Source organism: Rhea pennata, unplaced genomic scaffold (assembly GCF_028389875.1).
Source record: "Rhea pennata isolate bPtePen1 unplaced genomic scaffold, bPtePen1.pri scaffold_32, whole genome shotgun sequence".
Classification (NCBI taxonomy): domain Eukaryota; kingdom Metazoa; phylum Chordata; class Aves; order Rheiformes; family Rheidae; genus Rhea; species Rhea pennata.
This window is the reverse complement of record NW_026907679.1, coordinates 1180324-1249844: the sequence shown is the minus strand read 5'-3', so window position 1 is coordinate 1249844 and position 69521 is coordinate 1180324. Positions and strand designations below refer to the sequence as shown.

The window sequence follows — 69521 nt, the reverse complement described above, 5'->3', positions numbered from 1 at the left end:
TCCTGCTCAGGTAGCGAGCCGTTGCAGGATAATTAAGGGCATGTGGAGAACCCAAAGGAGTGGGAAGCTGACGACGAGCTCTGCGTGTCATGGACCTGCAACCTCAGTGTCATCATGAATGTGAGGAGCACCTCCCCTGCTGGGACTCTTGGCCATGGGGTCATCAGGGGACTTGGATGAGCAGAGGGCTGCCTAATGAGCAGGGCTGAGGGGGTATCGCGGTTCATGCAGAGTGGGCAGGGCGCGTGGTGGAGAGAGAAGCAGCTCTCAGTGGCACCTTGTGTAAGGCTGCACTCTGGTGGCAGCCCAGCTCTCCCCCAGTGCCGCTTCCACTGTGCTGGTGTGGGGAGTGGGCAGGGGCTTCACTCCAAGAGTCCCAGCAGCAGCTGCAGCCTTGAGGGCCACCGTCAAGCTGTGCTTGCCTGCAGAGCCAGTGCGCTGTGACCCTGACCGCGACCATCCTCCCTTGCCCTGATGGCCCTGTGGCCACGTGCCCCACGGTGCCGCTGCACAACCCAACAGCCGCCCCTGGCTCTGCTGGGACCACAGTGCCAGCATTGCCCCGCCCACCTCTCCCGAGCCATGTCCACTGCTCAGCTAAGCACCATTAATGTGGCACAGAGCGTGACATTTCTTCCCTCACCTCCTTTCTCCCATAAGCTGTTTGTGAAAAACCTTCAGCCCTCCGAGGGCATAGACGTCATTGTCACAGCCATCGAGGGCATGAGGAACTGCAGCAACTATAGCACCGTGGTGGCTGCCCACATGCTGAACATGTTTGTGGTGGGCGCTGTCTCTTTCACTGGAAGATGTAAGCAGGCTGCAGGTGGCGTGCGTGGGGCAGGAGCCCTCTGGGACATGGTCTTACCTCACCAGAGCCATGGGTCTGGGACACCCAAGAGCCTTGGAAGGCAGCAAGGAGCACTGGGAGCCATGGAGAAGGAAGGGGATGTCAGTGGGAAGTGGGGTAATGGCTGCTCTCTGGTAGGAGCCCCACTCTCACCCATGGGTCTTCCAGGTGCCACGGATCATGAGGTGCCTCTACAGGAACCTGAGTTACGTCAGGGAGTTGTCGGCCCGGGTCACCCTGAACAACATCCTTTGCCAGCTGTGCTGCTCGAACCCTGACGAGGTGACCGTGAGCCTGCTCTACTGCTCCCCGCTCTGCAACAGGTATGGGGCCCGTCAGGCTCGAGGGCTCATCGCAGATGGGGAGAAGGGCGCAAAGGGGGCCAGACCCAAGGAGACTCCCAGGACACGCCTGCGGGGCAGCGTCCTCTGTCTGTCCCACCACTGCCCAGTCCCCATGCATCAAGTATCTCTGCAGAAGGCAGAGCTGAGCAAGGGAGCCTGCTTTCAGCAGGCAGCGGCCATGCTCCCTGCCTTCCCCACAAGGCACTACAGCCTGGTCCTGTCCAACCTCCATGGGCAGGCCCCCTTTAGGGCTCCCAGTGAGGAGGGGGTGGGCAGGGTCAGGGCTGCTGGACGTCCAGGGAGCTCCAGGACATGCCCAGGCTCTGGCGCTGTGGCCGAGGAAGTGCCACTGACAGAGCGCTCTGGGCCTGCAGCATCGCCACAACCATGTGGAAGGTGCTGCTGGATAAGCCCGCAGTTGCAAAAGACATGCTGCAGGAGCTGCTGAGCTTGCTGGAGCAATGGCCACTGCGCAAGCAGCCCACCTCCGAGAGGGACAACAGCTGCATCCTTCCCCTGGCTGTGAGTTACGGGACGAGGCCTCGTTGGTCCCCTGGCTGTCGCCTGGCTCTGTGGGCCCCCTCTGCCCTGCCTGTGTGCCCCCAGGCAGGCACCTCCCCTGCGTGGGAATACAACATGCCCAACACCAGGCCTCCCGTTGCCAGTGCACAGGGCTGCCGAGCGCTGCTCTGCACACAAACACTCAGGCTGGCCATGGCCTGGAAATCTCCATCTCCCCCTGTCCCTGCATCCCCTAGTGTCCCTCACGCAGGAAGGCTCCTTGTGTACAGACAGGAGTTGAGGCCAAAGAGCCTGCAGGCATTGGCCTTGGTCAGGCAGCAAGTCTGAGCCCTCCATCTGCATTGTCCATGGCACGAGGCTGTGCGTGAGGGTCCCAGCTCGAGGGTTCAGGGAGAATGGCAGGGAGCGCTCAGGAGTGAGAGGTGTCCCTGGGTGTTTTCCACAGGCAACAAGAGCACTGCACATGATCATCCAGGAGCCCGACGACCCACAGGTGTTGAAGGCCTTCTTCCCCCAGCTCTTCCTGGCGCTGCTCTTTCAGATTGTCTTCACAGCAGGGTTCACCTGCCAGGAAGCAAATGTCTTCCTGAGGGAATGCCTGTGGGATGGGTCCCATGCCCCCAGCCACGTCAGGTGCTTGATCCCACTCCTCCTGTCTCGGCCTTGGAGTTGGAGGCAGGGCCAGGCTGCCAGTGTGACCTGGGCTTTGCTCTGCATGCAGGTGTGCCATGGAGGCCATGAAGGGTCTCTTCCACTGTGCAGGCTATCGGCACGTAGCCCTGGCTGTGGAGAGGAATGGTGGCTGGGAGCTGTTTCTGCGTGCAGAGACATCTCAGAAGGGAGTGTCCATGCTGGCCAGGTAGAGCCCTTTACGCCCTGCTCTCCCGCAGCACCTCTTCCGTGGATTTGGGGTGCCCCACACAATGTCCTTCCTTGCGGACGGGGGGTGGGGGCGAGCTCTCCAAGAAAGGGGCTGCAGCCTGCCCACTTGTGGCAAGGGCTCACACAGCAAAATGTCCATGGGAGCTCCCTGACCAACTACTGCCCAGCTTTGAGAGCTGTTGGGGGAGTAGCTGGTGTTAGGAGTAGTGAGAGAAGGTCCCTCGCAGGAGTGGTGCCCTCCCAAAGCTCCGGAGTGCCCTCCGGTGGGACCTGGGCTCCCATCACAGAGTGGATTGGGGAGGGTCTGGCTGCAGTGGCAGCCAAAGCAGAGCCCCAGGAAAGGTGCAAGCTGAGCAGAAGGACCTGGGAAGGCCCCTGGGGCAGAGGAATGCCAAGGGGTGAGGACACGGCATGTGTGGGAAGGCTGTGACTTGCAGGTAGGAAGGATGTTTCTCCAGTCTCCCACCCAGAGGAACATAATGGTGACGGAGCCTGGCTTTCTGATGGCAAGGTGTGGTGGGGAAAGAGCAGCCCTGCAGGAGCACATGCTGCTGCCGTGGCTGCGTGCCAAGCACTGCCTTGAGCTGCCTTCAGTGTGCTGGGGGGAAGTGGCTGAAGGGGCCAAGCAGGCCCAGAGCAGGTTTGCCTGCTCAGCTGAGGACCAACAGTGCCTTCTTCCTTCTGCCAGAGCCATGAGGAGAGCTCCGAGACACCTGTGTCACTGGATCTTCCACCAGCTGGCAAGGCTGCTGAGCAGGGAGGACCAGTTTCGCCAGAGGCCCGCCATGGCTTTCTTTGTGGAGGTGAGCCTCATGGCAAGCGGTGCCTCTCTGGAGGTGCCGCTGAATGCTCTCTGCTTGCATTGTGCGCGTGCCTGGTCGGTGACGTTGGTGAATGGAGCTGGGGCAATGCACGCGCTCTTGTTAGCAGCCCTGGCCTTGGCTCGTTTCTGCTGGGCGACCACTCGCAAGCACTTGCCTTTTGGGCCTCCTTTGCGGCAGCTCTCTGGGTTCAAGTGCTCCTCCAAGGGCTGAGGACAAGAGGCTGCAGAGGGCTCCGAGGCCGTGGGGCAGAGGCGAGCATTGCGTGCAGTGTGCTGTGAGGCCCAGGGCTGGGAGCAGGGCCTGCGGGTGTCTCCATAGTGGCCCCTGCCCATGGCGTGAGCCGTGTCAGGGGCTGGTGCCCTTGGCCTGAATGGTGGGTGGGACGCAGGGCTGCACGCTGCAGGCAGTGCTGGTGGCTCTGCCAGTCCGTCAGTGCTGTGTGCATTTCAGCTGCTGGACGGCCTTGACCTTGCCGAGATGGACGATGCCGCGCTGCCGCTGCTCTGGCGCTACATGCAGGCTGAGGGCCTGGAGCTGCGCAGACTGGAATTCAGAGGCCTCCTGAGCCTGCTGAAGAGGCCCGAGATGGTGAGCAGGGGGGCAGCTGGGTGAAGGCATGGTGGCAGGCTGGGGCTTGGCAGGTGGTGCTGGGTCACAGAGTGGACTGGCCTTTGCTGGCCCTCAGGAGGTGTGCTAGCTGCTCCCACGTCCCCGCTGCCCTCTTGATGTGCCCCAAGTCTTTCATGGCAGCCCCTGGGCTGTGCTGCACAGGCAGAAAGGCACCAATGGCCCTTGGGAAGAGCTCCGCTGTGCCAGGCGGAGATCCTGGCCCAGCAGCAACAAGCCACTTCCAAACGGCCTCCATTGTGTGAATGCTGTGGCCAGAGCCCTGCTGGGAGAGGGATGATGAGGCAGATGACAGGGTTGGGCTAATGCAGTCAGCTGCTGCTGGTGCTGGAGGCAGAAGCCTTGCTCCCTAGAGAAGCCCTAGTGTGCTCGGAGCCCCCTTGGAGATCTCTGCCCTGCACTTCAGCCTCTGTGCCCAAGCCGTGGCTGTGTGCAGAGCCCTGGCCCTGGCCCCTGAGCCCTGATGGGAAATCAGCCCCCAGAGCACTTGTGGCCAGGGGGCTCTGGCCTTGCTTCACAGAAGGAAGTTGTGTCTTTGCCACAGGCAAGGAAAATGCAGAGCCTGCTCCCAGACATGGTGGAGTGGCTGCAGGATGCCCGCAGGGACGTGCGTGCAGGAAGCTTGCTGTTGCTGAGAAACATCCTCATCTACCTGGACCAGAAGGGCTCCAACCACATCGCTCTGCAGCTGGCGGAGAGGTTTCTGCCACGCTTTGATGACGTAAGGCTGGTGGGAGAGCCAGGGGCTCAATGGCGTGTGGGTGGGTCTGTAGATGTGGCTCTGGATGCTGTGTGTCCTTCTGCACGTGTGCCCACTGGGCAGTGTATTGGCACCTCCTGCCACAGTTGTGCTGCCTCTGCAGAGGCTTGTCCCCAGCTCCGAGCCCTGGCCAGGGAGGGGGACAGTTGTGCCTGCAGAAGACGAGGCCTCGCAAAGAAAAAAACCTTCTTCTCATGCCTGGCTCCTGCAGTCATTCCTGAGGCCCCTGCTGCTCTCCTTCCTTCCTCACAGAGCTGCAGCACAGTACGAGAGCTCTCCATGCTGCTCTTCAAGGACCTGATGGAGATTGTGGTGGGGAAGAACAAGCAGAGGATGAAGCAGCCCATGCAGAGGAGCCTGGTGCCACTCTTCCTGCACATGAGCGAGCAGAACCAGAGAGCGGCCCAGGTATGGAGCAGTGCTTTGGGGAAGGGATGCTGACATGACCTGGGGGAGGCCTGAGCACCATGGCAGGGGCTGCTGACAAGTGTGCCTTTGAGTGCATGTGAGCGGGAGGTCCAATTTGCTGAGTGGCCAAGGACAAGGTAGAGGTGCCACTGCCTTCAGCAGGGAGAGGCAGCCCTGGTCCTAAGCCCCACTGTGGGCTGGGGCATGCTCCAAGGCTGGCCAAGATTGGGGAGTACCTGGTAAGGACAAGGCCAAAGTCCCGGGGCCCTGACCGGACGAAGCCTGCCCTGCTGCCCAGTGTGCAGGGCACACAGCTGTGCCCCTCACCCACTGCTGCAGCCCAGAGCCCCTGCCGCCTCGGGCTCTGCTCCAGGCCCCTCTGCCCTTGCTGTCCCCCCCAGGATGCTGAAGGAGCCCCTGGCTTGGCTGTCCTTGTCAGAAGGCTTGGGGGGGATCTCAGCATCCCTAGGCCACCAGGGGTCATGAGGAGGAAGGAAGAGGAGGGCGGTCGTGGGAGGAGGGTCAAGCCTGACTCCCCAGGGAGTCTCAGTGCCAACCCCCGGCCTTGCGGTGTCTCCAGGTGCTGAGGGACAGGAGCAGAGCGGAGCAATACCTGCACCAGAGCCTGCCATACTTGGAGAAGCCTGAGGCATCCTTGCGGGAGGCAGCCGTGAGGTTCCTTGGTGAGCCACTACCCCAGTCGCATCCCTGACCGTGCAGGTGGGCTGAGAGGAGGTTCTGCAGTGCCTCACAGCATGCCTGCATCGTGCACCCCGGGGACCACGCTAAGGCCAGCCTTGCACAAGGGGAAGAGGATGAGTGGGCAGGCTGGCAAGGCCAGATGGGAGCTGTGCTGCTGGGGTCTTGGTGGGGAGTATGAGGGCTGACAGGAGGTGTTTGCCTAGGGCTCATGGGGCAGCAAATGAAGCAGAGGAAGGAGAAGGTGGAGCAGATCTGCAATGGTGAGTGTGATCAGCTGTGGCAGGAGGCCCTGGCAGGGAGGAGGAGGGAGCCCAGGAAGGGAGCTCCAGTTGCTGGCCCTGCCGTAAGCCAGGCAGGTGTGGTCTGCCCCTTTGAGGGAGAGGAGGTGACTTTTTGTGGGTCACCTGGGGTATTGCTGAGCAGCAACTTGCAGCTGATCCTTTTGTCCCACGTGCTGCCTCCCCGGCCTGGGAAGGGCTGGGTGGGATGGGCCCTGTTTGGGCGGGATATCAGGGATGTCTGCAACTGTGGGAGTCTGTTATGTGCTGTGATCTTTTCTGTCTCAGCCCTCCAGCCCCTGGAAGCTGATGCTGAACCCTCCGTCCGTTGCCTGGTGACACAGACCGTGCTGAACCTGAGAACTGCCTGGGAGCGGTCGCCACCAAGGTTCAGCTTTGGAGCACTGGGTCACTGGCTCCAGAGAGCATGGCAGAGGTGTCACCCTTCTGCCAGGAGGTGACTCTGTTTGAGCAGCTCTGCCACAGCTGTGCCAATGCCGTGGGGCTGCACACTGCAGACACGCAGGTGTGCTGGAAGGTCTGGGCCATGGCTGGTGTCTCCTGCAGCACAGGGCAGCTCGACAACTCTAAGTGCATCCTGTCCCATTAGTGTTCCACCACTTCCTCCCCTTGCTCTGCTTTCCTCAAAGATAAAGTCCTGTTTCTTCAGCCCATGTGTGTTTAAATTTTTGGAGAGAGAGAGAGAAAGGCAAGGGGGAACAGGGCAGTTGCTCTGCTGGACCAGGAAACACAAGGGCAAGAGGGAGAAGCTCTGTAGCCTCTGCAGACCCCCGCTGTCCTCAGGCCTTGCATCTGCTGTGCAAGGGCTGGGCTGGGGTTTGCCACGCAGCTCTCTTTCTGTCACCACTGCCCACCCTGCGCTGTCCCTGGGAATTGCTCCTTTCCTCTGCACTCCCTCTTCCCCATGACTATGTGCTTCTGTTTTCCCTTGAAAGACCTCAAAAGCCAGGAGCCATCAGCTTTGATTCCCTGGGGCGCCCTGCAATCCGGAGCTGCTGGCGCTGGGCCAATGTGCGACCAAGTCCCTTTCAGGGAATTCAGTGCTGCAGAACAGTCCCTTCACTATCAACCAGCCATAGGAGCTGCTCAGGGACACGGAGCAGGGCTGGCAGTTCAGTCCAGCTTCGCCAGCAGCAATCCCACCACTGCCCCTTGTATCCACACTACATGATACTTGATGGGAATGGTCCATGTTGCAACTTTTGTATCTGTTCTACCTGATACTTGGTGAGAATTGTCTAGTGCTGTAACTTTTTAGTGCCTAGAACAATACTGCTGTGTTAAGCGGGATACAAATAAGTAACCAACAAGGTCTTGGAAATCTGTGAGAAAGAACAGCGGTTGGTCACATATAGAATCACCATGAGAAGCAGTCAACGGGAAGGTCAGAAGCTGAAGAGTAGTGAAATAGCGACCCCCAAAGTCAAATGTGGCCCCCGAAATAAGTCTGCACGCGTGCGCAGTATCATAGCCCAGTTATGCAACCGGGGCGGAGCTGGGCCAGAGTCCCTGCACTTGCTGGCCCCAGTTGCCGAGACTCCCGCCTACTGCAAGTAATCATAAATGCCGGAGTTTTCCGAAGGAGGGAGAGGCTGCTACACAACAGAGGACCACGTTGCCTCCTCGGGGACGCCCGAAAAGATTCTGCCTGCCGACTCTCTCTCTCGCCATGCGGACGATCGGGACAAGCATTGAGGTGGTCCTTCTCGAGACTACTATCGGGTCGGTCTGTTTGTAAGTATCTACTAATAAACTGCTTGCTACACTATGCTGCAAACCCCGGGAATCCCATCCTGTTCCTGGCTGAGGCCATCTGGTCTGTTGTGTAGCTGTGGTCTGGCATGGCTCGACCGGAGAGTGAATGAAGCCCGGGAAGGATGAAAGCCAGCAAGACGCATAGCTCTGGTGTGCACTCAGACTCACCACGAGCTGGCCGGTGGACCCAGCAACCCATCCAGCAGCAGGGAGGCCCCCGAGGCCAACAGCCAGGGAGAACCTCGATCATCTTGGTGCAGCTCCTCTGCTGGCACATCACGGCCATCCCCACTGTTTTCTGACCTCCATCTGCCCATATTCTTTTTTGCTTTTTCCCCTCCAATTTACCCGCTTTCCTCATTTTCCATTTCGATGTTTCTCCATCTTCCACTTTCTTTTGGTGCTCTTCACCATTTTCCACAGCTTCCTGCACTTCTTGCTTTACACCACCTCTTTTCTGCCGTGCCTGCATCATCTGTCGCTGCTCTCCCTCCTTTCCTGCCATTTCTACCATTTCTGCTTTCCCTTTTTCCATCTTTTTTCCCCCTTTCAACCTTTTTTGTGTCCTTTTTCTTCCATTCTTTCTCTGCTTTACACTTTTTTTTCCCCACAGTTCTCATATAGAGCTTTTTGCATTTTCCACAAATCTTTCTTTTTTGTTTGTATTTTTTCCAAAGATTTCTGCTGCTGTTGGACACTTTGGGCAATTATATTTGGGGGGGGTGTGTGAATTTTCCTCTATTTCTTGTGTTTTGTCCCATTTGAAGTGTTTTCAGGTTTTCCCTTTTTTTGATTTTCTGCCACTTCTCAGTTTTCCCACTTTTTTTTTTTTTTTTTTTTTGCACTTTCTGACATTTCTGGCTTAACCACTTTAACCATTTTTAACCATTTTAAGTGTATTTGGTGTTCCATTTTCTTCATGTTATCCATCCTTTCTGTTTTCTCCATCTTCTTCTGTGATTTCCACCATTTTACTTTCCTTTTCTGAATTTTCTGCTGTTTAGTCAGTCCCTGATGCTTTCAGTTTTTCTTCGAAATTTTCACTTTTTTTTTTTTTTTTTTTTTTTTGCGCCTTTTCTGGTGTTTCTGTTTTCTGCCATTTTTACTCCTCTAAGTCCTTCCCACCATATTCTGCTTTTTTCTGGCTGTTTTCATCAACTCCTACTTGTTCTACCACCTTCTTATTTTTGCTTTTTCTCAGAAATTCTGTGCATTTTCTTCCTTTTCTTTTTGTACATTCTCCCCTGCTTTCCACCATTTTTTTCTCTTTTCCACTGAATTCCACTTGGAGGTTTTGTGTGTGTGTGTGTGTTCCTTGTTCCTTTGGGTGTTTTCCACCACTTTGGGGGCCAGGTTTTGCTGGGTTTTGCATTTTCCACTGTTCCTTGGGTATTGCGATGTTCTCTGAATTTTTCTGTCATGTGCCAGTATTTTTTTTCATTTTGCTATTTTTTGCATTTTTAGCCCTCCTTTTGCATTTTCAGTCATTATGCTTTCTGCAGTTTTCCAGGTATGGGGTTTTTCCATCATTTTCTGCTCTTTTCAACCCTTTTTTTTTCATTTTCCATTTTTTGTGGATTTTAAAACATTTTCTGCTCTTCTGTATGCATACTCAGCCTTCAGCTGAATATATTGGTTCTTTTCATCCCTCTTTCTCTTTACTCCATTTTATATGTTTTCTCTCAACACCTCCCTACTTTTCACTTCTCGCATTTTCAATTTTCTGGAATGGCTTGACATTCTTCTACTGTTTTCTGCTATTTTTGCATTCTCTGTGGGGTTTTTTAGTAGCTTTTATTTTGTGGGAGACATTTTGGTGAAGTTTTAATTTTTTGGTGGGATTTTTGGCATTTATTCTGCAGGTGATTTTGTAGTACTTTTGCATTTTCCACCGCTTTGGGGGTTTCATCCCACTTTCCATCATTTTCCCTGTTTTCTGCCTCTTCATGCATTTTTCCACTGCTTTTGCTTCGTCCTCCAATATTTTCCACCCTTTCCGCTGTTCCTCACCGCTTCCTGCCGTTTTCCACAAATTGCTGAACTCACGGAGGTTACGGCTGAAGTACATAAAGATGGAAATCCTACCTAAACTTGGGACTGGGAATCTTGTACGATTCGTGGAGAGAATACGGTCTTCTCTGGTTGGACTCGTTCATTCGTGATTGAGAGCCTTTGCAAACACCCGTTTCCCCTCTTCTGCTCTCATCTGGTGCAAGTCCTGTTTGTGGAGACCTGGGCGATGGACTCCTACTTGCCTCCGTTTCCTGCAGCTGCCTTGGGCTGTTTTCTGCTGCAGCTGGTGAGGTGTGGTGGTACCACCGGTGGTCTCCTTGGGTGAACATCTCCCCGGTGCTTTGAATTTGGAGAGGACGGTCATTGCCGGCAGCTGGTGGCACGGAGAGCCCTGGGGTAGGGCAGGAGCTCTGCTGTCCCCGGCTCATCCTTTGGGATCAGCTCCACGGAGCAGCATCTCCTTCAGCCTGAAGATCTCAACGTCCCACGAAATGTCTTGGAAATGCGTCTCTTTTCTGTTTTGGTTGGGATAACTGGCTCACGTTGCCTCCAAGCTCCTTCCAGCGGCAGCCATGCCCACCAAGGGCTGCCAAGATGAAACCGCACTCAACACGCTCACGGTCGCCGAGGAGGTCTCCGCCGATCTGCTCGTCTTCATCCCACCGCTTACATGCAAAAAAATCCCCTCGTTTAACCACAATTTTAAATCCAATATGAAAACACTTCAATGCAGCAAAGATTTGAGGAAGTTTCCATGACTCACAGCCCTTTAGGATTTTGGAAAAGCATCAGTCTTACGTGAGTAAAAATGATTTATTCCCTTTTTTTTCGTTCTCACCTGCTTCGAGCTTTCCTCCAAAGACCAAACACACGTCACAGAACGAGCTTCCCCCAACGCTTAAAAAGCAGCCTCTCGCCTAGAGATTAATGTTGCATTTTAGCATTTCACTAAATCCCCTCCAGATTAAATTAAACCGCACTCTCCGAAGGGGAAGCGGCCACCGAGCCCTGCTGGCAGTGACCGAGAGGACGTTTCCCGTATGCGTTGGAAGGATAAAAATGATCCGTTCTCTTTTTGATCGTTGGAAGGCGCCAGTGAGGAGCAGCAAAAGTCAAATTTTCTATGGGTTTTTTTTTTAAGTTTTGTTGCTAGTGATAAGGTGCCTCTTGGCTGGGAGCACAAGAAGGACCCAGAGCAGCTTCTTGTTCCACGGTTTAAGCAACAGAAACTTGTTGCCGATTCAATATTTTATTTGACATGATCAACCAGATCCAGCCACGATTCTCAGTTCTACCACTGCCCCTTGAGGGACCCAGGCGTCCGGGTGCCCCTTCTCACTCCCTGCTCTCCCCCACACAGAAGGGACCCAGGCGTCCGGGGCTTCCACGCTGAACCTCCCCCCCCAACCCCACTCCCCTGGGTGAGTGAGGGGCCCAGGCGTCCAAGGCGTCCAGGAGTCCAGGCAACGCAAGAAGTCCAGGACAACCCAATTCTCCAAGGGACTCAGGCTCCTGGGAGGGTCCCAGGCATCCGGGCATGCCGCCCCGCCCCTCCCCTGCACTCGTACAGAGGACCCAGTGTCTGTGGCCAGCACCACCACACCCTTCCCCCCTCCCCACACCTCCTCGGACGCTGGGCCCCCCGCGAGTCTTCCAATAGTTACTTTATTTTAACATCTTTAATTATAGACAGTAAAATGGGGGCCAGGCCAGGGGGGCAGCTCCTGAGCCAGTGCCCCCTAGACGGTCGCCCCCTGCCCCTCCCCCCCATTGGTGGGTCACCCCTGCCCCCCCAGTCCCCCCCCCAGCAGGTGGGGAGGGAATAAATATAATCCAGTGTATTAAAAGCCATCGGGGGAGGGGAGACACCCGGGGGGGGGGGAGGGTGTCACCCCCGGGGAGTGTTGAGACCTCGAGGGGGTGTTGTCATCTCGGGGGGGGGGGGTCACATCATGCCCAGCTGCAGCAGGGTTTTGGCGTACATCATGGGTTGATGTTGGGATGAGGCTGTGGGGGAGAGCGGTATTGGCGCGGAGCGGGGGTAAATACCGCCCCCCCCCCCATGGCAAACAACCATCCCTGGGGCAAATAAATACCCAGATCTGCCTGTCCTAGGGGAAGGGGGAGAAATAGGCTGCTGCCCCCCACCCCGAGTGCTGCAGGTTTGGGGGGGCCTTCTGGAGGGTTGTGGGGCTACAAAGGGGGTTTTATGGGCCCTTGTGGGGGTGGTTGGGACCCCGGGGTAGGGGGGAGTTGGGAGATCCTGGGGGGGCTCCAGGGATTTGGAGGGGGGCTCCTGGGAGGGTTTGGGGTCCCAGGGGTGTTGGTGGGGCCCGGGGAGATCTGGAAGGTCCCGGGCGGGTGGGGGTCCCGAAGGGGGATCTGGGGGGGCCAGGGCAGTGACAGCACCTGGGGGGGTTGGAGTTCCTGGGTGCAGGGGGTGGTGAGGTTGGGGGATCCAAGGGGGGGTTGGGGGGATCCCAGTGGGGTTTGGGGGACTCCTGGGTCCCAGGGGGGTTTGGGATCTCCTGCAGTGGGGGGGGGGGAAAATCCCAGGGGTAGCTGAGGGGCCCTGAGGGGAATCCCAGGGGTAGTTGGGGGGAACTGGGGGGGTCAGTGGTTGAAGCTTAGGGGGTTCCCAGGTGGTTTTAGGGGCCATGGGTGCATTTAGGGGCTCAGGGGAGCTTTAGGGGATCCCAGGGTGGTTTTATGGGTCCCTTGGGGGTCTGGGGGTCCCAAGGGAGGTTTTGTGGGGCCTCTTTGGGAGGCAGGGTAATTTGCAGGAGCCCCAGGGTGTTTTAGAGGTGTCCCTGGGGCAGTTTGGGGTCCCCAGGGGGCAATTTGAGGCAGGTCCCAGTCTCACCACTGCCGTGAACTGGGGGAACTGGGGCCGCAGGTCGCTGCCATGCAGGTGGATGCAGCAGCCCAAATGTTGCCCATTTGGTTGCTGAGGGGACACGTCAGGGAACGTGTGGATTTGCCAGGGGATACTGGGTGATGTGGGGACACGAGGGAGGTATGGGGATACCCAGGGCCAGCGCTCAGGGACACCTGGGGACATGGAGGACCAGTGCCTGGAGACACCTGGCGTGTCTTCTGCAGGTGGCCCTGCAGCCGCATGGGGACACCGAGGCTCGGGGACACCCACGGACAGGGTGGAGGGGACTCCCAGGCACTCCACGATGTGTCCCGCACCTGGCACAGGGACACTTAGGGACAGGGCTGAAGGGACCCTGAGGCACAGGGACACCAGAGACCAACACTTGCAGGCACTGGGGACCATGGCAAGGAGACATTGGCACATGGAGGACATTGAGGACAAGGGGTGACACTGACACCAAAGCTCGGGGACACTGCAGACAACAGGGGATGAGCATGGGGCAACAGAGACACCCCAGGCAGAACACTGAGCCTTGGGGACGAGCACAGTATGACACCAACACCCAGGGGACACTGGGGGGACAAGCCTCAGGGACTGGGGGACAAGAACAGGGTTACATCGAGCCTCAGGGGCACCAAGTGATGAGCATGGGGTGACACCAACACCCAGAGGACGCCGAGTCTTGGGGACACTGGGGGACAAGTGTGGGGTGACACCAACACCGAGGAGACACCAAGCTTCGGAGACACTGGGAGATGAGCTGTTCTAGTTAGATTCCCGGAGGCCAAACATCCAGTTTGGCCAGCCAGCACAAACTCACACACACACACATGCAAACACTGTTCAGTAGCAAGCAGTTTATTAGTAGATACTTACAAACAGACCGACTCGATGGTTATCTCGAGAAGGACCACCTCAATGCTTGTCCTGATCGTCCGCATGGCAAGAGAGAGAGTCAGCAGGCACAATCTTTTCGGGCGTCCCCGAGGAGGCAACGTGGTCCTCTGTTGTGTAGCAGCCTCTCCCTCCTTCGGAAAACTCCGGCATTTATGATTACTTGCAGTAGGCGGGAGTCTCGGCAACTGGGGCCAGCAAGTGCAGGGACTCTGGCCCAGCTCCGCCCCAGTTGCATAACCGGGCTGTGATACTGCGCACGCGTGCAGACTTATTTCGGGGGCCACATTTGACTTTGGGGGTCGCTATTTCACTACTCTTCAGCTTCCGACCTTCACGTTGACTGCTTCTCATGGTGATTCTGTGGCTGGAAGCCACAGAATCTATATGTGACCAACCGCTTTTCTTTCTCACAGATTTCCAAGACCTTGTTAGTTACTTATTTGTATCCCGCTTAACACAGCAGTATTGTTCTAGGCACTAAAATGTTACAACACTAGAGTATTCTCACCAAGTAGCAGGTGGTAGAGATACAAAAAGTTACAACACGGACCATTCCCATCAAGTATCATGTAGTACGGATACATCATTCTATACACATATATACATCCATATACATCTACCCATTTAAGATGGGTTTCCTGACACAGTTTTGAAATACCTCTTTTAAGTGTTTGGTTCCTTCTTTCTACCTTACCGCTAGGCTGGGGTCTCCATGGAATGTGTAATTCCCATTTCATCTGTAAAAATTTGGATGTTCCTTGAACCACCTCTGAAATAAAACGAGGTCCATTATCTGAGGATATACCTTCAGGAATCCCAAATCCAGGAATTATCTCTTTTAGTAAAATTTTAATTACTTCTTTTGCACGATTGGTGGAGCATGGGAAGGCTTCTGGCCAACCAGAAAAAGTATCTACCAAAACAAGTAAATCTTTAAACCGACCACATTTAGGTAATTCAGAGAAATGTGTCTGCCAGTGTTCCCCTGGGGTTAATCCTCTTCTTAGTTCTCCCATAGGTGGTTTCTTCTGAATTCTGGGGTTATTTGCACAACAGGTGGGACATCTCCTTACAATAAGGTCAGCATTTGATAGCATTTTTGATCCCACAGCATATCCTTTTACGCTGCTTATCATAGCGTCTGCTCCCATGTGAGTTTCTTCATGCAGTCTCTTGAGGAGCACTTCCATCATTTTGGCTGTAGTTAAAACTTGTCCATTGGGGGTGACCCACCACCCTTCAGCATTTTTTGTACATTTTAGCCTTTCTGCCAATTGGTTTTCTTTGTCTGAATATTCAGGAGGTCTCATCTGTATTTTTCTACTGGGTAGTAAAGCCCCAATCACTTGTCCTGCTAGTGCTGCCTTTTTGGCTGCCATATCTGCTCTCCTGTTTCCTTGTGCCACTTCGCTATTTCCCTTCTGGTGGGCTTTGCAATGCATTATCGCTACTTCTTTGGGTTCCATTATTGTTTGTAACAATCTTAATACCTCTTGTCCACACTTTACATTACTTCCTTGAGAATTTAAGAACCCTCATTCTTTCCAAATTGCTCCATGAGCGTGAACTACCCCAAAAGCATACTTTGCGTCAGTATGTATATTTACTCTTTGGCCCTTCCCGATTTCAAGGGCTCGTATAAGGGCAATGATTTCAATCTTTTGTGCTGAGGTGTTTTGTGGCAATGGTTTAGCTTCTGCTTCTTTCCATTGAGTCACTACTGCATATCCAGCCTTTCTCTCTCCATTCTGTACAAAGCTGCTACCATCTGTATATAGCTCCACATCTGGGTTCTGCAAAGGTTCATCCTTGAAATCACGCCGGCTAGAATATACTTGCTCTATAGTGGCCAAACAGTCATGTTGTAACTCTTTTTGCTCTTCACCACGTAGCAGAGTAGCAGGGTTTAAGGTCAAAACCACCTTTAAGGTAATATCTCCTTGTTCCAATAACACAGCATGCTATTTTACCAGTCTGCTCGGGGAAATCTAGTGATGCCCCTTTTGATTAAAAATTGCTGATACTGCATGTGGTACAAAAACAGTTAAAGGCTGTCCCAGAGTCAATGTGTGGGCCTCTTGTATTAGTAAGACAGTGGCTGCTCTAGCCCGGAGGCAGGCCGGCCATCCTTTACTTACTTCGCCTAATTGTTTAGAAAAATACTCCACCGGTCTTTTCCAGCTCCCAAGCATTTGGGTCATTACTCCTGAGGCCACCTGCTGCCGCTCATACACGTACAATTGAAAGGGTTTAGCCATATTTGGGAGTCCCAGTGCTGGAGCTTCCATCAATTTCTTTTGTATTTCATCAAAACTAGCACGGCACTCTGGGGTCCACTCTAACCATTCTCCTGGACCCTTTAGGGCTGCATATAAAGGTTTAGTTATCAGCCCAAAACTAGGGATCCATATACGGCAAAATCCTGCCATTCCCAAGAATCCCCTCAGCTGTCTTTTTGTGCAGGGTACTGCAATTTGGCATATAGCCTCTTTTCTTTCCGCTCCTAGTGCACGTTGTCCTTTTGATATTTTAGACCCAAATGGAGTCTAGGGAGGCCTCCTCCTGGCCTCCCTCCCCTTCCACCTCTTCCTCCTCTGTTACCTCTTCTGCTTCCCCTGCCCCTGCCTTGGAATTCATTCCTCTGGACAGCTGCCAGGAGAGGAGCCTGTAGTTTCATTCCATTTTGTGTTTCTCTTGTTCTCTTTTCATCTCGATTATTCTATACCTTATACGCTATTTCTATCAGCTGTGAAATAGACATTCCCCCAGCTCCATCCACCTTCTGTAGCTTCTTTCTAATATCCTGAGCTGACTGGCCAATGAAGAGCATATTAAACAGCCTTTGATTCGCTTCCTCACTTGGATCCAGGTCTGTCCATGTTCTGGCTGTTTCGCATAATCTTTCATAAAAGGCCGAGGGATTTTCTTCAGGCCCTTGCTTTACTTCATACAATTTTGACACATTCTTTGGTCTCGGAACCCCGTACCGAACCCCATATAAAATTAGCTGTTGATACTGCCTCAAGAGCTCCCTACCCCCGCTCCTATTTGGATCCCACTCGGGATCCTTTCTGGTGGGTAAATAGACCTCAGGATCCCCCTTTCTGTCCCTTCTCTCACCCTCTCCTTTTGCCTTATCAATTACCAGCCTTCTTTCTTCTCCTGTCAGGAAAGTATTCAACAGCACCTGCACATCTCCCCAGTTAGGATTATGAGTTATCACAAAAGTTCTCCAAAAAGGTCTCCAAAAGTTGATGCAGCTTCTCAGGATTTTCCCTATATGATCCAATAGACTGCTTCCAGTTTAGTAAATCCGAGGTTGTAAAAGGAACATGTACAAATACTGGCAGCCCTTCTGGTCCCACTGCTTGTCTCAGAGCCTGTATAACAGGTTGTTTCTGTCTCCTAGTTCGGCCAGAAACAGGGCTGGACTCTTTGGTTTCTAGTGGGGGGGCGATGCTTCAACTGCTGTGGAATCATTTCCACAAGAGGGGGGCACTGTCAGTACTTGTACATCCTCCTGCTCCTCTCCATTCAGAATTTGTCTGTTAGCACAATACCCGCTCTCTTCCTTCTTTCCTACTGCAACCATTACAGATTCCTCTTCACTTATAAGTTCACATTCCCTTTGAATTTCTGGGTCCTTATATAGTGACATAAAAGCCTCCACATAGGGTATCTCATCCCACTTCCCCTTCTGGCAACAAAACAGCAGTAACTGTAATATAGTGTTATGGTTCAAGGTCCCATTTTTTGGCCATTGCTCATCACATTCCAAATTACACATTGGCCACCATTGATTACAACATCTTTTCATTCTTTTTTTGTCATCCGATCTCTTCCAAAAATATCCCAGTGTTTCAAAATACAACCCAAAGGGCTACAGGGAGGAATCCTGGATTGGCTTGATCCCATGTCAATTACCTAGAAATACCAACCTTATTATCTAGAAATACCTTTTTTCCTGTACCTTTGTGCGCACTCAGCTCTGACCCCTCTGGTCAATTTAAAGCAACCTTTGCAGAGCGTCTACGTGCGACATAATCCAACATAATCTTCTGCGGAAGTAAGTAAATTTTATACTCACCAATCCAAAGATTCACTCCCCCCTTTCGCCCTGGCACAAATATCTCTGGTCGGTGTTGCACCTTTGAGTCTCTTGTCGTCCCTGCTTCGGAGGTAGGTCGGAGGACTCCCCGATCAACAGGTCGGTGCGCGCTGGAGCTCGATCCGATCCAGTCCGCTGTCGGGAACGGCAAGATGATCCGGGCAAGGCCTTCTGGCAAGTCCCATCTGGGTCGCCAAACTGTTGTCCCAAAATCTGAGTTCTGTTACCCGGTGTGCAAGCAACCAATAGACACACAGAGTTGAGATATTTGTTTCATTTCTGTGCAGAGATGGGTGCTAAGTGGTAAATCCACAAAGCTAGCACACCTTCTCCCCCTCTCAGTCTTGATTTATACATACTTTTCAGGGAGTATTTTATACAAATCTTTCTATTGGTTACAGTTTCATTACCTCAGGTAACTGCTCTGCGCTTGCGCTTTCACATTCATGTTAATTAGCATAGGAAGGGAAGAAGAGGCGGTAACATCATTATCATGTCATTTCCATCTCATTCTTCATTTAGGGGTGTGAAGTTTAATATGTTAATAAGCCTTAATGAACTTAAGGTCACTTCTGGGTTATTCTGCTGTTTTTGTCTTACCTTCCCCTCACATTCTTCAAAGCACTGTGGTTTCATCTAGGTTCTTTAGCCGGAGCTGGTTATCCTTTGCAGTACTGTTTTTCTCTCTCCCTTGTGCTTGAGTCTTGTTAACTATTTGCAAGGTTTTTCTCACAGTACTTCTCTAACAGGAGTAGTGACCTCACCAGCACAAACCCCAGCCACATCCCTGCTCCTGGCCCGGCCTCATCTCACATCCCAGTCATTGACTCACAAAGATGTGGGAAGATTTTTTTTTCCTGGGATTTGCTTGCTTCTGCAGTGGGTTTCCCAGAGCTGGGAGAGGGCCTGGGAGGTAGCAGTGGCCTGGCCCTAGGCATGTGTCAGCACCTTCCCCTCATGTGTCCTGGGGCCTGTCCTTCCTCCTGCCTGCCCTCTGATCAACCAACTGCTCTCCAAGAGGATGACAAGAGCCTGAGCTGTCCCTGACCATCCTGAGCATTTATTCCCATCCTGGATGAAGGGACAGAGTGTCTCCTCAGCAAGTTTGCTGATGATACCAAGCTGGGAGGAGTGGCTGACACACCTGAGGGCTGTGCTGCCATTCAGAGAGACCTAGACAGGCTGGAGAGTTGGGTGGAGAGGAACCTCCTGAGGTTCAACAAGGGCAAGTGCAGGGTCCTGCATCTAGGGAGAAATTACCCCATGCACCAGTACAAGCTGGGGGCTGAGCTGCTGGAAGGCCCGGGGTCTCCTGGGGTGCATTAGGAAGAATGTTGCCAGCAGGTTGAGGGAGGTGATCCTGCCCTGGTGAGGCCTCATCTCGAGTCCTGCATCCCGTTCTGGGCTACTCAGTCCAAAAGAGACATGGAGCTACTGGAGAGAGTGCAGCATAGGGCTATGAAGATGATCAGAGGGCTGGAACACCTGCCCTACGAGGAATGGCTGTGAGAGCTGGGCCTCTTCAGCCTGGGGAAGAGAAGAGTGAGGGGGATCTTTTCAATGTGTACAAGTACCGGAAGGGAGAGTGTCAAGGGTATGGGGCCAAACCCTTTCCAGTTGTCCCATGCAACAGGACAAGAGGCAGTGGACAAAAACTGAACCACAGGAAGTTCTGCGTGAATGTGAGGAGGGATTTCTTCACTGTGAGACTGACGGAGCCCTGGAACAGGTTGCCCGGAGAGGTTGTGGAGTCTCCTTCTCTGGAGATATTCAAAACTCGCCTGGATGCCGCCCTGTCTAACACGCTCTAGGTGACCCTACTTGAGCAGGAGTGTTGGATTAGATGATCTCCAGAGGTCCCTTCCAACCATACTGATTCTATAATTCTATGATTCTATGATTATCACAGCCATTGCAGTGTCATGATGATCCCACCAGGCCTGTTTTTCCAGTACTTCCTCAAACAACATCCTTGAGGGGACCAGGAAGGGCCGGGTCCCATCTGTGCCCATCCAGATGGCTGCAGGGAGCACCTTCGGACTTAGTTTCATTCAACACAATGTTCTGGGTGTAGCAGCAGGGCTGGCACTCACTGGTGGCTTCCCCACCACTCCTGGAGCCAAGACTGCTCCCCAGTGCTGAGGAGCTCAGAAGAAAGTTTTAGGTGCATGCACAGAGAAAGATAGGGAAATACTGCAGGGCTTTTTCAGATCAGATGTTACCGAATTTGCTTCTGGAGACATTTTAACGGTGTCTGTGAATGTGACTCAGAGCTCTTGTGAGCCACACATTGGAAGCATCTTGTAGTCTTCAGCCACCCTGCACTTTAAGGTCTCAGACTGAAATGTTTCTTTCAGCACCCAGAAACTCCCCCCTTGTCTGCAAGGGGTCTCTCAAATCCTGATGCCCTCTATCCCACAAGGGGTGCCAGGAAAATCCTGCTTCCTGCAGGTGCTGCTGGTCATGAAAGAAACGGCCTTGCCAGAGAGGGCATAAATAAATCCACCCATTTTTTACGATGTTTAACGATGAGACTCCTGGCCTGAATTCCTCCTCTTTCGATTCATTTCTACCTTCTTCCACCTCACCTACAGAAATTTATCTTGGTCTGTCAGATGTGTCAGGACCCCACGGCATGAGCACAGGAAGTCATATCCAGCCCTGTGGCTCAGGGCTTGGGATCCTTGGCACCTTGGGAGGCTCACTGTCACTTGGCCTTTCCAGGCCTTTGCTGTGCACACACATCTACTTTTTCAGTGGGCTCCTCAGGCTGACCGGATTGTCAGCGTGGCATTGGCCTGGACTCAGCTCTTTTTCCACGGTTCTCATCTATTATGCAAGGGGAAAGATAGAGTTTGGCGTAGACTGAGATGTGACCAAAGTCTTGACAGAAAGCATAAAAGGCATCAGTTTATAGTCGTACCCAGGGACATGCAGTCCTATTTTTTTCTCTTTCCGACCAAACTCAGGCTTCAACCTGCAGCCAAGGAAAAGCCAAAGCACCCTTCACTGGTGTGCTCAAGCATGAGTGCTAATGCTTTAATTAAGCATTCAGACTAGCAAAAGCACGTTCTATCACTGCATAATCATCACTGCCATGCTACTAGAGGTAGAGTGAATGACAAGTCCCGCTGGAGCTCTCCCCTTTGAGCAAGTCTGGGCACATCTGGCTGCAGTCACTTGGCCATTGGCAGAAATCCTTCTTCTTTTTTTTTTTTTTTTTTTTTGGTTGTTTTTAAATGCTTTCAGTACCTGGACACACTGCTGACCATACCGCGCTCTCTAACCTTGCTAGTCTGCCACTTCTGCCCTTTCCTTATTTTGCTCCTCCTTGGTCGAGGCTGTCAGGATATTTTGTCTATCCCACTGCACTTGTCCTGCTGCCTGCACGCTTGCTAACAGCCTAAGGTGTCAGTGGCCATATTTGCTATAGGAGCACCCTGTTGACTTCTGGTCAGCTTGGTCCCCAGGTTCTTCCCTAGATCCTCTCTCTTGTCCTTCTTATGGATGGATGTCATGATTGGGGATAAGCTGGCAAGGGCTGGGTGCCAGGCAGCGACTGTGGGGCTGTGCCATTCTTGCTGCACTGCTAGTACCTGTGGTGTGGAGAGAGGTGATGGGAGATGGGGCAGCATGGGGGTGGCGGTAGGTTGGCAAGGCCAGGGCAGGGGACAGTGGGGGCTGCTCTGAGGTGCCATGGCCACAGTGCAGTAATTGTTGCTTTCACTTCACGGTAGAGGTGTCACACTGACCCCAGGCAGAAAGAGGCCATTTCCGTGGCACACTGCCTGTGCCGCCTCCCAGCAGGCCGAGGACATACAGAGAGGACAGTCTGCTTCTCCTGAAGCTCAGGGCCAGCTCCGTGAGCCTGGCCCAGCATTGCCTGAGGACATCTTGGTCCTCAGCCTCTGGCTCTGGCATGGAGCAGAGACAAGAGCTCATGGAGCAGGGCTGGGAGAGCTCTCCTGGGAGTTTCTCTTTTGCGGGGGAGTGGTGAGGAGCATCATGGCTTCCATGTGTGCATCATCCCAGCACCCACACGCAGCCACACAGCCCCACTGTGCAAGCACCACACAGGGGGCCAGTGTGCATTCAGAGATGAGGAAACGTACCTCTGACAGAGTCCCCACGAAAGCTCTCAGTGACTTGTCCCTCCACAGCTCTCCTGCTTTAGCACCCTCCCCCAGAGTTCAGCCCCTGCCCAGCCCTGGCTGCTTCCCAGGATGGAGTTAGCACAGAGCCATTTGCCAGGGTCTACCAGAGTCTAGGCTGGGAAAGAGGCTGGGCAAGGCTGCACATTCCCCTCAACACAGGCACTGAGTCCAGCAGGACAGAGCTGGCCACACAGAGAAATGCACCCAAAAACCTAGGGTGCAGAGCCAGGACTGGAAAGAACCGATGTGACAGGCTGGTCTGTAATGCATGCCTGGGGGAGGCACATCCATGTTTGGTCCATGCAACCAAGGGCACAGACCAGTCTCCTCTCCTTTGCACTCAGCTCCTCTCCTGGGCCCTTTCCAGCCTAGCTCAGCTTCTCCTCGGTTCTCCTCACCGCCCTTTTCATCTCCTCAGCCCACCCAGCAGAGCAACCCAGGCTGAGAGTGGTCCCGCAGCAGTACCCTCTGGAGGGGGCTGCAAAGCTCTGGGTGCTCACTCCACAGCCTCATGCCCCCATTGGGCACAGCAGCTCTGAAGGTCAGCAGAGTGTATAGAGGATATCAGCTGCCCCATCAGCCTACAAGCTGGGACTGCCCTTAACCTTGTGTGACTCCACATGATCTTGTGAAGCTCCATTCATTACCCACTCCTAAGCACACAGTGCCCTTGGAGGCGCCCTGTGCTCCCCTTGGGCCTCCATACTCCTTTTGAGAAGGACAGGCATCAGTCTCCAGCCCTGTCCTATGGGAGATGCTGCTTGGCCATTCAGCACCTCCAAGAGCACGGGGCATCCACAAGTGAGAACTGAATCCAGCCCTCATTCCCTAACACATTGCCTGGGAGCTAATTGCCTTGAGATCATGGAGAGCCATGCAAATGAAACAGGGTCTTTCAGAGTGAAAGTATTTGAGCATGTTCTGGGCTCCAGCTTTGAGAAAACAGCTCAACCTTCAAGCACTGCGTGAGGAAATCCTCTTTTATTAGAGAGAGGCCAGCTCTACCACTGTCAAAGACACATTTACAGCAGACATTTCAGTTAGACAGACAGAGTTCATGCTTCTGGAGAAGTAGGATGAACTCAAACACTTCTGCACAAACATGATTATCACAGAGCGAATGCCCGAAGCATGAGAGTTGTGTGAGATAAAGTGGAAACTACTTGTGAAGAGGGACAGTCAGCTCATTGTTGCTGAGCTAGTTCCAGCTGAATCAGTCTTTTCAGTGATTCCTGGAGCTCCTTGTTCCTCATGCTGTAGATGAGGGGGTTCATGGCTGGTGGCACCACCGCGTACAGACCAGCCAACACTAGATCCAGAGCTGGAAAGGAAATGGAGGAGGCCTTCAGGTAGGCAAATGAGCCAGTGCTGATATACAGAGCTACCACAGCCAGGTGCGGGAGGCACACGGAAAAAGCTTTGTGCCGGCCCTGCTCAGAGGGCATCCTCAGCACAGCACTGAAGATCTGCACATAGGACAGAACGATGAAAACAAAACACCCAAATATTAAACAGACAGTAACCACAGTAAGGCCAAATTTCCTGAGGTAGAGGTCAGAGCAGGAGAGCTTGAGGGTCTGGGGGATTTCACAGAAGAACTGGTCCACTGTGTTGCCTTGGCAGAGAGGTAGTGAAAACGTGTTTCCAGTGTGCAGGAGAGCATTGAGAAAACCTGCTGCCCAGGCAGCTGCTGCCATTTTGACACAGGATCTGCAGTCCATGAGGGTCCTGTAGTGCAGGGGTTTGCAGATGGCAACAAAGCGGTCATAGGCCATAACTGTGAGAAGAGAACACTCAGCTCCAACCAGAGAAGTAAAAACGAAGACTTGAGTAGCACATCCCAAGTAGGAAATGGACCTGGCATTCCAGAGAGAATTAGCCATGGATTTGGGGACAGTGATGAAGATGGAGCCAAGGTCAAGGAGGGATAGGTTGAGGAGGAAGAAGTACATGGGGGTGTGCAGGTGGTGGTCACAGGCTACGGCTGTGATGATGAGGCCGTTGCCCAGGAGGGCAGCCAGGTAGATGCCCAGGAAGAAGGAGAAGTGCAAGAGCTGCAGCTCCCAGGTGTCTGCAAACACCAGGAGGAGGAACTCATTGAGAGAGCTGCTGTTGGACATTTGCTCTATCCTGGTTCAGGGTACTGTCCAAGGAGGAAAAAGCATTGACAGGTTAGTTAGAACAGGCTTCTCTGAGCAAAGCTGACTCCACTCCTCATAGCACTCCCCCCACATTGCCTCCCTCCTTTACGTTGTTAGGCTGCCTTTCCTGACCTCAGGTTTGTGGCTGAGTGTGCTGTGCAGCGCAAGGGCCTCTCCCCATAGATTCCAGAGGAGTCAGCCCTGCTCTGCCAGGCGGTGTAAACGCCCAGGTCAGACTGCCTCGTGTATTTGATGGGGATACCTGGGGATGGGTACCATGAGCTGAGTGAAACAGATTAGGTGCAGTGACTCATTGGAAATATTCACCCTTTATAACTGCGAGAGACAAATACAGCACTCGGGGCAGCTGACTCCAAAAGAAAAGATCCTTGTGAGGGATTCGTGTCCCCCAACCTTGCCCTCTTGAACAGGGGTGTCTGTATCTGAATCAGTCACAACAGCTCCCATTCCAGAGAGGGGGAGAAACAGTACAGTGAACAGCAGAATCCATCCACCCATTATGTGGAAAGACTGTTCAAGATTTCCACATCAAAAAAAATGAACTGCAATGCAGGGTCTGTTTATTTTTTTTTTTTTTTTTTTTTTTTTTTTTTTTTTTTTTTTAGTTTTGAGAAGCCTCCACCACACGTCTGCATTGTGTGACGGGATAGAAATCTTTGTCCTTTCTGCTGCTCTCGGCATGAGCACTTGTGCATCCCAAGAGGGAAAAAAGGCTCACACTGACTTTACATGGAGTCAGGGGATCTGGTCTGTCTGTGAGTTTTGCTCCCCACTGCCCTGTTTTTGCACCTCTCCCCACAAGTTACTCCAAGAAAGAAATTTGCCTGAGGTGAGAGTGGAAGAGTTCAGTTTCAAAGTGAAGATTTCCACATTCTTCTCCATCAGCCCAGACACGAAGAGAACGCTATGGAGAGCTCTTCAGAGAGTGTGATGAGATTTCTGACTCACATAACCGACACAGCAACTCTCAGATCTCACAGAGATGCTACAGGAGAGCTATGGTCTTCTGGAGGACAGCATGCAGCCTGGCAGGACACCCCAGAGACACAGTCAAGTGTCCTAAAGATGCAGAGTCTCCTTAACGGCAGAGTCAGATCATTTCCCCACCTGGATGAAATGCATTGCCTAGAAGACTGGAAGGGTACTTGGGCCCATGACTACTACGAAAATAATTCCACGCAGGACCCACAGGGTCAATGCCTTAACTGCAGCTGAATGCTATCCTTAACCCTGGAGAGCATGATAGTTAGAACCAGACCGACACAGATAGGTGAAGAAACAAAGAGTAATAACTGTGACACTCCTACTACAGGGAAGGTCAGGAGCAAGAGACAGATGGGTACTCAGGAATCCAAATTTTCCAAATTCCTCCTCCCACAGCATTTCTGTTTTCAGTTTCCCCTCATTCTCTGATTGTATCTCCATGGCAGGGAACTTTTCCTTCTGGGAGCTGTTTCTTTCTCCCATGTCTTTTCCCTGCCGCTGCTCTGCAAACAGTAGGAAACAGAAAGCATAAGCTCAGGATTCTTATCTTAAGGTAAGCCCTGCCAGGACTGCCCTCTTGAAAAGGACCCTTGGAAATGTCCTGGAGGTGAGCTGAAGCTGAGAGCAGCCTTGATCCCTGCAGCATCCTCTCAATGGGATAATGAACCTGCCCTGCTGGAAATAGTTCCTTCCACCAAGTGCTTCACCCCACAGCACTGTGGGGAGATTCTCAAGCAGGCTGAGTGCTGACTGTCGCAGGCAGCAGAGCCACTGCACCAGGCACACAGCACCCAGCGGTGCAAGGACACTGCCCTGAATTACAGCCCTAGGCTTCACACTTGTGCACCAGCTGTGGAAGGAAGTAGCTGTGAAGCCTTGTCCCTCTGAATGTGTGCCAGAGAATCTCTGTTCTACAGCACCACCTCCCCCAAAGAGGAGAGGCTGAGAGAGGTGTCCTGACAGACCCTTTCAGCTGTGGAAGGTGCCAGCTGCAGAACTCTCCACGAACCACGGCAGCAATGTTGCCCTGCAGCCAGAGACTTACTGTGTCAACGGCTGTGAAGATTTCTCCCTGCAGGGAGCTCTCAGCCATCCTCTAATTTCCAATTATCTTTAGCTTCTGAATCACTCTTCTCTTCCTGGCACCTGCAGGCAACGCCCTGAGTCTTGCTTCTCTTTTAAGATAAGCTGCTTCTGCACAGAGTTGTCTCTCCGCAGCACCTGCCGGGTTGCCATGGATTCCAGAAGTCTCAGGAGACAGGCCCAGCTCACGAGTAGAAAATCAGCTGAAGACATGACTTTCTCTGTCCCCTGTGCACCCTTGAGATGTTCCCGGTGCTCCAGAGCTGGCAGTTCCTGAAAGGCAGCAGAGTCACCTGTGGGAAATGTCCACTGAAGCAGATTAAAGTAATCAGTCACCAGTGGTCTCTCTCTGAACCCTGGAGAGATACTGACTCCAGCAACACAGTTTGTATCATCATAGGACAGTTTTCCAAGAGAGGTGGAAAGGTCTCTCTCTGGAAGGCCCTGCTCCCATCTCACAAGAAGACAGAATGCCTGTAAAAGGACAAGAAGGGAGTTCGTTTACTTGTGATTCAGGGGCTGATTTAGAGGAGTTAGTCAATACATCTAATGCCACTGAGAAGCCCCGGGGATGGAGTGGATTCAGTTCCCTTCTGTGCACTTCACAAACTCATAGGACATGCAGCTCTCTGTGCCCAAGTTGTAGTGTGCACTAAAATGCTTGTCTCCATGGGAGCTTCTTGTCTAAGCTCCCACTACAGTCTGTGGAGATGGAAAGAGGGAATCAGCTCTACACACACACACACACACCTGTTGTGGATGGGTGCAGAGGACTACAGAAGGATGAACTCCGGGGAGGTGGGAGGGAGGGCAGGGAAGAGAGAGAGAGGGAGAAGCATTTCACTTGTAAGACTTGTAAGAGAGAAGCAACAAAATATTATGGTAAAATTGTGATTTAACAAAGTCCAACTGTAAATAAGACAGTGATTTAATGAGGGTTGATGGCAAGGTTTACTTGATTATTTACTGCCTGGAGGAGGACAGGGTCAGATAAGAGTGTTAAGGAGGCCCTGCTGTTGAGTTACAAGGCTCAGGATGGATCCCTCCAAAACTCCCCCTTGGAGGAGTAGGGGTGTACCTCGATCCAATCCCAGCCTCAGACCCGGTTAACAGTTTATATTTAAGAGTGCTGTGCATGGTTACACTGTCTGAGCACCATCACAACCCCTTTGCACATTTAAAGTGACAGAGGTGGTCCAAGACATGTGCAATTGTCTACTTGCTCTGATGGTGCAGCTATGAGACCCACATTCTTCTAGAGCATCAGCTGGGAACCAGGAGGAGAATCTCCTTGGTCAGCTGAAATGACACCTGCTGCCTACTACTGCAAGACCTCCACTCACTATGAAGCTGAGGATGTCAGAAAATCATACTTGGGCCTACTAGGGGGGCCTGCTAGAGGGCTACCATGGGAGGCAGCTCTGAAGGGCAGGAGAGCTCAGGAAAACTGACAGGTCTGTAAGGATAGCATCCTCCAAGCTCACGAGTGGCCCATACTGATACCCAGGAATACAAATAGATGTTTTAGGAGACAGGGTGGCTAAACAGGCAACTCACGACTGAGCAGCAGGAGGACATGGGAAGCACGGAGAGGCTGCAAAGGAGGAATTTAGCAATATTGCCAAGGGATGTCGAGAAGCAGTTAGGAAAGCTAAAGCACCTCTAGGACTAACACTTGCCAAGGGTGCCAAGGCCATGCAGATGAACTACTGTTACTTCAGTAACAGCAGGGGCAGATAGCTCTGCAGAACTCAGTGCCTTTGCTTCAGTCTCGAACAAGGACTCCCAGGCCACTCCCCTAAAGTCAGGACTTCCAAGGTAAAAAAAACAATCAGCAGGGCATGAGCACTGAATTGGAATTTACTTGGGAGAACTCAACCCATGCAAATGTATGGAGTTGCATTGGCTCAGCCGAGGATCCTGAGAGCTGATCACTATCTCAGAAGGTCACTCTGCATTGTCTTTGGAAGACTGTGGAGACTGGGAGAAGTTCCAATGACAGAGGAAAGGGAAATGTTGCATTCAACTTCAAAAAAGATGAAAAGTACAACCTGAGGAACTACAGGCTGTTCAGTTTTGCTTGCATTGGGAGTGTGTCGTGGAACAAGTCCTCTGTGATCACGTCTGGGTCCATGAAGCTTGGACATTAAAGACTGCATGCGTAAACACCCAGAAGGCTAAAAACTGGTTGGATGATTGGGCTCAGAGGGATGTGGTGAACAGAGTAGTTCTCTTCTGGGGGGCCAGAAGAGAAATGGTGCAGCACAGGCTCTCTCCTGGGACCTGTCCTGTTTAACACTTTGGTGAATGACCTGGCAGAGGTAACATTCATTATGTTTGTAGATGATACCAGAGTGGGTGAGGGGCACCAGTTTTATGCTTGAGGGTTGCCATTGAGAGGGCTCTGGACAGGCAGGAGTAATGGGCTGTCAGGAATCTTATGAAATACAAAACAGAGAAATGCCAGGTTCCTGCACCTGGGAGAGAATAACATACTGCAGTGATACAGGCCCAGAACTGGGTTGCCATGGAGCAGCTTTGCTGAAAAGGACCTGAGGATCTTGGTGGGCAGAAAATAAAACATGAGACATCCGTGTGCTCAGGCAGCATAGAAGGCCAACAGTGGGCTGGGCTGTGTGAGTAAGAGCAGAAGTAGGAGACTGATAGAAGTGATCACCAACTTTACTACCCACACCTTACACCAAAGGTACACTATTGCATCCAGTTTGGGGCTCCCCAGTACAAGAAAGATGTTGATAACTGGGAGCAAGTTCAGCAGAGGGCCTCCAAGATGGTCACAGAGCTGGAGCACTAGCTTTGAGAGCGAACAGGCTTTGTGCAGTATGGAGAAGAGATGGCTTTGGAGGGACCTAATAGCAGCTTTCCAATACCTATGAGGAGGCCCCGAAGAAGATGAAGTTGGGCTCTTTGTCATGGTCCATGCCAGGAGGACAAAAGACAATACCTTCCTATATAAACATCCCATCTATGTTTATTCTTTTGCCCATTGGCCCTGGTTTTGCTTGCATTATACCCTCACTTGGTATTTCTGAGATGATTGCCCTGGTAAATCCTATTTCAGGCAGGAATTCCATTAAGCTAGAACCTCCTTTTATTACTTATGGTGTTGTGCTATTCCACTTGCTATTCTCTTCTTAGAGACACCAAAAGTCAAAGCAAGCCACATTAACAACTGGCACAGGAGGGCTTCAGGCTGGAGGACATTGAGAAACTTCGGGATTTGACCAACAGAAACCTCCTGAACTTTAGCAAGGAGAAGGGAGAGGTCCTGCACCTGGGAGGGATAACTCCATGCTTCAGGGCAGGTTGGGACCTTACTGGTTGAAAAGGGTCCCTGAGGAGAAGGGCTTTGATATCATGAGAAATGCTACATGAGCCAGTGGGGCACATTCATTGTGAATAAGGCGAAAGGACTAGGGGCTGCATGAGGAGGAGTGTGGCCACCCACACAAAGGCAGTCGTAGGCAATACTGAATCCTGACTGGATCAACAGATGATTGAGCTTGCAATTGGTTTAAGCTGTGACTTCTGGGGAGAACAACAGTGCGAACGATGAAAGATTAATGCCACCCCCCAAGGTGTGGACCCTGCTCTGGGCAGTGGGACTTCCCCCAAGATTCCACCCAGTGAGAAGTGGATACCCGCATCGCGATTCCCCCCGTGACGGATGGGGCATCTTAATTCAGCTGGCTGGGAACAGGAAATTTGTCCTTTGGCTTCTAATGGGTCTGCAATCATGTATGTGGGATGCTTCACTTATATTTCTTTATTAATCATGGACTACTGCGGCAGCAAGGTACTCCCCAATTAAGGGAGGGCCCTTACAAGGAGTTTATACAGGATGCCTTTATCCAGAGAATGTTACTTTTTTAAAAAAAATAACAATACCTACCATTTCATTAGTCAGGGACACGAGTACATAATACTCTTACCAACTTCCCTACTTTGGTTGCTGTAAACTATGTCTTTATTTTAAAATGTTCTCTCTGTCAAGGACCTAACATCTGTGTCTTCTTAGGAAACACCTGCTGCAGGACATGAGTTCCACCAAGGACATGCATTTTGCTCTACTAACTCATCACAAAGGTACAACCCTAGACATCCCCTTGTGCATAAAACCTGCAGAGAGAACACAAGTTGCATTGTGCCTACCACCCCCAATCCCGTGGGGCTGCAGCAAGAAGAAACTCCAACGGGAGAACCAAACTGGCAAAGAGCTGGGCAGAGACAGGCCTGAAATGGCCCGATGCATTACCTCTACCCAGGAGAACGGATACTGCTTGGGAACTACTATAGAACTATAGGAATTAACCAACCCCCCAGAGCTTTATCTTCTCTGGAGCGCTTTGTGCCTTATTTATCATATTCCTCACTTGATGGAAGCCTAAATGCTAAGCTCTTCAGAATGCTCAGACTGTTTTGTTTTTTGGTTTTTGTTTTGAGTATTGACCTTAGTAATTGTGTAGGTGTTGGTTCAGTTTGACTCAGGTTGTGCAAACATTGTTGTGGGAAAGGAGAGAACGAGGCAGAATACAAGCAGGGGGCCGAAGAATGATGCTGAGTATGTTAAAGGAAGAAGGAAAGGAAGAAGTGCTTGGACTAGCAGTGTCAGAATTTAATTCCTGGAGAAGAATCCTCCCTTTGCAGTGCTGGCAGCTTCAGCAGGTACCTGGAGCTACAGACCTCTGGCTTTGCTTGGTTCAGGTGGGGAAAATGTGGGGCTGTCTTCAGCCACAAATCTCCCGGGGGGCCTTTTCCAGTGAACCAGCACTCCTAAAGGAAGGGGGGAAAAAAGGCACAGTGAGAGCTGAGAAGAGCACGTGACCTCCAGAGCCATGACTTCTGCCTGGGAAGGCAACTAAGGCCTCTCTCAGCAGCTTGTTCCATCCATCAGCCAATGAGCCATGCTGCCAAAACCCCTCAGCGAGCAGAAGGAGAGGCAAGGCCAATTCAGACGCAGCACACGTTGACCCTGGCCTCCCAGAGCTGCCTTAAGGAGCAGGGAAAGATTCCACTTCACCACCGCTCTGCCAAGCAGAGATGCTGCAAAGGAGCAGCTGCAGGGCATACTGCTTCCTCACGTACCAGTCCAGCCCCACTTGGCAGAGAGGGATCACAGCTGTCTCTACCTTCCTCTTGAGCAGGGCTAAGAGCACCTACCAGCTCACACAGGACTTTGAGCACATGCCCCTGAAGCTCTCGGGGGGCTCTCTCTGGGGCTACCTGCCATAGTACAGTGCGGCCCACCTTCTGCTACAGCAGGCTCAACTTCTGCCCAGGAAGCAACTCAAAGGCACAGGTGAGCAACTTACAGTGCTCATCTCCAGCCAAGTCTTCTCCAGCAGGTTGCCATAGTCTTCACAGGCTTGGAGGCCCTGGTTGAGGCACAGCAGGCTCTGCTCTTCATTCCCCAGCATCAGGAAAATGTAGGCTTTCAGGTGGTAGACTCTGGGGTAGAAGACGGGGCTTGTGGAGCACCGAGAGAAAACCTCTTCGGCAAGCTGCCGAGAAAACAACAGAGAGGTACATCAGGACAAGTCAGAGAGCCCAGCGATGGCTTGGCACAGAGAAGGGCGCCAAACCCCCAAAGAGGAAAACCAGCCACAAAGAAAGGAGGAGTGCACAGCTAGCAAGGCTGAGGTACCACACAGATCTCTCCTGAGCCCTAACACCTCCTATGGAGCAGCCAGTTCAGCAGGGCTCACTAGCTCATGGCTGAGCAAGGCTCTTCTCCTCTTCTGTTTGGGCCAAACAGTCCCACAAGGGAGTTCTCACACGCCCAGGAAGACTGCCTTCACCTGACTGCCTTCTCGGCCCCCTCGTGCTGACACCTCTGTTACAGGAGTCTTTAGCCACGTTGCTCCCTAAGCCGCTACCCTCTGGCACTACCCTGACTCCATCCTGTCGTGGCTGCTTCTACCTGCACAGGTCAACCCACAGCTGCTAGCAACACAGCTTTCCCCAGAGGGCACTTGCAGCATGCCCCTCCCCTTCCTCCGCATCCCTCACCCTTAGAGCCCTGCAGCAGCTCTCACGGGCCCTCCACGAGCTGTGCTCCATGTCCTTTTTCAGCACGAGGCTATGGCACTCCAGGAGCCGGCTGCACGCTTGGCTGGCCACAAGGCAGGCGCCAGTGCTCTTCAGCAGCCTCTTGGCCTTTTCAAAGGGCTTCTGGAAGTTGTCCCACTGCCCGAGCCTTGCAAACCTACATTGTCCAGAGGAAAAAAGGAAACACATACAAACACACACTCAGGCACATTTTGTAGAGATGAGCAAGTAATCAAAAGGTCTCCTCGGCTATAGGCTCCAGCCCCAACCTGGCTTCTAGAGGCAATGCATCCTCTAGGACAAGGAAGCTACTGGGGGCGTGATGGGGGGCTGAACTGCGGCGTGTTGTAGCTGCTCCTGATAAGCATCACTGAGAGCACTGTATTGTAATCAGGCAGCAGTAGCTCAATTCCTTCTCTCCCGCGTGAACTTGGTGTTCTCGTCTCCCTGCTACATCACAGCTGAGCAGGAATCTACTGCTGTCCCTCCCAACAGGGTCCTCTCCGCTCCCCTTCCCTCCAGTTTGCTTGACCTGCTTATAAACATGTGCACATGCGGGTCTGTTTGCGAGCAAGCGGCACTCAGCACTCCCCCACAGTGATGAGCGAGACCACAGGGAAACTGCAAGGACTGGAACCCAGTCCCTTGCAGGCACGCAGGAGACACAAGCCATGCTAGGCAGGAGACTGGGACAATGGCTGCCTTCTCCCACAAACACAGCGTTGCTCCAGGCCCTCATGCCCTCCCCGAGCCAAGCTCTTGCACTTAGGCAGCATTCAGCCTGCATCGCTTTCCTGCACTGAGAGAGAGCCACACCAGTCCCCCCCAACATTCAAGGGGAAAAGGAAGGCTGTGGCTGAATGCCGCCAAGGCATCCTTCCCTGGCAGGGCTCCACAGCAGCACAACCTGGGGCTCCTTGCCACCTTGCTCATCCTGCATGGCCCCCCGGCCCCTTTCACCACCGTGCTCCAGAAGCAGCCGCCTTGGTGGACATGGGATGGGGGCATGTGATGAACGAAGAGCTCCCCCTTTCCCGGCCACAACCACTGCCTGGGCCTCTCCCCACTCAAAGCAAGTCTCCAACTTACCAAAGAGCCAGGGACGAATACAGTCCAAGCAGGATGCTGCTCTGCGCCTGGAGAAGGCAGTTGGCTTCGTTCTGCTCCACGAACCTCCTGCACTCTTCAAAGGACTTATACTGCCACCCTGCAATACAAATGTCTCTCAGAGAAGCAGCGAAGCAGCACCTCCCTCCCTGGCCTCACCGTGCCTCAGGCATTCAGAGCAGCAGAAAGCTCCAGCGCAGCTGGCAAAGTTCTTGGCAGGCAAAGCACTCACAGAGCAACAAACCTCACAGGAAGCAGGCAAGGGCTGCACTTCTACCCTAGCTCCTCAGGGCTGCTCAAGTGCACGGAACTGCCCTTGAACGCAAGGGCAGAGAGCATCAGGAAGGAAACAAGAGAACTCCCAACTCCCCTGACACCACGTCTTGCCCTTGAGAAATCTGCAGCTTTCTAGCACTGCACAAAGGCACGCTGCCACTGAGCAGCAATGACAGCGACCCCAGAGCACAGGCTCTTAGGTGCCTCCTGCTCAGGCACATGCCAGCACTGCTGGCCCTGCTTCCTGGGGAGCCAGAGCAGAGTGAGGCGGAGAAGAGCTTTCAGAAGGGGCAATCTCAAAACACAGCTAGGAAAGAGCATAACTAAAAGCACTGTCAAATTACTCTTGGCTCCCATGTTAGAAATGCAAAAGCAAAAAAAATTAACGAGGATGCAAGCGAAGAGAGAAACACGCACAGCGGAAAGCTCTGTGGAGGAAATATAAGGATTGCTGGAGGCTCTGGGGTCATCGTTCTCTCAGGAGAAAAACTGCTTTGGCCAGCACAACTGTTTCCGTGTTTCCAGAGGACAGGGAAACCTGGCAGAACTCTTGTGTTGTCTACTCTAGTCTCTGGAAGTCTTGTACTGACGGTGCACTTCTGCTTGTGCTGGGAGGGCTCTGCCTGTTTATACCTTGCACAAAGCCCCCAGCTCTGGCCCACAGCTCCAGGGGGGCAGCCTTGCCTGCCCAGCAAACAGGCTCTCGGGGGCCCTCCTCACTGAGCACTTACCAGCATCAAGCAAGAGGTCTAAGCAGAAGCAGAAGAAGCATGCCTGCCCAACGATCTCATCTGCTCCAGACACCTGCTCCTCTAGCCTGCGCAGCACTGCCTCACATTCCGGGTACCTGGGGAGGAACACAACGAGCCTCCAGGGAGCCTCTCCACGGGCTGGGAGCCCAGGCAGCACCTCCAGACACTTCCCACTCCCCTTCCCAGCACCTCTCTCTCCCTCGTTTTCCCTTCTTTGCTCTTCCTCCCAACTCCGTCCCACTTTCTCCATCAGGCCTGTTCTCACCCAAAGGTCCCTGACCCCTGACACTGCGCAACCCCAACTCTCTCCAGTACTGTGATTACCTCATCTGCAGAAAGAGTGCCGTGAAGAGGGTCCTGAGAACCACGCAGCCCAGGTCAGGCTTCTGCAGCTCCATGCAGAGCCTCTCAGCACGATAGCCTGGGAAGAGAACAAGCAGACTTGCACCGGCTCTCTCGGCAGAGATGCCTTCTTGCAGGCGGTGGGGGCAGTACCTACCTACGTCGACGGACAGAGGCAGATTTCCCAGGCTGAGGGTCAGATGGGACAGGGCCTGGGCAAAGCTGGCCGTGTTTAATACCCCTCCTCCAAAGAGCTGCACCTCAGCGCTAAGCTGCATGGCCGCCCGCCCGTATTGCAGCCACTCTTCCCGGCAGCCCAGGTTCTGGCAGCACAGCGCATATTCCAGGTAGGACAAGAGGACCTAGAAGGGTCCAAACACGACAATGCACACGACTCTGTCTCTCCAGGGCAATTCCCTGGCCTGGAGGGGACAGGCCACAACCCAACTGCCAGCTTCTCTCTTCCACTCTCACAGCGCGCACCCATACGACCAACTCTTCTTCCTACTGCCACTGCTGACTGCAGCTGTGCCAAGACAGGGGCCCCCGGCCTTGCACACCAGCATTATCAAGAGCCACGAGGAAACTACAGAATACACACAGTGGTGCTGCCTTACAGCCAGAACCACCTCCATGCTCACAATTAGGAAACAAATCCAATGCGAGGGACTACCAAAAGCAGCAGCAACCCACACCCTCTGGAAGTTCATCCAGAAAAGGGCAGGCACACGTCCATCTTTGGGCTCTTCTTGCCGGGGGCAGGCCCTGCTGGTACTCTTGCCAGGCCAGGGAAAAGGAGCCGTGTCAGGGACGGGTCTGCTGCTGCAGAGAGAAGGCACTCACGTGACTCGCATCCTCGGACTCCTCGGCCGTGTTCACCTTCATGAGTGCTGCCAGGCGGGAGAGCCTCCGACTGCCGGCGGCGCTCTCCAGGCTGAAGAGCTGCCGCAGTAAGGACAGGCAGTGGCTTTGCCGGAACAGCCAGGGGAGCCTCTGCCTCCTGCCACACAAGGGAAACTGCTGGGCCACAGCCACTAGGCGCACTGTGCCGAGTCCCACGGGGCGGGGGAAGCAGGGGGATGGAGGAGACGGCTGCACCTCCTTGCAGAAGGGCAGCTGACGCAGGCACGGCCACAGCGATACAAGCGGCAGAACCAAGGAGTACCACCCAGGAAGCGTGACTGCTAAAGATGGTGTCTTGGCACTACAGCCTAGGCAGGCCAAGCAAAGCTGGCCACCGGGAGGAAAAGGGGCCTTGCACGGGAGGCCTGCGCCTGGCTACAGCCTCTGAGCTTCCTCCCTCTCACAGCTCACCTCCGCTTACGCCGACAGGCCCACCTCCTGCTCCTGCCAGCACACTCCCTTCCCCTCCCCAGACTCGGCTCCCCACTAACACCTCCTTGCTCTCACCAACACCATCTCCCATGCCAACACCCCAATAGCTGCCCAATACAACCCACAGCTGCTCCACCCACTAGCCTCCAGCTCCCTCAGCAGCTTTCCCTCTGCCTAGAAGAGCCTTTGCTTTCCCTTCTGCGTCTTACCCTGCCTCCTGAGGAACGGAGGAGTCTCTGTTCTTCTTGTGGGAGGCATGCTCTGACTTTTCCAGCACAAGCTGCAAGGCGGCACCAGTGGAGGTCGTGGGGAATTTCCTCTTCAGAAGGCTCAATGCCTTCCTGATCATTGTCTTCGCCAGCTCCGTTTGTCCCATATGGTAGCAGACCTGCACAGCAAAAGGGCTTTGAAGGCTGTCCCGTTTGGCACAAAGCTCATCCCCAGTGCATCAAGCAGCCCCAGGCACAGCTGGGAATCCTGAGCCTCCCAGCTACTGGGAACGCTAAGAACAAGGATACTGGGAAGGCTCCCAAAGGGCTCCGATTCAGAACATAACCAATTGCGTGTCTCTGGTGGAATCAAGGCCAGGACCTCAGCTGGTTTTGGCCAGGGGGCAAAGGGGCCCCAGGAAAGCAGGCTGAGAGCAGTCGCAGTTAGGTGGGCCAGGGAGAGCCTGCCCCACCGCACCCTACCCCACAGGAAAGCATTCAACTCCACCCACCGGGGGAGCCCACCAAAACCACCCTGTCACCTTACCTCTCCTTTGAGGCTCAGCAAAGTGGCTTCTTCAAAGCAAGCAAGCGCGTTTCCCTTCTTAGCCACCAAGGTCCTCAGCACTTCTGCCTTCTTCAGGTTCCGGAAGGCCTTTGAACAAGCACACAGAGAGCAGCTGAGCATCGCTGCCAAGCCTGTCCCCAGCCCCAGCACTCCCAGGTGCCTCCAGCATCTTGCTGAGGAGGCCTGCACCTGCCCCTGGTGATGCCCACCCAAGCACAGTCACGCTGCCTCTCACACCACGCGCACAAACACTCCTTTGCACCACCACCTGGGAGGTGCACCTTGCACCAAGGGGCTGCTTCACAGCCCTGTCTCTCTTGCCACAGGAGAGGCAAACAGGAGGCAAATGCTGGGTCTCCCTCCCACCAATTCGTCCCTGAGTCCCCACAAAGGCAGGCCCCCAGGCAGGCCCTATTGCAGTGGGAAAACTGGCTTGCTCAGGGCAAGGCACTTGAGAGGACTCCATGGGCAGTGGGCTCTGGCAAGCACGGCAACTCACCAGGTAGTTGTCGGAGACGTGCAAGTAGGCAGCCGCACCCTCCAGCAGATAATAAAAGGCCCTGGCGTCATTGCCCACTGCCATGTAGTGCTGAGCCAAGGGCACAAGCACCAAGTCCACAATGGCCTTGCAGCTGCAGGAACACTCCACACCCTGCGTCCACTGGGTCTTGCTGGGCACCTTGGGCATCCATTCGGTCTTAGCCAGAAACTGCTTTGCCGCTCTGGAGACAAGATCACGGAGAAAGAAGACACCAAAGCACACACCAGCGTCACCAACACTGCTCCTTCAGCCTACGTTAAAGACACATTCTAGCACAGCACGAGGCCACACACACGAAGGCACCGCACGGGAGCCGTGGGCTGCACAGCCTTCCCAGGCGTGCTGAGGGAGCTCGCTCAGTCCTTCTTTCTACCCCACACAACAGTGACCTGCACCCAGAGTTCCCTGGGCCCTCCCAGCTTACAACTGACACCACTGACTCCAGTGCAGGCTGCAGCCCCCCATCATTGCTATGACTTCCCCCTGTGCTCCTTCCTCCCTTCCGCTCTCGCCTTCCCTCCTCCCTCAAGACCTTTGGCTCTCCCCGCACGGCAAGCAAAGCCAGGACAACTCACTCACACAGCACGCTTTGGCAAGATTTGTTCCCTGACACTGCGGGCACATTGACCAGTATATGCTGGGCACTCAGAGGAGCCCTGGGGCCCCAGAGCACAGGCACAGTGGACTCAGGCAGGGCAGAACCGGCACGAGAAGCAACAGCTCCCCTTTTCAGCAATGGCAAGCCATTCCGTTGGCCATAGCTGTAACAAAGCGGCAGGAGCACCGGTCCTGTTGGCGCCTTTGCTGTCCCTGCTCTGGAGGAGCACTGCTCTTTTAGGCAGGCAGAGAGACCAGCTGGCATTTCTGTCCCCTTCCACAAGCCACCCTGCCTCCAGGGGCTGCTTTGCCCCTGCACAGCTTGCAACACTGCTCTCTAACAGCTAGAAAGCCAGGGCTGCTCCACTCCAAACCACCATCAGCACTGGGATCCCACTGGCTTCCCCAAAGATACGCATCCCCATGCCCATCTCAACCCAGCTGCCTCTCACAGGCCTGATCTCGCCAATGCTAGACTCACAACGGGCAGCCCAAGCGGGGAACTCCGCTTATCTCCTCTGCACACCCTCACCCCACTGCCCCCCAAAATCATCTTCAAAACCTTGGCTCCTCACTGAAAAATCTCCTCCAAGCAGCTCTTCTCTTTCAGTACACCACTTGAAGCATCTGCAAAGAAAGCATGCCATTAAACACCTCCTCACTGCACATGCCGTAGAGCTGCTTCTTGCCATTCTGTAGCACCAAGGGAGGAAGAGCAGAGCCAAAGGCCCTGGCGGCAGCTCCCTCTCCAGCTCCTTCCCTGACATCTGCCTTCACTGTGGGGCTCAACTCCAGATTTAACCTAGCTTCACCAAGTGTACTAGACACACTAGCTAATACACCTCAGCCTGCTGAGCCACGCGTGCACCTCTGCCGGGGGATGGGCTGCCCTCCCGTAATTCTGGGAAAATGCAGGTGGACACGCAAGGGGAGAAAGGCGCTACGCTGTGGACACATCATCGCTCTCATTGTGGAGCTGTGCTCAGTGGAGAAATGAACTAGTCCTACAACATTATCCGCCTTGCACTGGAAGCATCCCCACGCTTGTGTGAAACAAGTGTGCGGTAGGAGTGGGCAGGACCCAGGCTCCAGAGCAGGGCACACGGCATACCCGTAGAGGCGGGGAGCTCGTCCAACTTCATCTCCTCGCTGGTCGCCAGGGAGGCCTCCCAGTTGCGCCAGGAGCAGTCGCTGCCATGCTCTTCTCCGCTCTCGGCCTCCTGCGTGCTGCCGAGGGCCAAGCGGTGGAAGGCAACAAAGTCGCCTCCCCCGCAGCACTGGCACTTGTGCGCGTGCCTCTCCAGGAAGGCCGCACACTTGTGGTGCAGGGCCACCCTCTGTCCCTTCGGCCATAGCTCGTAGGCAGCCTCCTGCAGCAGCGGGGCGCAAAAGGCCAGCATGCCAGACTCCAGCCTCGCCCTCTCCTTGCTCTCCTCCACGGATGACTTCTGGGCATCTGAAAGGCAACGGGGCTTCCCATCAGCCAGAGCTGGGGCCAGAGCTGGGGCCAGAGCTCACGCATGCCATAGCTGCACCATGAAAGACAGGCCTTGGCATAGGCCCTTGGCAGGAAACCAGCGCTCCTGCACTCAGAGCCTCCGGGCCAGACAGCAGAAGGGCCCACCTTGCCTTCCTCACACTAGCACAGCCAGCGCAACAGGCTGCCGGGCTGCTCTCCCTGCCAACAGGCTGTGCAGCTGCGCTCAGGCGGCAGCTGGGGATGCTGCCAGCCGCAGAAGCAAGACACAGCCAGCTCTCTCTGCCCACTCTGCAAGACACTCCCAGCGTCCTACGCTCCCCCGGCGCGAGGGGACAATAAAGATCAACACACACTAAATCCCTCATCTGCACACAGCGGGAGGCGGGGTCAGCAGGTCAGCGCTTTCGTACTCCCTCTCCTACATGGGCTATGAGCTGCGCTTGCAGGCAGGGCAGCGGAGGGACTCGCAACACCTCACTGCAATATTGCCCTCCAGCACAAAGCACAAAGCACAGGCTCCTCGGAAATGGACTTGTCAGAGCTTTTAACAGTGCTCCCAGGCTCCCCTTACCACCTCTTACCACTCTCCTCCTCCAGAGAGGTGCCTGACCCCTCGGTGGGAACACTGCTCTCTTCTGCCCCCTTGGCAGCATTCAGCCACTTGAGGATGTTGCATCTCACCAGGGCATTCAGCGCCTTGTTCAGCTTGGCCCTGCTCCACCCGGGAAGGATGTGGAACAGCAGCTCCGTGCTAAACAGCGGCCCTAGGATGGCTGCACACTTCAGAACCATCTGCTCCGAGGGCTTCATGCTGTCCAGCTCAGCCAGCGCAATCCCTGCCAAAAGCAAGCCACACGTCTCTCCCTTGCCCACTCCCCACCATCACAGCCTGCATTAGCTGCAACACTCGAGAGGGTAGATTCTTCCCTAGGGACCCAGCCCCTTGGACAACTGCAACCCAGGGCACGTGTCTTCAAGATGCCTCTGCTCCTGCTTGACTCACAGGAAGCAAGGATGCGGGAAAGCAGAGATGCTCAGACGAACGCTCCCCCACCACGGATGAGCATCCAGCACATGCATATGTCCGGGGATGCAGCTTGCCAGCTCTGCGCTCTATTTATGTCCACAGGGCACACAGACAGAGAGCTTTTCCTGCACCACCGAGGCCAGCTCAGAGCTCCCCACAACCCCGCATTTCCCTTGGTCACACGAGACTTTCCCCTTCTTGGACAAAGCAGCTCCTTCAAGAAGAACACTTGGGCACGGGGGACATTTCTGCCACCTGCATTCGGCCAGGGCTCGGCTCGAGGGCAGCCATGCTCATTCACAGCTTCCCATCCAGCACCCCCTAGAAATGGGGCGATTTCTGGGCTAGCCCAGAAAACAACAGGCAAAGAGAGATTCGCAAGATGGCTTTGGTTGGGCTTCACTGCCTTGAGGCCCCACAAGCAGGAGAAATTACAAACAGAACAATGAGGTGCGAAGCCTAGTTCAAAGCTCAATCGGAGCCATGACAAATATCCCCTGGAAATGCATTTTCTCTTGCTGAGAACAGTCTGCTCCCAATACCTTCCTTTCTCCGCCCCCTGCCCACCCCACCCCACCCCACTCAGAGCAGACAACATGCAGGTTTCTCTGTGGACAATCCCACGGGACCAAAGTAACCTGCCCAGCAGAGTCCCAGAGGGGAGAGGCTCAACTCTGCAGCACACCGAGGCCCACACTCTCCAGCTCAGGCCCTGGCAAAGGCACCCAGCACTGCTGCCAGCTGCCGCAGCGTGGCTCAGCCCCTCACCTTTCAATGTAGGGGGAAGTACAGTGTTCTGCAGGGTCACATCCGGCCTCATGGCGCACACCCTGCGGTCCTTCCCCGCGCTGGAGCTCCGTGCTGCTGCGGTGGTTGAAGCCTCCATCACAGAAGCTGAGCGGCACAAGGGAGCAGGAGAAAGCGATTAGCAAAGGGAGACAATTCATGTCATGACTTCCTGCTTGCAAACTCCAAAATCCACCTCAGCGGGAACAAGGCCTGCCTCAGGTGGGCTGATGCACTTGGCCTGCACCAAACATGCTCGCTAAGACGAGCAAAGCACTTCCCTTGCATACCTTTGTTTCATAGCCCTTCCCTAACATTAGCTGTTGCCAGGCAGTTTCCCCAAACTCTCCCAAGTCAAAGGCTCCAGACCTCCTGACTGGGGTAGCAATGCCTCAAGGCAGAAGGCAGCAGTGTTGCTGTCATCCCAGAGGCAGGCACCTTGCCAGTGCAAATGCAAAATTGGGGGTCACTCAGGGCTGCTGCCAGAGCCGTGGCAAGCTGGTTGGCATTCATCCATAGGTCATGTTACCGCTGCCGCCTTCACTTAGTAGCACCTTTGGGGGCTTTCACACTTTGGCATTCAAGTTCCCAAGGCCTGTGCCTTGCCTCTGCTGGGTTTGATGTCAGACTTCTTTGCAAGTGACCTTCTTTGCCTTCTGCCCAGGGAAATACACGCACATTCCAATGCCTATTAAATAACACGCCTACATCGGCTAGAGAGCAGAGTTCTCCAGGGCATCCCAAGAATTTGGGCGGCGACTCAAAGGGCCAAAGAAGGGATTTTCCACAGGTCAGACAGCAGCACCTCCGACGTCCCCATGAAAATCCACCCGCGTGGGGCATGCTACAGGCAGAAAAGGCATGCCCCGCTTTGTGCCTAGCCGGGGTCTTGTGTTTAATCTCTCGCTCTCTTTAGCCAGAGCATGCCCAACGCCAGCCTGCGGTCAGGGTGCTCTACGCCTGCCTGCCCTCGCCCCGCACACGGAGCTTCGTAAGCAGCTGTGCTCAGGGACAGAAATTGCTCTTTCCCACCCCTTCAGGCAGGCTTCAAACTACGCTTTGGCCTACAAGACAGAGAAGGACAGCAGGGGCTCACAAAAGCCAGAGTCCTCAGACCACCGGCTGATGGAGAAGTTTTTTTCTGACCAACAAACACGGTGTGCGGCAGGAACATAAAGTGCACCAATGCCATGTACCCATATAGAGAAGAGCCTGACCCCAGCAGGAGCTCTCCTTGAAGCAGCAGACCAGGCATTGTGGACTCCAGGCATCCATTTGCCTTCCCTTGCCCTCAAGTGTTTTCAATAACACACTCAACTCTTCAGGCCCTCTGTCTGGTCCTCTAAATGCCTCCCACCCAACATCCCTCAGCTCCCTCCAACCTCAACCCTTCAGCATTCACCCCTAGCAGGCCTTACAGCACCTGGCACCATGTGTCACTGACGGACTCAATCCAGCCCTGTGGCTATGCACAAGGAACATTCCAGCCACAGGACTCAGCACACTGGCCCAGAAGAAGCACCTGCGTTCCTATGAGTTCAAGACAAGACCAGCACTCATCTGAGTGCCAGGCAGCGGCTCTGCTCCTCCTTTGAAATTGGCTGCCATGGCACCCTTGCTTCTCCTCTCAAAGACACCAGAACTCCCCGGCCTCGGCTTGGGCTGTCCCAGCAGCAAGGCCTGTACAAACCCACACCTGATCCACACCACGCTCTGTATGGCTGCAAGAGCTGACAGTGCCAAGTTCACAGGGGAAGCCTCGGGCAAGAATGCGCTGGGGAAAATGCACCACAGCAACTAGGCAGTCGGCCACAAAGGTGCTTACTGAAGAGGCTCTCCCACTTGTCCTCTCGTTTCTCATCCTTCCCCAGTGGGTGGAACAAGAGCATGTCGTGGCCAAGAAGGTAGCGCAGCAGTTCCTCACAGTAATAGGGGATGCCGTAGCTTCTTTGCGTCAGCAACCTGCAAAGGAGCACATCCAGCACTCACTGACACAGGCAAAGGCAGGTGCACACGCACACGTTTCAGGTGGGTGCTGAGCCACTCGGGCAGAGCACAGAAACCAATGTCTTCACCACAGCTCCACCTCACTTCTGAAAGGGCCACGACTCCCACGGGCTTTGGCGCCTGAGTCACCCGGAAGATACAGCCTTTGCTGGAATCCTCGGGAAAAGCAGTGCAGATAGAGCCCCAAGCAAGCCTTGTCCTTCGTGTCCCCAACAGCCCAGATGCTCTACGGCACTAGTGAGAACCTTTGCCCCGGTGAATCACCCCGCAAAGCCTCACCATGCAGACTAATGCCTTAGCCACCCCTGAGCCATGCCAGCGTGCAGGACCACTTCCTTCCTGCCTTCCAGTGCAACACAGAAGGCTGGACACCTCCCATGCTCTGTGCCTAGGCAGCTGCCCACTCGCTGCTCACGACTGCCAGTATGTCCCACTGGCTAGAGGCACTGGCCCTCCTAGAAGCTCTGCACTGCCTTTTCTAGGGCTTCATTCCCTTTGGCTCTCTGCACAGCTTCAAGCCCTCAGCAAGAGCTCACAGGCCCTGCCTGTGACTTACGTCTCTAGATCTTGGGGCAGGCTGACAACTCCAAGCGCCTGGCAGGCTTTCTGCACTACAGCAGAAGGCTTCAGCTCTCCCAGACGAACACAACTGGTTTTCTGCAACTTCAGGATGTCTACGGCAGCTTGGCAAAGCCTCTGTCTTCTGCAGTGACTGGCAGTGAAGCTCATCACCATGAAGATCGAGACATCCCTGAGCACGCTCCACATAAGACTCCAGGAGGGAGAGTCGATGCAGTGGGCGTTGTCGATGACAAATACAACGCCATCTTCTTCAACAGTCTGAAACAAACAGCTTGCTCTGGGGGAGTTCTGATGGGTTCTCAAGTAGCTTCCATAGCAGCAACTTTGGCCTCTTTCTCTCCCTCTCCAGACAGAGAGGGAGAGAGAGAGACGGAGAGAACGCTCTGAAGCCTCTTTCCTCTCCCCAGCTACTTAGGCATTCAGAATCTTACTGACTTGCACTTTCTCTGAGACTTTAAGGCCTCTTGTGCAAAGTAGGACAGAAGAACCTTGTTGCTCTTCCCGAGCACGTGCCCACCAACTTTATGGGAGGAAAGGTATCGGGGGTATGGGCAGGGGTGCTTGGGCTCTGAAGGGTAAGGACTCAGGTACATCGTCCTCCCGCCAGCTCCCACCACTCTCCTCCTGAAGCCTCCGCCTGTGGCATTGGTGTCTTCCTCTGAGCCCCGAGGGAGAGAAGAGCTCACCTTCTGGAGCACTTTCTTCAAAACCAACTCCAGCTCCATTTGCCTTTGAGTGCCACTCATCTGGGAAACTGCCGTCGAGAGGGGAAACTGCCCAGAAAAGCACAGTCATAGAGAAACAGCCTTCCAGGGCTCGCAGCACACCTACCCACCACACAACACCAACCCAGCAAAATGCCTCTCCTGGCCTCACCATCAGCCCTCTCCCCAACACAGCTGCAAGGAGACAACACAGGTCATCAGCCCCATCTCCAAGCTGCTCTTCAGTGCCTTTTGCCCACTGTGCTCAGTAACAGAAGCCTGCGCTATATGCCCCTGCTCTTCCCTCCAGGCAGCAAAGAGAATCCCCACCAGAGCCTCCAAACTACAAAAGCTCACAAGCAGCCCTTTGCCAGGGCCAGAGAGGGCCTCGCTCTCACCTTAACGAGGAAGACGTCGTTGAGGAGGCAGTAGCTGCTCTCTGCCATCAGCCCTTGGAGCTTTGCCTGCAGCACAAGCTGTCTGGCACTGCACGATTGACATGCCTGCAGGCCCAGGGCCATGGCCAGCACCATACGGAGGGCAGAGTAGACCTGCTTCAGGTCTAGCTCTGTCAGTTCCACGGCCACTACCCTGCCATGCAAAAGCAAAGAGGACCGAGATTCAGAGAGCAACGCAAAGAGCTGCAGACTTCCAAGGCAAAACTGTCAGAGAAGAGGCACGTCATCCAGGGCTGTCTACAAGGGAGCTCTGGACACACAGCCCCAGACGGACTCTTCTTCCACACACCTCCAAGTGTTTCACAGAGGGCCAAGCTTTTCCCGCATCTTACAAGGAAAAGCCACAGAGGGGCAATTGCTGCCAAGCCCCTGGCAGAGCCACCACCACACCCTGTGTCTCCACAGCTCTCAGCACCTCCCCCTGCACAGCAACTTGCCAGCTGAAGAAGCAAGGACTGAGCAAGTTGGGCCTTTGTGTTTGAATGCCACAGCTTTGCCATCTGCCTCCTATACTACGGGAAGGCTTGGCCGCCCCAGGGGCCTTTGGGGATAAAAGCCCAAGGGCAAGCAGCCTTTCTCTGGCAGCTCCACCACACCACTCCTGCCTCCCCCAGCATCTTTCTTCTCCTTACTCTCCAGCTGCATGAAAAGCATGCAGCTTGGGCTCTTGCCAGCCCTTGCAGCCTGGCCTAAGTTTGCAAGAGCAACAGCCCTGGCTCCACAAGCCACTTCCAGCTCCCGCGAGACCTAGTAGGAGAGCGTGCAGCTGCTCCATACCAGCGGCTCCAGGAGGCTTTTCAGGGATGCTGCAGGCCAACGGCCAGCAGCACTAGCAGAGGGGCTCGAGGATGCCACGAACATCAGTGGATGGGCAAGGGAAGTGTCCCACAGGTAGTGCTCCAAAACACTCACCTGTGGCCAGCAGCCCGGCCCAAGGATGCCAGCTCAGTGAGTAAATGGCTCTTTCCAGAGGCAAGCACACCCTCAAACGCTAGGATGCTGCTTTCGCGACAAGTCCCATAGGCTTTCAAGGCACTTTCAAAGAGGGCAATCTCTTTTTCACGACCTGTGAAGGCAGACAAAAAGCAAGCTGCTGTAGCGAGCTCAAAAGCCAACAACCTTGGGCAGCCTCCCCTCTTGCTGCCACTGCAACTTCCCTCCACTGCACCTGCGAGCCTGCCCACACCCAGGGCTCCTTCCCACCCCAACAGCTACAATTCTGCAGCTAGGCCTGCCTTAGGGCACTCACAGACCCACCTTCCTGCTGGAGCCTGGGAGCAACTGTATATTTGCACTGAGCCTGGCAGCAACTGCGTTCTTGAAAGCTCCTGACACGCTAACGGTGCAGGAAGGCAGGAAGCACTAGGCGTCTCACTCTGATTCCCACCTCCACTGCTGGCCCAACTCCAACCTTACGAACGAGCTATGAGCCCAAACCTGATGGCCACTGCAGGCAACACCATCCCTTGCAAAAGCATCTCCATTCCCAGGCTGGTACTAGCAGCTACCAAGGGCAAGAAATGGCCATACACAAGAGCAAGGCATTCACCTACCGAGCAAGGGGCCGTACTCTGACCTCTCCTCCATAAGATCCAGGCCAAATACGCTAGCAGGGGGAGAGAAAAACAAAAGTCAGTGAAGGAGGCAGAAGCTGGAGGACAGAGAGTCATGCGTGCAGCTGAGGACACACTCTTGCCTACCCGCTCTTCTTTTGAGCATAATGGCAGCCTGCCCACGCTCCCACCACCAAAGTTCACGCTCATTCAGCAGAGAGTGCAAACACCAAACAAGCACAGGGAAAACTTCCAGCACACAGAAGCCCAAGGGCTTCTGACCACACTGGCACAGCACACGCTATCAACGTGCAAGCAACAGAGGCCAAAACATCATCCAAAGAGAACCTACAAGCCTGGCCCAGAGGAACAGCTCCAGTTTCACCAGCAAGTGAGCAGGAAGACAGGCCCGGCCACCCACATTTTCCCAGGGGACCAGCACAGACCAAAGTGCTTTCCAAGAGCTTCCTGCTCAGAAGCAGCCGAGATAATACCCCCTGGGTGGGTCACAATTGTCACTGCATTGCCACTTGTGTGCCAGCAAGCAAGCACAGGGCAGAAAGCAGAGTTGCAAGCCCTCTGGGCAGGACTCCCGAGAGCCCTCTCCACCCCTACGCCATCACTCCCACTCTCTCAACAGCAACATGGAAACAAGGTGAACAGGCAAAAAGCACGGCCGTGCTATGGCTTTCCCTCTTCTCAGCCACAGCGGTGGGAGGCCTGGGGAGGGCAGCAGCTTGGCCTCTTTCTGCACAGCTCCTCTTTTTGCCCAAAGCTGCACCCTGTGTGCCTCCACGCCCCCAGGCAGCCTGCTCAAAGAGCACACTCACAGCTTCTGCGACATCCCCAGGTACTGATAGACAGTGCCAGGATCGCCAACCCCCTTCATCTGGGCCTTCGGCAGCTCCTTGAAGTAAGACCGGGGCAGCCGGGACGCTGCGTAGGTCGCCGCATCGCAGGACACCAGCCCCGGGTAGTGCTCCATCAGCCGGGCAGCCAGGTTCACCTTCTGGCCCATGACTGCCACAGAGAGAGAGCACGCGTTGACGTCCTCAGGAGAGCAACCCGCACCACCCTTCCAGGCTGCCGGCTGCATCCCCCGCAGCACAGGCCAGCACAAAACCCTGCTGAGCACGAGCGAGAGCAACAAGGAGGCTCACAGCCCGTCCCCCGTCATACGGCGGGACCCGCTCCGCCTCCGCCGGTCCCGACGCGCCGCTGCAGGCCAAGCCCTCGTCCTGGCCCGGCGCCCAGGGCCCACAGCTTCTTCCCCGACACTCTGCCTCTTCCTGTCAGAGACGCGGCCCGGGCACCCGCTCCGCAGACGGACACCTCGTACCTGTGTACTCGTGCCTGACGCGGTGGCCGACGACTCCGCAGAACGCCGTCCCGCTGGTGACCCCCACGGACACTGCCCTGAGGCGCAGGCAGAGCAGCAGGGATCAGCAGCGCCCGTGCGCAGTCCTGCCTGCCCACCGCCGCCCCTTCCCCACGTCCCCGCGCTCTGCCGTCTGCCCCGGCAGCACAGGCCTCGGGGACCGGCAGAGCCCGGCAGCGGACACGCCAGCTTGAGCGGGCTGCGCGTGCAGAGCAGCCAGGCGCTCTGGCACCCCTCCGCACCCCCCGCCCCAGGCCGTCCCAGGCAGCACGCCTCCCCACTCACTCGATTTTCCCCAGCCTCCCGGAGCAGGCGGTGGAGATTTTAATCGCGTTTTCCAGGGCGCAAACGCTCTCGCAGGGCAGCTTTCCTCCAGGGAGGCCAAACACACACAGCAGCGTGCAGCCCTGCCGAGGACAGAGACAGCACACCTTGCCGCAACGCCTGCACCAAACCCTTCCCGCCCTGAGACTCCAGCCTCCGCCGACCGCAGCAGAGCTTCAGGGCAACCCCAGGACACCCCAGGGTACCGCTCCCAACGCCGAGGCAGAGCTGCTTACCCTCTCCCCACCGTGCGAGAGACAGAGCCGCTTCCCTCCTCTCCACCACCACCCTCGCCCTCGTGCGCGGGGGCACTGCTCCTCCACGCTCACCTTATCAAACATGGAGATTTTGTTGATTTCGCCCTTGTGAGGACGGAGGATCTCCAAAATCAGCATGCTGCTGTCCTGGATAGCCTTGCAGATTTGCGTTAGGTTGACCTTGGCAGCAAACTGCAGCTTCACAAAGAGGCAGGTGACCGGCCGCAGCTCGGATAGGCACGCCAGGGGCTGTCTGTCGTCAATCTGGAAGACAGCAGCGGGCCACCTCCACCAGCCAGCTCGCCCTGGGCGCTTCCTGCCTGCAGCAGATACCAAGGCAGAGCGCACAGAGCGGCAGCAGCGGGCGCTCTCAGAGGAATGCAGAAAGCCTCCTCGCAGTGCAAAGCAGGCGTCAGCCTGCGCGAGGCAGACACGCAACGGTGCAAGGTGGCACTGGGCATGGATGGACACAAGGGGCCACCCTCAGCAATGCTGTCACCACTCCGGAGGCATCTCTCTCTTACCCCGGGGCCATGGCCAGAACAACACCAGTGGAAAATGCAGAGGGCAATCCACCCCTCCTCACCCCCGGCGCTCTCTGCAGGAGCACACAGTCGGCAGGTTTCTGGCCCCTGCAGCACTTCTTTCCCAGGTTTTTGCATACGGGGGCATTTTCTTTGCCTTACCTGCTGTCTGGAGAACTGCCGCTCTGCAACACACATCTCCTTCTCCCCTCCCTCTCCCCCAAAAGGCACCTCCCAGCACTCGTGGCCATACCTTGCGCAGGACACTGGCTGGGATGTACTTCCTCAGCACCTTCCCCTGAGCACGATGAGGGGCCAAGGTAACCGCAGGCCTCAGGACGCCTACGCAAGGAAAATACACGCGGTCACTGGCAGCAGGGTGCTACGAGCCTGGCTACGGGGGCCTTGCAAAGCAGGGGCTGGCACTGCAACTCGGGGAGCAAGGTCCTCCGCCCTTTGCCCGTGTGTTCCTCTTGCAGGTGCTCAGCCACAGCCGTCCCCTGGAAGCAGCGGGAAGCAGCCAGTGCCTCTGCTGCAGCGCAGCTGCGCCCCAAGCCCAACCACTAACTAACTGCAAGGGGGAGAGGGCAGAGGCCAGGCCCCAGTGGCCCCTCCGCAAGCCAGTCCCCATCTTTCTGGGCAGGCACAGAACAAGGCAAAGCCGGGGCACTCACCTGGCATTTCCGGAGAACGGCAGTTCAGCTGGGCTCGTGTGAACTTGGAGAAAAGGTCTTCGCGCTCCGACACAGACATCCGCTGCATGCCTGTAACCTGGAGGCACATGCAGCAGAAGCACTGCCATCAGCCTCCCCAGGAGTCCCAGGGCACGCGTCCTACCCTCCCTCCATCCCGCCCTCGCTTCCCAGAGAAGAGGAGGAGATCCCCATGTAGCAAAGCCACCTTGCTGGATTTGCACCGGGACAAACGCTGGCATCAGCAGCACATGAGCTGTGCAGCTATCAGCCACGCACCCCGACGTCTACAGAACACCGCCACGACCCCAGCAGGGCCAAACCCTGACACTCCCTCCTGACCCCACCGCAAACCCAGCAAGCACAATCCACAGCTAACCCTCGGCTGGAAGGGCAACAGCTACAGCTCTCCACCTCCGCTTTACAGCTACAACTCCCACAACGCCCATCTCCTCAGCCTTCGCACACCTTCCTCCCTCACCCCCAGCTCCAGGTGCCCCAAACAGCTCTAGAGGCCATCTCGCCCACCTTCACAGCTCCTTGGCCTTTCACTCTCTTGCTCTTCACCTGGCTCTGGTTACAGAGCTCCCAGCAGCTGGCTGACAGGATAACATCACTTGCACTTGCAAGGTTTTGCGCCTGCCAGACTTCACCCACGGCCTTGCCAAGGATCAGGAAGTGCTGCTCCTTGCGGTCTCCCACAGTCAGCAGCGACATGTGCCCTGCAGAGATCCCTGGGGAGAGACAAGCACGACTGAGGCGCGGAGCACTTGCACCTCCGCAGCCTCCCACAGCGGCAACTCTCCACAGGCTCTGTTTCAAGCTCAACCCTGGAGACAGGCTCCTCCTCTCAGCTGCTTCAGCTGGAGGCACCCGTCCTTCATTACGGAGTCCAGGTGGAGTGTCGATGGGGAGGCGGTACAAAGTGGGGCCTGCCAACAGAGGGGCCTGAAACGGGTGCCTGGAAAGAGGCACGTGAAGCTGACACTGACAAAGTCTTCACAGCCACAGCACCCCAGAGGCCCAGCACACCAGCACCTTTGCTGGCCATCTGCTCAGGGTGCGTGCAGGCAGCTTGTAAGCGGCTGCCTGAGAGCACACAACAGCCTTCCAGGCAGAAGGTTTCCCTGGCCCCACGAGGGATCACCACCTCTCCCCCAGGTGGAAAAGCACCCTGTGGCCCTGCACAGGGCCATGGAGCCACACACGGCACGGCTAATCCAGCACACCCCGTACCTATCTTCAGTCGGAGCTTCAGACCCACGTCTGTGTCACGGACGCTGTACTTCTCCTGGATTTGCTGGCAGCACTGCAGCACCAGGCTGATGGTGTCTCTCAGCTGTGTTTCCCTCACTCTCCACAGCACCAGTACAGCATCCCCTGCAGAAAGCAAGGGAACGGGGGAAGGCTCTCGTGAGACCTGACGCGCCCTGAGCTGCACCCCCCTGCACGGACAGCAGGAACCGGCAGGCGTGCTGAGGAAGAGGCACTCGTCGGAAGGCCTCCTCCTCAACTACAGCTCTCTGGGCACAGGGATGCCTTCCCCTCCCCCAGGCCAGCTACAACAGCAGCCACAGAGGATGAAGGTGCACAGTGTGGCTACAGGAACACGGGCACCCCCGCAGCTGGTCCCACTCAGGGCAGAGATGAGAGGCCTCTCTCATCCCCTCCTTCCTACCATGCTGCCTCAACCCCCAAGCTCCCAGGCTGCCTCCCCAACACCTCCACACCAGCCCTGTCCCACTGCAGCTTCCCACTTGGGGCCCGCGATGGCAGCTCCCCAGGAGCACCTGCATGCCCACAGAGCCTCCCCTCTGGGCTTTGCCAGCTCACAGCTCACTCTGTCCTCTCCCCTAGCACGCTTCTGCAGTGGCAGCAGAGATAAGTTTCAATTAGAAAGACATACCTGCAAACTTCAAGATGTCTCCTCCAAAGCCCAGCAGCTCTGCAGGCGAAAGAAAGCAAGAGAAGAGTCACCTCTGCACCTTCACCAAGCAAGCCAAAAAGGAGCCACTCTGCCGCCCGAGCAGCACAAGGGCAGTGGTGCCTGGTGGGGCACCATTCAGGAAAGCACAGCTCCAGCCCCGCCTCTACACTGCTCACAGGCACCACAGCACTGGTGCCTACGGTACTGGGCACTGCCCAAAGGAGCTAGTGAAGATAAGACACCCGTTTCTCAGCACCAGTGTCCCCCAGCACAAGAGCCCAGCTGCTCTCGGTGGCCCTCAGCACCCACAGAAACCCCCAGCACGTGCAAGGAGGCTGCCTAGCGCACCTCTCTGCTCTCCCAAAGAGCAGCCTCATGGCACCGTCCCAGACAGTCCTGCAGAACGGCACTTACCCTCCACAATGTCGCCCATGTAGTCATTGAGCGTTTGCGTTAGCTCGTCCGCACCCCGCTCGAGGCTGACGCTCTGGCTAAACTTCTCTGTCAGAGCAGTGAAACCTCAAAGAGGCACAAACAGGCACAGAGGAATCAGCAGGTGCCTACATGGCCGCCAGCTTCACGCTCCCACCTCAGAGAGCGTGCGCATTACATCGTGCCCTGACCTGGCTTGTGACAACGAGCCTGCACCACCCAAGAGAAACCACCACTCTCGCATTGGCCACTGCTCCCGGCAGCGTGCCTTCTCCCACACCACACAGCCTGGAGCAGGGGCCCCTGGCCCACGCGCTCTTGCAGCCCGTGGAGGAGTGCCTAGCACTGGGTACCTCTGCTGAGCTCAACTAGCCGACTCCCGGCCTCTTCCAGGCCTCTCCTCTTTTGGAGCCCCTTGTTCCTCCTGACGTCAGCCACCTCTGAGCTCTGCTTCCCCCAAAGTGGAAGATGGCAGCAGCAAAGAGGCCTCCTCTGATGCATTCTCCACCAGAGGTGGCACCGGGGCTCCCAAAGGTCCAGAAATTCCCAATGCCTCGTGTCTCTGACTTCTTCTCAACCCCCGCCCTTCACAAGCCTTGGACCCACCTGAGACGTCCGCAAAGAGCAGTACTCCATGAAAATTCTGAACGCAACGGGCTTCGTGCCTCAAGTCCTCAGATAAAATGAGGTCAGGGACGTAAGCAGCTACTTCCCCGAGTTCTGAGCAGTGCTTGGACCTTCTCTCCCAGGCACAAGACATCGTCAGCGCCCTTGGGGTACACAGGGCACCTCAGGAGAAGACGACCGTGCCCAACCGGGAGCAGGCTAGCACAGCACCGCGCAGGGTTGCGCAATAGCCTGGGGCCTTGGGAGGGGCTGCTGGCCCTCTGCCACCAAGGGGCAGGTCACAATCACCCGGCAGTGACATCGGCCACACGTCGTCGATTGCCTCTGTGCTGTCATCAGACAAGCGAGCCAGCTAACAGGGACAGCTTCTGCACGTCGTCGCAGCCCTAGCAACTGCAGCACGCAGTGGGGCGCGTCCTAGGTTGTTCTGTTGTGAAGAGCAAGTGGGTCTTTTCCAGGGGGTGGGGGACAGAGCAAACCTCCAGCCACAGGGCTCCTGGCGGAGGCCAGGAGGAGATGGACAGGGCTGCACCAGCAGCACAGCGGACGGGCATATCAGAGAGGGGGAGAAAAAGCTGAAAGACGCGGCAGGAGGCAGCTCCAGCCCCCTGCTCTGCGGGAGAGAGCTGTGTAAAGCTTCCACGCCGCAGGGACACCCCCTCATGCTGGGCACCCCAGCTCACAGGCAGCCCAAGGCTCACTGCACCCTACGGGAAGGTGAGCCGGGGCTGAGGCTGACACCCTCGCAGGCGGTGCCCTTGCCCACAGGGCGCAGTCCCGCAGAGGCTGAACACGGCATGCACAGCTGGGTGCTGGCCTCTAGCCGGGCAAATTACAGCTGGCGGCTCCGACTTGCTTGTTTTCTGCTCTGTTTTTCCTGGTTTCTCTTTTGTAAATAAACTCAAGAATCCCAGCTCCCTGTGCGTGCAGAGGGCACGATCTGGGAGCCCCTGGGCTCTAGGGGCCAGCTCCTGCAGAGATTGCATGCCTAAGGCCAGAATGTGAAAGCGCAAGCGCAGAGCGGTTACCTGAGGTAGTGAAATTGTAACCAATAGAAAGATTTGTATAAAATACTCCCTGGAAAGTGTGTATAAATGAAGAATGAGAGGGGGAGAAGGTGTGCTAGCTTTGTGGATCTACCACCTAGCCCCCATCTCTGCGCAGAAATGAAATAAAGAAATATCTCGACCCTGTGTGTCTATTGGTTGCTTGCACACCGGGTAACAGAACCCAGATTTTGGGACAACAAAACCCTCCCAGGAGCCCCCCTCCAAACCCCTGGAGCTCCCCCAGGATCTCGCAACTCCCCCCTACCCTAGAGTCCCAACCACCCCCACGAGGGCCCATAAAACTCCCTTTGTACCCCCCAACCCTCCAGAAGGCCCCCCCAAACCTGCAGCACTCGGGGTGGGGGGCAGCAGCCTATTTCTCCCCCTTCCCCTAGGACAGGCAGATCTGGGTGTTTATTTGCCCCAGGGATGGTTGTTTGCCATGGGGGGGGGGCAGTATTTACCCCCCGCTCTTTGCCAATGCCGCTCTCCCCCACAGCCTCACCCCAACATCAACCCATGATGTACGCCAAAACCCTGCTGCAGCTGGGCATGATGTGACCCCACGCCCCGAGATGACAACACCCCCTCGAGGTCTCAACACCCCCTGGGGGTGACACCCTCCCCCACCCCTGGGTGTCTCCCCTCCCCCGATGGCTTTTAATACGCTGGATTATATTTATTCCCTCCCCACCTGCTGGGGGGACACTGGGGGGGGTGGGGGTGCCCCACCAATAGGGGTGAGGGGCAGGGGGGACCGTCTAGGGGGTGCTGGCTCAGGAGCTGCCCCCCTGGCCTGGCCCCCACTTTACTGTCTGTAATTAAAGATGTTAAAATAAAGTAATTATTGGAAGACTCGCGGGGGGCCCAGCGTCCGAGGAGGTGTGGGGAGGGGGGAAGGGTGTGGCACTGCTGGCCACAAGCACCTGGGTCCTCTGTACGAGTGCAGGGGAGGGGCGGGACGGCATGCCCGGATGCCTGGGACCCTCCCGGATGCCTGAGTCCCTTGGAGAACTGGGTTGTCCTGGACTTCTTGCGTTGCCTGGACTCCTGGGCACCTCGGACGCCTGGGCCCCTTGCTCACCCGGGGGAGTGGGGTTGGGGGGGGTTCAGCGTGGGAGCCCCGGACGCCTGGGTCCCCTCTGTGTGGGGGAGAGCGGGGGGTGAGAAGGGGCACCCGGACGCCTGGGTCCCCCAAGGGGCAGTGGTAGAACTGAGACTCGTGGCTGGATCTGGTTGATCATGTCAAACAAAATATTGAATCGGCAACAAGTTTCTATTGCTTAAACCGTGGAACAAGAAGCTGCTCTGGGTCCTTCTTGTGCTCCCAGCCAAGAGGCACCTTATCGATAGCAACAAAACTTAAAAAAAAACCCCAAAACATAGAAATCTTGACTTTTGCTGCTCCTCACCGGCGCCTTCCAACGATCAAAAAGAGAACGGATCATTTTTATCCTTCCAACGCATCCAGGAAACGTCCTCTAGGTCACTGCTGGCAGGGCTCGGCAGCCGCTTCCCCTTTGGAGAGCACGGTTTAATTTAATCTAGAGGGGATTTAGCGAAATGCTAAAATGCGACATTGATCTCTAGGCGAGAGGCTGCTTTTTAAGCGTGGGGGAAAGCTCGTTCTGCGACGCGTGTTTGGTCTTTGGTGGAAAGCTCTAAGCAGGTGGGAACAAAAAAAAAGGGAATAAATCATTTTTACTCACGTAAGACCAGTGCTTTTCCTAAATCCTAAGGACTGTGAGTCATGGAAACTTCCTCAAATCTTTGCTGCATTGTAGTGTTTTCATATCGGATTTAAAATTGCAGTTAAACGAGGGGATTTTTTTGCATGTAAGCAGTGGGATGAAGACGAGCAGATCAGCGGAGACCTCCTCTCAGCGACCGTGAGCATGCTGAGTGCGGTTTCATCTTGGCAGCCCTTGGTGGGCATGGCTGCTGCTAGAAGAAGCTTGGAGGTAATGTGAGTTGGTTCCAAAAAAAAAAAGAAAAAAAAAGAAAAGAAAGAAAGAAAGAAAGAAAGAAAGAGAAGAAACGCATTTCCAAGACATTTGATGGGACATTGAAATCCTTGGGCTGAAGGAGATGCTGCTCCGTGGAGCTGATCCCAAAGGATGAGCCGGGGACCGTAGAGCTCCTGCCCTACCCCAGGGCTCTCCGTGCCACCAGCTGCCGGCAATGACCATCCTCTCCAAATGCAAAGGACCAGGGAGATGTTCACCCAAGGAGACCACCGGTGGTACCACCACACCTCACCAGCTGCAGCAGAAAACAGCCCAAGGCAGCTGCAGGAAACGGAGGCAAGTAGGAGTCCATCGCCCAGGTCTCCACAAACAGGACTTGCACCAGATGAGAGCAGAAGAGGGGAAATGAGTGATTGCAACGGCTCTCAATCATGAACGAACGACTCCAACCAGAGAAGACCATATTCTCTCCATGAATCGTGCAAGATTCCCAGTCCCAAGTTTCGGTAGGATTTCCATCTTTACGTACTTCAGCCGTAACCTCTGTGAGTTTAGCAATTTGTGGAAAATGGCAGGAAGCGGTGAGCAACATTGGAAGGGGTGGAAAATATTGGAAGATTAGGCAGAAGCAATGGAAAAATGCATAAAGAGGCAGAAAACAGGGAAAATGATGGAAATTGGGATGAAACCCCCAAAGCGGTGGAAAATGCAAAAATACTACAAAATCACCTGCAAAATTAATGCCAGAAATCCCATTAAAAAAATAAAAAAACTTCAGCACAATGTCTCCCACAAAATAAAAGCTACTGAAAAGCCCCGCAGAGAATACACAAATAGCAGAAAACGGTAGAAGAATGCCAAAAAGTTGAAAATGTAAAAAGTGAAAGTAGAGAGAGCTTGAGAGAAAACAATAGCAAATGAAGTAAAAGAGAAAGAGAGATTAAAAAAGCCCAATATATTCATCTGAAGGCTGAGTATGCATACAGAAGATCAGAAAATATTTAAAAAAAAACAGAAAAAAGGTGGATGCAATGACACAGAATGGAAAGAAAAGCAACACAAGTGTGAAAAGCACATGAAAAAGAGAAGGAATGATCATAAACCAGAGGAAAAGAGCAGAAAATGCTAAAGAATGTGAAGACAGTGGAAAATGCAAGAAAGATGGTTAATGCGGGGGAAAAGAAGGGTTGAAAACAGCAGAAAATGATGGAAAAAAACATACCTGGAAAACTGCAGAAAGCATAATGACTGAAAACGCAAAAAAAAAAAAGGCAAAAATGCAAAAAAAAGAAGGTAAAATGCAAAAGATGCTGGCACATGACAGAAAAATTCAGAAAACATTGTAATACACAAGAAATGGCAGAAAATGCAAAATGTACCAAAACCTGGCCTCCAAAATAATGGAAAACACCTAAAGCAACACACACACACACACACACACACACACACACACACACACACACACACACACACACACAAACTCCAAGTGGAATTGAGTGGAAGAGAGAATAAATGGTGGAAAGCAGGGGAGAATGTACCAAAAAAACAAGGAAGAAAATGCACAGAATTGCTGAAAAAAAGCAAAAATAAGAAGGTGGTAGAAAAAGGAGTTGATGAAAATAGGCTGAAAAAAGCAGAGCATGGTGGAAAGGACTTAGAGGAGTAAAAATGGCAGAAAACAGAAACACCAGAAAAGGCAAAAAAAAAAAAAAAAAAAGTCAAAGAACAACTGAAAGCACCAGGGACTGACTAAAGTGCAGAAAATTCCGAAAAGGAAAGGAAAATGGTGGAAATCACAGAAGAAGATGGAGAAAACAGAAAGGATGGATAACATGAAGAAAACGGAACACCAAATACACTTAAAATGGTTAAAAATGGTTAAAATGGTTAAGCCAGAGATGTCAGAAAGTGCAAAAAAAAAAAAAAAAAAAAGTGGAAAAACTGAGAAGTGGCAGAAAATCAAAAAAAGGGAAAACCTGAAAACACTTCAAATGGGACAAAACGCAAGAAAATTCAACCCCCCCCAAAAAAAAAATTGCCCAAAGTGTCCAACAGCAGCAGAAATCTTTGGAAAAAATATAAATAAAAAAGAAAGAAATGTGGAAAATGCAAAAAGCTCTATATGAAAACTGTGGGAAATGCAAAAAAAAAAAAAAGGAAAAAAAAAGTGTACACCAGAGAAAGAATGGAAGAAAGAGGACACAAAAAAGGTTGAAAGGGGGAAAAAAGATGGAAAAGGGGAAAGCAGAAATGGTAGAAATGGCAGAAAAGGAGGGAGAGCAGCGACAGACGATGCAGGCACGGCAGAAAAGAGATGGTGCAAAGCAAGAAGTGCAGAAAGCTGTGGAAAATGGTGAAGAGCACCAAAAGAAAGTGGAAGATGGAGAAACATCAAAATGGAAAATGAGGAAAGCGGGTAAATTGGAGGGGAAAAAGCAAAAAGAATACGGGCAGATGGAGGTCAGAAAACAGTGGGGATGGCTGTGATGTGCCAGCAGAGGAGCTGCACCAAGATGATTGAGGTTCTCCCTGGCTGTTGGCCTCGGGGGCCTCCCTGCTGCTGGATGGGTTGCTGGGTCCACCGGCCAGCTCGTGGTGAGTCTGAGTGCACACCAGAGCTATGCGTCTTGCTGGCTTTCATCCTTCCCGGGCTTCATTCACCCTCCGGTCGAGCCATGCCAGACCACAGGTACACAACAGACCAGATGGCCTCAGCCAGGAACAGGATGGTCAACAGCTAACAGTGCGGCTGGACGGCCAAGAGAGAACCCGGTGCACAGTTCCACAGCACCCAGGTGCTTCCGGTGTGAGCCTGCAGTGTGCAGGGGCCGTGGTGGGATTGCGGCTGGGGAAGCTGGACTGAACTGCTCCGTGTCCCTGAGCAGCTCCTATGGCTGGTTGATAGTGAACGGACTGTTCTGCAGCACTGAATTCGCTGAAAGGGACTTGGTCATGCATGGCCCCAGCGCCAGCAGCTCTGGATTACAGGGCGCCCCAGTGAAGCTGATGGCTTCTGGCTTTTGAGGTCTTTCAAGGGAAAATAGAAGCACATAGTCATGGGGAAGAGGGAGAGCAGAGGAAAGAAGCAATTCCCAGGGACGGCGCAGGGTGGGCAGTGGTGATAGAAAGAGAGCTGCATGGCAAACCCCAGCCCGGCCCTTGCACAGCAGATGCAAGGCCTGAGGACAGCGGGTGTCTGTAGAGGCTGCAGAGCTTCTCCCTCTTGCCCTTGTGTTTCCTGGTCCAGCAGAGCAACTGCCCTCTTCCCCCTTGCCTTTCTCTCGCTCCAAAAAAAATTACACACACATGGGCTAAAGAAACAGGACTTTAAATTTGAGGAAAGCAGAGCAAGGGGAAGAAGTGGTAGAACACTAATGGGACAGGATGCGCTTAGAGCTGTCGAGCTGTCCTGTGCTGCGGGAGACACCAGCCATGGCCCAGACCTTCCAGCACACTTGCGTGTCTGCGGCGTGCAGCCCCACGGCATTGGCACAGCTGTGGCCGTGCTGCTCAAACAGAGTCACCTCCTGGCAGAAGGGTGACACCTCTGCCATGCTCTCTGGAGCCAGTGACCCAGTGCTCCAAAGCTGAACCTTGGTGGCGACCGCTCCCGGGGAGTTCTCAGGTCCAGCACGGTCTGTGTCACCAGGCAACGGACGGAGGGTTCAGCATCAGCTTCCAGGGGCTGGAGGGCTGAGACAGAAAAGATCACAGCACATAACAGACTCCCACAGTTGCAGACCTCCCTGATATCCTGCCCAAACAGGGCCCGTCCCACCCAGCCCTTCCCAGGCTGGGCAGGCAGCACCTGGGACAAAGGGACCTGCTGCAAGTTGCTGCTCAGCAATACCCCAGGTGACCCACAAATACTCACCTCCTCTCCCCCAAAGAGGCAGACCACACCTGCCTGGCTTATGGCAGGGCCAGCAACTGGAGCTCCCTTCCTGGGCTCCCTCCTCCTCCCTGCCAGGGCCTCCTGCCACAGCTGATCTCACTCGCCAATGCAGATCTGCTCCACCTTCTCCTTCCTCTGCTTCATTTCCTGCCCCATGAGCCCTAGGCAAACACCTCCTGTCAGCCCTCACCACCAAGACCCCAGCAGCACAGCTCCCATCTGGCCTTGCCAGCCTGCCCACTCATCCTCTTCCCCTTGTGCAAGGCTGGCCTCAGCGTGGTCCCCGGGGTGCAGGATGCAGGCATGCTGTGAGGCACTGCAGAACCTCCTCTCAGCCCACCTGCACGGTCAGGGATGCGACTGGGGTAGTGGCTCACCAAGGAACCTCACGGATGCCTCCCGCAAGGATGCCTCAGGCTTCTCCAAGTATGGCAGGCTCTGGTGCAGGTATTGCTCCGCTCTGCTCCTGTCCCTCAGCACCTGGAGACACCACAAGGCCATGGGTTGGCACCGAGACTCCCTGGGGAGTCAGGCTTGACCCTCCTCCCACGACCGGCCTCCTCTGAGATCCCCCCCAAGCCTTCTGACAAGGACAGCCAAGCCAGGGGCTCCTTCAGCATCCCAGGGGGGACAGCAAGGGCAGAGGGACCTGGAGCAGAGCCCGAGGCGGCCGGGGCTCTGGGCTGCAGCAGTGGGTGAGGGGCACAGCTGTGTGCCCTGCACACTGGGCAGCGGGGCAGGCTTCGTCCGGTCAGGGCCCCGGGACTTTGGCCTTGTCCTTACCAGGTACTCCCCAATCTTCCATGTCTCCCCTGTCCTGGCCAGTTGCTTGAGCTCCTCCCACTTGAGGAGCTGTGCAGCGCTGACAAGGGCTTTCTGAGCGGCCTGCAGAGCAGCAGAGACCGGCAGATGCCACCACAGCCAGGACAAGACACCCTGCCTCCCCCTCATCTTGGCCAGCCTTGGAGCATGCCCCAGCCCACAGTGGGGCTTAGGACCAGGGCTGCCCCTCCCTGCTGAAGCAGCACCTCTGCCTTGTCCTTGGCCACTTAGCAAATTGGACCTCCCGCTCACATGCACTCAGAGGCACACTTGTCAGCAGCCCCTGCCATGGTGCTCAGGCCTCCCCCAGGTCATGTCAGCATCCCTTCCCCAAAGCACTGCTCCATACCTGGGCCGCTCTCTGGTTCTGCTCGCTCATGTGCAGGAAGAGTGGCACCAGGCTCCTCCGCACGCGCTGCTTCATCCTCTGCTTGTTCTTCCCCACCACAATCTCCATCAGGTCCTTGAAGAGCAGCATGGAGAGCTCTCGCACTGTGCTGCAGCTCTGTGAGGAAGGAAGGAGAGCAGCGGAGGCCTCAGCAACGACTCCAGGAGCCAGGCATGAGAAGAAGGTTTTCCTTTGCAAGGCCTCGTCTTCTGCAGGCACAACTGTCCCCCTCCCTGGCCAGGGCTCGGAGCTGGGGACAAGCCTCTGCAGAGGCAGCACAACTGTGGCAGGAGGTGCCAATACACTGGCCAGTGGGCACACGTGCAGAAGGACACACAGCATCCAGAGCCACGTCTACAGACGCACCCACACGCCAGAGAGCCCCTGCCTCTCCCACCAGCCTTACGTCTTCAAAGCGTGGCAGAAGCCCCTCCGCCAGCTGCAGAGCCACTCTTTGGAAGCAACTCATACACACACAGTAGGAAAGAACCTGCTGCTCAAGCAGGACTCAGCAACTGGCTCTTCCATTCTCAGCTGCACACTTCCCAAACAAAGCAGAAGGCAAGAGCCAAACTCTTAGATCAGATATGACAAAGAGGAAGGCTTGTGAAAACTTCTGCTTCAGGAGCAGACACTGAAAGCAGGGGTTTTCTTGCTTTTCCATTTCCTTTCCCAAAGAACAGGAGACACAGTAAGGATACTTTGGTGTTTCTTCAACAAAATCGTTCCCTTTCCACTGCTATGCTCCCAAGCCCAGCCGTAACCAACCCTACTGGACAACCTCCCTTTTCAGTCAGGAGCAGAAAACCTTCTTACAACATAACTGATATCCTTGACTCCCCCTTTTACAGAACACACAGAAGAGCTGCTGTGCATATGCTACTCAGGTCACACACAAAGCAGTGGGGGGTGCATGTTAAATGCAGACCCCTTCCTCTAAAAATGCATTTGCATTCAGCACACACTGGTATTGCAGAAGGTAAAGCTCACGATGACAGAAAACACCCGCATCCTCCAGCTCAGCTTTCAGCCAGAGACACACTTCAAGCTGACACTTCAGTCACACCTCGCCAGCATCGGTGTCCCAGCAGACACAAGGCACAACCCAGCCTTCTCCAGGCGATGTCCAGGGATACCTACAAGCAGGGTGAACAGGGGCTGGGGAAGCACTGGGCGAAGGAGCGGCCCCGGCAGGGCAGGGCTGTTCCCCACGCACAGGGGGCTGCGTGGGGCAGGGCTGCTCAGAGCTCCCGCTTGCCCCCAGGACACTGCCTGGGGCATCTCAGGAGGAAGCTCCGGCAGGGACGACACCAAAGGCAAGGCGCTTCCCCGAGTCTCTGCTTTCAGGTCCCTGCCCGTGGGGTGTGGGGAAGGGAGAAGGAGCTGCCCAGGCTGGACAGGAGTCCCAGACTCCGAAGTCCATGGAGAGACCAGCAGGTCTGCGAGGCAGCTCTGAAAGTGCCTTCGCCCACGCTCTGCCCATGCACAGCAGTGCTGGGCCCGTGCCCTGCTCTAGCAGCGGGGACGGTGCTGAGAAATGGTCATGCAGGCAGCTCCAAGCCGCAGGGCCACCAGGAGAAGGGGCGCAAGAGCCAGGGGGTCCTGGGGGCCGGAGATGGCCCAGGCCGGGCCGGGCCTTGCCCACCCGCTGCTGGCACACGGCCAGGCCGCAGCGGCTACTGCCGCCCCCGTGCGCACGGCCGCTCGCTCTGCCCAGCCCTCAGCCCCGCAGCCGGTGCGGCAGCTCCCAGCACTGCGGCTAAAGGCTCCGGGCGGCCCCAGAGAGGGAGACGCTGCCCCGCGGCAGCAGCCGCCTCTCGCCCCCTCCCCGCCCGCAGGGTCCAGGCTGCCCCGGCCCGCCCCGCCCCTCAGCCGCCTCCCCAGCCCCAGTGCGCATGCTCCACCCTGCCCTGCCCCTCCTGACCCTCGGGGCCCCACCCCTTGGCTGCCCTGCCCACCCCGCCCCTGCACAGCGCATGCTCACTGCTGCCCCCTCCTGCCCCTCTCTCCCAGGTCCCGCCCCAGGAGGCCCCGCCCCACCCCACAGGAGCCAATGGAGGAGCTTGGGGTGGGAGGGGTCACAGCATGGGAGGTGTCACTGCTGCAGATGGGGGCGGGGCCTGTGTGTCCATGGCCCCGCCCCTGGGCCCGCTGGCCCCGCCCCCGCCGGGCCCCACCACAGCTCCGAGCTGCCGGCCCCTTCTGCACACCCTTCTCTGCAAACCACTGCATCAGGTCTCTGACACTATCGCTTTCACTCACTGCCAGGGAATTGCTTTGAGACACCATCCCAGCTCTGGGAGGACGGGCTGCAGGCAGAGTGCTCCAGCTGAGGAGCACTGCGGCCCAGCAGTCGGGTGTCAGCTCCTGGGGAGCTCTGTGGCATGGCACCAGTTTCTGCGATGGCACCGTGTTTTCCTGTCCCTTCCTTTCTGTCCCTTGCCTGTCCAAAGACCCCTTCCAGTCACAGCTCCTGCTGTCCCACACCAATCACCAATGTCCACTGCAGCTGCAGTGCTGGCAGCACTGACCAGCAACCACAGAAAAAACGGCCTCTGACCCAGGCCCCTGTGTGCGGATTTGGTCCAAAGCAGAGGTCACACTGCAACGACAGCGTTGCCTTACGTGGCTGTAGTACCCCTCTCACTCTGCCATTACTACATAGAGTTACATTTAGATTAAGTTTCCATCTTAGGGTTAGTGTGACTTGATTACCCACTGCCAGTCCCTGACCTCGTGCTGCTGCAGGCGGCACTCGTCCGCTAAGTGTAGTTTTAAAGAGAGGCTGTGACCGAGCTTCAATACCCGGGTTGTGCCATGGGCAACAGCAAAAGGCAGAAGCTGTTTGAGACAGGTTTGGGGTATCTGTTGCAGTTGTCAGTGTGCCTCCGGTGAGAAGGTAACACCCCATGTCCCTGCAAGAGGAGACACCCAGGTCTTGCCCATCGTGAGCACGTCACGTCTGGTGAACTTGGTGCCTTCAGCGTCTCCCGCAGAGTTCCAGAGGGCAAAAATCTATCCAGTAGAGACAGGGGAACAGATTACCGGTGGGATAATACTGCCTGCATTTGGGGGAGCACTGTGCAGAGCGAGTGGCTGTTTGTAGCCTGCATTTCTTAAAAGAAGAGAGCTGTGGTTTCTGTTTGGACTGAGCAGCTCCTGCAGATGTTCCTAGGAAGGACCTGGCAGAGCTGTGATTCTGTGCAGCACGTTTTCGTGTTTTGTTGCGTTGTTTCATCGGAGCTTGGTAACGGAGACGCTCCTGCCACGGAGCACGCAGTCAAGGCGTTTCGGTGGTATGGAAGCACGCTGCCAGCCTGAAGTCCCAGGCTCTGGAAATAACCACTTCCACCTGCTCCGAGTTTAACGCTGCATTTCACAGTTTGGCTGAGGCAGAGAAGAAAGCGAAACTGTCTCTGAAGTTGGTCAGGAGCGTGTGGGGAAAACGACTTCTTGAATCCAGATGGCGTGGCTGGTGCGGCCCGGACTCCGGGTCGGAGCTCCCCGTGGAGGGCTGGGGTCGGGGAGGCTCCAGGCAGGGCTGCGGCTCTGCTCGGGGTTCCCGGGGAGCGGCGCTGGTGGGGGTGGCTGTGGGGGAGGCGTGGGGCTGCGGGCGAGGGCTGCGGGGCTGGGGCAGGGGGCGAGGGCTGGGCGCGAGCGGGGAAGGGCCGAGAGCTGCGGGGGCTCCGCGGGCGGAGCAGGGCGGCGGCGGCGGTGGCGGGGCCGGGCACGGGGCGGCTGCGCCGGCCTCAGGGCGGCACCGAGCCTGCCCGCCCTCAGGGCTGCCGCCCGCGCCTGGCCAATCAGCTCGCGAGGGGAGGCTGCGAGCCAATGGGGGCCTGGGGGGCGGGCTGTGCCCTGAGCGACGTGCCGGCCGCCCAATGGCGCGCCCCGGCGGGGCTGTCCCTGCTGCCAGGCGCGGGGCCGGCGGGGCGCAGCGCCCCCTGCCCGCCGCCTCCTGCGCCTGGGCCAGGGCTTGCCCGGGCCAGGCCCGTGGGCGGGTGGGGGGCGGCAGGGGCCTCTGCCCCGCGGCCGCGCGGGAGCGGCCTGCTGTGCGCAGAGGGAGCAGGAGAGGCAGCGGCACAGGATGGCGGAGCAGGAAATTCCGCCGGAGCGCAGGAGATCGCTTGTTCACTGTGAAGGGGCCGAAGGCGGGCAGAGGTTCCCCGAGAGGCTGCGGAGTCTCCGCTCCGGGAGAGACTCCAGACTGGCCCCTCCTGCTCCAGGGCAGCCTGCTCCAGGGGACCCTGCTTGATCCGCAGGGCTGGACCAGACCAGCTCCCCAGGTCCCTGCCAAGCGTGGCTGCTCCAGCCCCTCCCAGTCCCTGCGCTTCCGCTGCCTCCCGGGGTCGGCGGGAGCCCAGTGCGCGTGGGCCGAGGGGTGGCAGGTTGGGTGGTGAGTGCGTGGGTGGGGCTAGCGGGGAAGGGGGTTGTGTTAGCAGTTAGGGTCGAGGCTGCTCCTTGGGGTTTCTGCTTGGGGGTTGGTGTTGCGGGTGCAGCCGGGGACGGGGGGTGGCTGTACTGGGTGGGGGCCGGGGGGAGGATTGGGGGGAGGTTCTGCTGCGGTGCTTCGGGGTGCTGGTGCTTGTGGTGAGCGCTGGCGAGCTTTGTGGGGGACTGGGTGATGGCTGGAGGTGAGGGCCAGGGGGAAGGTTGGCGTGGTGATGCTGGGGCTGAGGGTGGGGGTGAGGTGAGCGCCAGGGAAGGGGGTGAGAGGTGTGTGTCTTGGCTCAGCGGTGGGGTTTGGGCTGAGGGGTTGGAGTCGGGGCCGGGGCTGGTTCAGGAGCAGGGCTTGGGGTTAGCGGTTGGTGCCCGGTAGGTGAGTGGCTGCAGCGCCTGGTCCGTCGGGGCTGAAGCGGGAGGGAGGTGGCCGTGCGCAGCCCCGCGCTGCCCCTGGAGCTTCCTCCCGCTGCCTCCGGCAGCTCTGTCCTCCGCGGGGCGGCGGCGCTCGGGCCCTGGGGCCAGGAGCGCGCGGGGCTCAGGCAGGAGCCGCTGAGCGCAGCCGCGACTTTCCCTGCCGCCCTGGCAGCCCCGCGGAGCCGAGGCGTTTCCCGAGGCCTTCCCACCTCCTGTGCCGGGTGGGAGCCACGGGGCTGGGCTGGGGCTGGGCAGCGTGGCGGGGCCACGGGGGCCCTCGGCCGTGGTGGGGCAGAGCCTTGCGGAAGGGGCTGTGGGGCAGGAGAGCTGGCGCCAGGGCCAAGGCGGGCGAGGGGATGCCGCAGCGCCGCCACCACCCCTGCGGGGACCTGCCCGGCTCTGCCTTAAAAACTCTCCCCCTCTGGCCTCTGCTCTGCCCCGCAGGATGGAGGAGAGACCCCCCAGCCACCCCCGGGCGGCCTGGGAGAAGGAGGGCGGTCGCCCGCGCAGTCCCCAGGCACCCCAGGAGCGGGACGGGACTCCCCAGGGCAGCAGCTCTCCCCAGGCGTCCTCCGAGTTCTGCAGGGCCCAGGCGTCACGGAGCCCGTGGAGCAGTGAGTGAGGGGCCGCGCGGGGCTGGGCCGGGCCGGGGCCGGGGAGCGCGTCCTGCTCTGCGCAGGACTCCCGTCTGCCTGCACGCTGGCACTGGGGTGCCCGGGGCGGTGGCACGGAGGCCGAGCTCGGTGTGCTCAGTGTCTCCAGGCCTCCTGGCTCTCTGGCTTTTGCAGGGGCCAAGTTTTCCATCTGCAGCTGGTCGGACCTGTCAAGAGAGGATGAGGAAGCCCTGGAGTTCATCCAGGCCTTTGTGAGCGGCACACAGAAGGTAGCTGCAGCCACGTCCGGCCGGGCTGGGCCTGAGTCTCCATGTGGGTCGCGCCAGCTCTGCTGCCAGGCTGCAGGGGGGCTGCTGGCTGTGCAGAGCTGCTCCCGGCCAGGGGACACGCGCACCGCTGCAGCCCCCTCGCTGCTCTGCTCCTGCTGCTCTTTCCCCTGCCCTTCACGCTCACTCCGTCTCTCTTCCCCGTGCGTCAGGAAGAGGTGCAGAAGCTCAAGTTCCTGGAGTGCATCTGCACCCTCTGCCGAGGCAGCAGCTCCAAGGCCTTGTCGTGGGGCCTGGATGTTTTCTGCTGCACGTACGACCTGGCCGAGCATATCAAGGTGAGGGCCCATGCAGCAGCTGTGAGTACGGGCTCAAGGGCAGCTGGGCACAAGCGCAGCTCTTTGGAGAGGACTTGGGCACTGGGAGGACTGGGGCAGATAGGCATTGGCAAAGAGCTGGGCATCCGGGTGGCCTTGAGAAGCCCTGCGAGCTGAGACCTCAGAGGGGGGGTCATTGTGGGCTGCAGTGCAGGGATGGGGGCCTCAGGCCTCTGCTAGCCTCACAGAGTGCTGCTGGGAGTGCTGGCCCTGGGTGGTGGCACTTTCGGTGTGGCATCCCGGTTGTGCTCTCCAGGTGCTGCTGGAGGAGGAGCCGATGGAGCAGCTGGGCACAGCAGTGCGTCAGCAAGCCATGCTTGCTCTCACGGTGATGAGGTACGTACATCAGCCCCTGGTTTGGCCCAGACCTCTCCAGAGCATGGTCCTGATGGCACCGTGCCTGCCTGGGAGGTGTCCCCCCATCGTGGAGGGAGGCTGGTGGTTCTGCCCGCTGGGCCTCTGCTCTCCCCGGCCCCGGATTTGTCCTCAGGGCAGATGGGAGGGCACAGGGCTACCTGCAGCTGCCCAGGGCACCTTGGCCTTCACCAGAGAAGGGGAGGCAGATGGTTGAGGAAGCGTGAGGCCTACCAAGAAGGACTGTCCTCTGTCCCAGGAGCAGTGTCATGGAAGGAAGGAGTACACCCCCCCAACACACGCAGGGCTGCGTGTGGCAGCGTCGGACCAGCCCGACGACTCCTGCCCCAGAGGTCCACATCCACCTTGCCAGGGCATCAAGGCAGTGCTGCCAGCGGCAGTGTTGAGCAAGCGCCTCTCTCTCTTTGCAGTGTCGTGGAGCTGGTTCTGGAGGGCAAAAAGAGCATCCTCCTGCACACCTGCTTCAGGAGTGTCTTCTTGCTTCCCACCGAAGAAGACATGAAGAACCTGGACACCTGCCTCTATTCCAAGGTATGCACTGGGCGAGCGACGGGGAGCCTGTCAGCCCCTCTGCTCTTGCCCCTGCCCGGCCTGTGCTGAGAGACGCCTGCAAGATCACAGGCAGGGCCTGATCTCAGCTTTGCTTTCCCACCCTCCTCCCTTCTACTCCTTCCTCTGGGTGTGGCCACGGGCAAAGCCCAGAGGCTGGTGTGTGCCAGGGAGCGGTGAAAGAGTGTCACAACCCTCTGTGCTCCTTGCAGACCCTGGACAGCATGGATAACATGCTGGAGGTGCTGGTGCTCAATTCTGCCACTTCCAGCCTCCTGGAGCTGCAGAATATCTTGCAGGTGTGGCATTTGCAAAGAGTGGGCTTCACAGGGACTGTTCCTCAGCTCAGGGGGAAGCGATACCCTCAGGTGGCCATTTCCTATCTCAGTGCCATGTGGAGGCTGCAGAGTGCAGGGAGGGAGCCCACCTCCCTTAGGTGACCGGGAGTCTCATGTGCACTGATCCTGGGGTGCGCTGGCTGCAGCCCAAGTCCCTTCTGCTTCCAGAGACGACTCCTAGGTCATGAGAAAGCCTTGCCTGCTGCACTCCAGGGCCAACTCTGCCCTTAAAGCCTTTCCTGCACCAAAGATGTGGGAGGAATTGCATCCTTTTTCTCTCAGCACCACATAGACGGCAGCTACTGCTGCGATCCCCCTGCCCGCCCCCCGTCCCTTGTCCTTTGCTTTCCAGCTCTGAATGGTGCAGGGCCCTGCTAGGACCTGCCCATCGTGCAAGGGCAGCCCAGCTGAGAAGGCTGGTTCTTTTGCCAGGCCAGGAGGCCATAGCCCAACCTCCCCAAGCAGACCGCCAGGGAATGTTCTGCACGCAGGGCGATGTTCTGGAGGGGGTGTGTGGGAAGGGTGCCTGTGCAGGGGGTGTGCGGTTACCTGCCTTCATGAACTATCAGTGCAGCCAGGGGCTGAGGAGAGCTGCTTCTGCTGGAGCAGGTGTCAGCTCCCCAGGCAGACCAGTAGCCTTTGTCCTCCCAGCTCCTGTTGCCCTTCACCAACTCGGAGAGAGCAGCTGTGCGTGAGAGGGCCGTGGGGAGGATTCGGAGGCTGAGCAATGTGCTGTCCAAATATTCCTCGCTGGAGGTAAGGAGGCAGGCGCCTCCCAGCCACCCCTTTGCCCCTTGCCTGCAGACCAGAGCAGCCTTCAGCTCCGGGGTGCCTCTGAGGGAAGCCTGGCCAGAGGTCAAAGCGCTCAGCAAGGCCCTGCCCTGAGGCAAAAGCTCTTTGTTCCTCTTGCCATGAGCTTCTCTCTGCAGGCGTTTTTTTCTGAGGCCCCAGCTGTGCCCCAGCTCTGTGCGGGGCAGGAGTGTGCAGGGAGCACGATGTGAGGCGAGGTGTGGCAGTGCTGCCTTGCTGCTTTGGGAGGCCAGGCCTGCAGGGCCCTCCGGAGCTTTGACTCACCTGGCATGCATGCCTGGGCAGACTCTTGGCTTCAGGGCTTTGGTGGCGACTGCCTGCCATCAGTCCTTCTAGCTGTACCGCCCGTTCCGCAGGTCTGGCACCTCTTTGGAGGAGTTGAGGAGAGCCCCAGCGGCTACGGAA

At 55.9% G+C, this 69521-nt stretch overlaps 1 protein-coding gene across 1 annotated transcript; it reads right to left on the bottom strand.

Moving 5' to 3' along the window:
* Positions 1 to 23210: 23210 nt before the first annotated feature.
* Positions 23211 to 60966, bottom strand: LOC134154515 (adenylate cyclase type 10-like). Its single transcript, XM_062601188.1, has 35 exons — positions 60892 to 60966; positions 60504 to 60605; positions 59419 to 59510; positions 52789 to 52952; positions 52165 to 52269; positions 51730 to 51768; positions 51060 to 51203; positions 50352 to 50557; positions 49806 to 49902; positions 49385 to 49473; positions 48680 to 48871; positions 48312 to 48433; positions 47988 to 48064; positions 47479 to 47668; positions 46649 to 46701; positions 46008 to 46161; positions 45036 to 45228; positions 44620 to 44706; positions 43908 to 44191; positions 43170 to 43306; positions 41327 to 41452; positions 40113 to 40367; positions 39163 to 39507; positions 38627 to 38678; positions 37413 to 37635; positions 36893 to 37000; positions 36346 to 36524; positions 35645 to 35801; positions 34959 to 35163; positions 34784 to 34880; positions 34439 to 34554; positions 33414 to 33531; positions 32286 to 32481; positions 31589 to 31777; positions 23211 to 23492 (listed from the first exon to the last, which is right to left on the bottom strand). Exons 1-35 carry the CDS (start codon positions 60964 to 60966, stop codon positions 23211 to 23213), a joined length of 5250 nt encoding a protein of 1749 aa, XP_062457172.1.
* Positions 60967 to 69521: the final 8555 nt, after the last annotated feature.

Coding starts and splice junctions, on each gene's coding strand:
- LOC134154515 (XM_062601188.1), bottom strand. CDS start 60,966: ATGAAGCAGCGCGTGCGGAGGAGCCTGGTGCCACTCTTCCTGCACATG. Junction 38,679..39,162: donor CGAGCTCCCCGCCTCTACGG/GTATGCCGTGTG, acceptor CTTTCTTTGCAG/ATGCTTCAAGTGGTGTACTG. Junction 37,001..37,412: donor ACGTCTCCGACAACTACCTG/GTGAGTTGCCGT, acceptor GCTTGTTCAAAG/GCCTTCCGGAACCTGAAGAA.